This window comes from Prosopis cineraria, unplaced genomic scaffold, assembly GCF_029017545.1.
Source record: "Prosopis cineraria cultivar Desert tree isolate PC_DT_omini unplaced genomic scaffold, ASM2901754v1 PC14, whole genome shotgun sequence".
NCBI lineage: Eukaryota > Viridiplantae > Streptophyta > Magnoliopsida > Fabales > Fabaceae > Prosopis > Prosopis cineraria.
In genome coordinates, this window is record NW_026555345.1 from 25,875,640 (window position 1) to 25,931,946 (window position 56,307).

General features: G+C 30.6%; 3 protein-coding genes, 1 long non-coding RNA gene and 2 pseudogenes across 5 annotated transcripts; 4 read left to right on the forward strand and 2 right to left on the reverse strand.

Moving 5' to 3' along the window:
- Positions 1-2,942: 2,942 nt before the first annotated feature.
- LOC129292771 (uncharacterized) lies at positions 2,943-10,733 on the forward strand. 2 transcript variants are annotated; one of them, XR_008588985.1, is made up of 3 exons: positions 2,943-3,201; positions 5,396-5,564; positions 10,614-10,733. It is a non-coding gene; the product is annotated as an uncharacterized LOC129292771 (long non-coding RNA). The 2 variants fall into 2 exon arrangements; XR_008588984.1 differs by lacking the exon at positions 10,614-10,733 and adding an exon at positions 6,348-8,234.
- Positions 5,378-11,365, reverse strand: LOC129293517 (probable 3-hydroxyisobutyryl-CoA hydrolase 3; annotated as a pseudogene).
- A 2,340-nt stretch (positions 11,366-13,705) lies between these two features.
- Positions 13,706-15,725, forward strand: LOC129293889 (borneol dehydrogenase, mitochondrial-like; annotated as a pseudogene).
- Positions 15,726-27,120: 11,395 nt separating this feature from the next.
- Positions 27,121-28,706, forward strand: LOC129292522 (secoisolariciresinol dehydrogenase-like). Its single transcript, XM_054930082.1, has 2 exons — positions 27,121-27,208; positions 27,863-28,706. The coding sequence occupies exons 1-2, from the start codon at positions 27,171-27,173 to the stop codon at positions 28,644-28,646; spliced, it is 822 nt and encodes a 273-aa protein (XP_054786057.1). The 5' UTR covers positions 27,121-27,170; the 3' UTR covers positions 28,647-28,706.
- A 6,924-nt stretch (positions 28,707-35,630) lies between these two features.
- Positions 35,631-43,369, reverse strand: LOC129292276 (3-hydroxyisobutyryl-CoA hydrolase 1-like). Its single transcript, XM_054929854.1, has 14 exons — positions 43,314-43,369; positions 42,844-42,924; positions 42,430-42,498; positions 42,055-42,118; positions 39,979-40,058; positions 39,794-39,877; positions 39,176-39,260; positions 37,787-37,872; positions 37,345-37,469; positions 36,865-36,925; positions 36,668-36,769; positions 36,484-36,585; positions 36,282-36,323; positions 35,631-35,889 (listed from the first exon to the last, which is right to left on the reverse strand). Exons 1-14 carry the CDS (start codon positions 43,350-43,352, stop codon positions 35,767-35,769), a joined length of 1,143 nt encoding a protein of 380 aa, XP_054785829.1. The 5' UTR covers positions 43,353-43,369; the 3' UTR covers positions 35,631-35,766.
- A 3,342-nt stretch (positions 43,370-46,711) lies between these two features.
- On the forward strand, positions 46,712-48,609 carry LOC129292050 (borneol dehydrogenase, mitochondrial-like). Its single transcript, XM_054929559.1, has 2 exons — positions 46,712-46,812; positions 47,803-48,609. Exons 1-2 carry the CDS (start codon positions 46,775-46,777, stop codon positions 48,578-48,580), a joined length of 816 nt encoding a protein of 271 aa, XP_054785534.1. The 5' UTR covers positions 46,712-46,774; the 3' UTR covers positions 48,581-48,609.
- Positions 48,610-56,307: the final 7,698 nt, after the last annotated feature.

The window sequence follows — 56,307 nt, forward strand, 5'->3', positions numbered from 1 at the left end:
ATTCACATTTCAGGTAGTTATACAAAAGCATTTTAAACTATGTCTATACCATAGAATTATTAATTAAGACTAAATAACATGAACACATACGGATTAATATAAATTAAACGTATCCAATACTAATGAATTAATTTATCATTGTAAAAACAAATCCATGAATGAAAATATATTTATGCTGTCCCCTTCATATATTGAAGCCTTAAACTTAAACTTAAAAGCGTACTAAAAATATAAAAGCCGGTTAATCATGAAATCAAATATGTTGAAAATGCATACTCCAACGAATTGTTGAAAGAAATTTTAAAATGCTTAGTACATTTTATTTACGAAAAGTGGAAATTGGACCGAAGCACTTTGTGAAACGTTGAAATAGTGACATGTCCTATCAATCAATAAATAACATGCATTAAAATAACGTTCTTTTTAAAAGTGAAATCTTTTAGGAATAAAGCACAAACAGAGTAGGAACCAGGCCACAAATCTAAAATCAATGAACAAAAATACTAAATGCCCTCTGATATAATAATAGATTTTGCATTTATTGTGTCTTAAACCGAATCGGCAAATATTACTATTAAACCCGCTCCATTGAATTGATTCCATTTTTCAGATAATTCATCATGAACCTCCTCTATCCTCTATTTATTTATAAATTATTGGTAACTTCACGCTGCAAAACAACACTTGCACATGGTAAGTTATTTTCTCATGCAGAACATTTATTTCAACTGCCATGCTTCAGATGGTATTTTTATTGTTAAATCTGCCTACTCTTTTTTGTCTACAGGCACACATGAGAGAGCTGATAGTATCTGGAAGATGTTATGGAGGTGACCTGTTCTGGAAGAAATAAAATTCTTCATGTGGCTCTTTGCATATGGAAGGACTCACACATATGAACTCAAGATGAAGAGAGGCTTGGTAACTGAGGGGAATTGTCCCTTTGGGTGTGAAGCTATTGAAGACTCAATGCACCTAATCCGTGACCGTCCGAATGCTCTTGACAGGTGGAAAGTTGTTGTCAGAGAGGAGAGTTGGAACTCATTCACTACCCTCACTAATGTAGATTGGCTGGAGTGGAATATGAAAAATGAAGCAGGCAAGAACTTTACCAGAAAGGTGAACTGGGCAATTCTATTTGGGTACATTTGTCGGGATATTTGGGTGGATCAATGTGAGGCTCTTGATGATGATCATTCCCAACCTCATCCCGTAGCTCACTCTAGTTTCTTTAGAGCTTGTTTGGATTTAGATCTGTATAAGATGGTGCCTTTCCTTTCTTATGATAGAAAATGACCAATCAATAATCTTATGAAAATAATTGATGCTTTTAAGCTGGAAGTTGATGGGTTTGTGCTGAGTAATGGAAGCAGCAAGTGTGGAGGGTTCATTTGGGATAAGCAAGGTGTTTGGGTTCAAGGTTTTAGTTTCAAACTTATTATTGTACCACCTGTGATGGCAAAGCTTCTCGCTATTATCCAGGGACTTACCATAAGTTGGAACAGGAGTATATGCAATGTGGATGTCTAATGTGACTGTGTTAAAGCTAGTATGCTAATTGTCAACGGTTTTGATGAGTCCCATCCTTTTAAGGAGATTATTGATCATGATGATGCTCGCCTTATATGTCACAGAGAATGGAGCGTGATTGTTCATCATGTTGATAGAGATTCAAATATATATGCTGAATATTTAGCCAAACTATCTTATAGACTAGATGTTAGTTTTTGTACTTTTGATCACCCCAACCCCTTCCCCAAGAGGAGGTGAATGATGAGAGTGTTCAGGATTGATCTAACTCTTTTGATATAAGTTGATTTGTTTTGTGAATGCATTAACTTCAGTAAAACAAAAAAAAAAAAAAAAAGTCGTACACTAATCAACGTTGGAACCAACCATTTGGTATACACATGGTTTAAAATCAATATTTGAATTTTTGAATATCTGTTGATTGCAAATAAACTAATAAATGAAAAAGTAGATGTAACAAAAAAAAGGAATGACCAGTAGTACTAATACTACTTGTTAAAATCATCCTTTATAATCATCAATCAATTTTTAAAGGTATAAAAATACAAATGTTGATATGTACATGCTGCATACCGTTTCCAGTTTCCATTATAAGGCATATATCATTAACTTTGTCTAAAACATAATAAAATTCTAATTTTATCAAATTTAAATAAAAAAATTTCAAATTTGCATCATATTTTCTCATCGTTAATGGAATTAAATAGGGATAATATTTAAAAAATTATTTAATATCCTAACAAGTGTCTTCTAGAGAGTAGCTGATAAATAACAAAGTTAATAATCTGCTCCAAGCCTCTCTAAATATCATATATATAATAAACAATTATATCATGGTTCTTTTTTTCCTTAAGAGAGGCCATTGGCAATGAATGCTTATCATGCCATGTTCTGGTCTGGGTTCCCACGAGAGGAAAACGTGTACTGGTCTGGATTGAGCATTAACATGCTCATCTAATAATAAAATATTAGTTTTGAATAGAAAAAATTATCACTTCGCCTCCAGGGAAAGATTCTCTGGGAATCATCAATCGTGAGAATAGGTATGGATGACAGAAAAAGAGAAGTGGTGGGCCCTGATTTTTGAGGGTTGGTCCCCAATCTGCGAAACCCAATCAAGCAAAGAATTTGGAAGGACGTGGCAATTAGGCGGTGTGACGACTTTTACACCACTCTATGGCTTTTGGTTGGCAAGTAAGGCCACTTCCCGTAAGTCCCTCTTCAGGAATATCTCTGTCATCCACCATTATTCTACATTATCGCTAGTCTAGCTGGAGATTCCATTCCTTTTATATATCTATCAAGTTGTGATTGTAATTCTCTTCCTTTTCTTCTCTCTCTCTCTCTCTCTCTCTCTGCATATATATATATATATATATATGGACCCTACACTGCATAATAAGGGCATTGCAGCTAGTGAGATTGCGGCAAACAGCCTGAAGGGGACTTGCATGGAGAGGAGGAGAGTGTAGTGCAGCCAAGAATGACTTGCCGGAGCTATATATATATACACACACACATAACACAGCCCTTTATATGAAGTATTGCCGGCAAGTTTTTTCTTGGCTATATTAGGCTCTCTTCTTTCTCATGTCAGTGCCACCCTTAGGCTCACTCTAGCTGTACGTAATCTTCTATGATCTTCATACAACTTCTTACTTCTGCATAAAGGTAAAACAAATTTTGCTGGACCTTAATTCTGATCCTTACATTACACATATATGGCGCGTTTCATTTACTGCTATAACCAAGCCAATATCAGATATCTTTCCCCGTGTGTGTGTTCATTTGAATTTTTTTGTTATTTGTGGTTTTAGTTTACAGCAACATTTGGCTTGGACATCCTTCAGTGTAATGTCACAGAACTTAAGCTTGGCTGTGAGAATATGATGATGAGATTACCATTTGAGAGATTATTGATTAGAGACGAGATTTTGAAAGTCTGGGAGTGGGTAAAATTGCTAACTTGTCTGCGAATTCTGTCCATTCCCATTTGCGGGTGCAAGGACCTCGGTGAACATGAAAATTTGAATATCATCATAACATCTCATCATTTCAATATGGGTCGTCGAATGACAATTAATATGTGACATATATGCATATCTGCCACATTCTCAAATATCTGGACCGAGGGTCACAGTAACATACGGGAATCTTCGGGTTCACGGCCTTCAGACTTCCAGAGTGGGCCAGCGTTTAATATGTCACCTCCTCCTTCTTTCTGACATAACATTTATATACCTATTTCTGTGGGATGTAAAAATTTTAATAATTTGCACTATTTATTAGTTATAAAAATTTTTCTTAATTAAGTTAAATATGGGATATTTTTCTATTTTTAAATAATTATTATCAGAAAAGATATATGTTGTGAGCTTATTTAATTTTGATAGGCAATTTCAAATAAATTTTTTAAAAAATAATTCTTAAAAGGGAGATCAAGACGGTTAAGTTCTAAAATATAAAATTACCAACAATTAGCTCACCTTATAATTATAAATTTTTAGGAATTTCAAATACAAATGAAATATTTAAATTCTGAAAATAACTCTCATTTTGCAATTTAAATTCATATTTACAATTATTTGAATAAATATTTACCACTTGTTTTTTCAGAAAATTTTGTCATTAGCCTAACTGTTAATAATTCCCTCTATTTGGACTTTAATTTGTTTGGATTTTTTTCATTGCCTTCGTTTTTTCTTTTAAAAAATGCTTAAACCATACTTCAACGGCGAGTAATTAGTATTCAGCCATCATAGTTTTATTCTGTACAGAAATTTTCTCAAGTTGGTGAACTTGTCTTTCTTGCTCTTAGATACAATATGATAAGATTGGGGTGACTTGGAATACAAGGTAATAGATTTGAGGTATAAAGTCATAGGCCTGATATATAAGGTGATAGGCTTGACATGCATCGATCGGTCCTTAAATTGATATTGGTCTCTCAAAACAATTTCCAAGGATTTTATGGCAATTTTCCTTTTGTATATCTTCCCGTATCATTTTCCTAGCAAAAAAAAAAAAAAAGAATCTGGGCCCAGCAAGTGGTGCCATACCTCAAAAGAATTTGGGCCCAAATGAGCTTAATTGCTCAAAAGCTTCTTAAAATAACAAAAAAAAAAATCTGTTGAATATTATAAAATTTTTATAGGTATTTCAAAAAAAATTATTATAATTTAATAAATATAATTATTATAACCCCCTATTTAAATTTATTTATTAGCCTCATTATTTTGATAACAGATTTTTTTAATTGTGATTAAAGTGATTTTATTGCCCAGCATTATAAGATTTGCCTATAAAAGGTAATGCTTACCACAAGTTCTGAGAAAATCTTTGCGCTCTTAGCCTTTCTCTTTTCTTTTATCACACTGCTTCACTGTACAGTTAACTAAGTTTGTTCTGTAAATTTTTGTTGTTCTGTGTCCCTACTTTTAGTAGGAAGAATTTATTTACTCTTGAAGAGCTGTTGCGTAATCAATTTAGTGTGGTGGAATAGCTTTTAACGATAGTGTCTTCAGGCATGATTCAGATTGTGAGTCTACTCAGTTTTGCCTACAAAATCATCAGGACTTATGACTTCTTATCCAATAACACTGAATCAGTGCTATTTATGCAACGTTAGTAATTATCTAAAACAAGCCTAAAATAATAATCACCCAAGACCTTAATCAGATCCAAATAACCCAAATTACTGTCATCGTTTAATGTTTAATGTTCTATACTTCATTACAGTTCACTTGCTACTGCTCAACAACAACAACAATATTATGCTTTCCAGACAAAATAATCCATCATTTCCATTTCCATTTCCATTTCCATGCCATATGTAACTATTCTCATCCTGGGCTTCACTCTACAGCTTGCTTGGTACGTTTGATCTGCGAGGAAGTTGCAGACACTCCCAATTGTGATCTTCAACCTCCTTGAAGTACTGATTTACCATTTCTTCACTCACCATCTCCAGCTTTGGAGGATCCCACTAGACACAAAAATAAAACCAACAAAAATTGTAATTATGCAATGAAGAGGTAAATTCTTCACTAACCAGCTTCAACCTTTTTTAATCATTTTTTACACGACTAGTGTCATGTTTTTTTTTTATTATTATTATTATAGGGAAAGATCGGTACTTTTTTTTTTCATATCAGAAAGATTTTAGAATGGAGTGGCGCACCTTAGGAGATTAAAAGCCTTCTATCATTTAATAATATAGTGTCTCAAAATTAATGCATGGCTATATTCATTAAAATGATTTCTAAGTTGACAGAGAGATGGTATACTATATGTCTTACCATAGCCTCGTTGTCCTTATCAAATAGCTTTGCTCTTGAGCCCTGCAATTATGAGAATATTCCAGAAAGAAAAGGGGTGGGGGGAGATCAGGAATGGTGTAAATTTTGCATTGTCTATTGATTACCACAAGAAGATTTATATAGATAATAAAATGAAATATCCTAATAAATATCAAATAAATGTACAATAATTAAAATAAATGTCATGGGTCAATCTAAATCAATCATAATTAGATCACAATTAACACCCTCCCTTACATTTAACACTTTCACTTTTTTTTTGGTTAAAGGCATTTTTAGGTTTTGAATATGTAATTAATGAGTTTTTCCCCCAAAACTATCTTTAATCACTTTTAAGTGAGACACCCTATCAAATAAAGATAAAGATAAAAAATTAGTATCAATTTAAAAGACAATTAACCAACTTATTAGGAGGTATAACTCGATTAAAAATGCCTTATATTTTAACTGAGAGAGTATTTCTACTAGTGCTCACCTCATAGAAATCGTTGTTGACAGTTCTCCGCAAGAAATGGCAGCTAATATTGTAATCTCGACAAAGGCATTGTTCAATGCTTTGTACTCTGCCTTCTCTCACCTAATCACGTTCAGCTTAATTCATTTCATTAATCTGTAATTTTCTAAAGTAATTTGTATTTGTAATACATCTTTGCACATATACTTACTGATCTAAGCCATATCTTGAGGCTTATCGGACAAGATGCACGCATGAAACTTAATGCATCTGCTATCCACTTTTCTGCTCCATTAACTTCTATTTCCTTTTCCTACAAAAATTATGACATTCGAACAATATATTATTCTTGTCTAAGAAATCCCGATTTCAATATGAAAAATGAACATCAAATTACACTTTGCGTACCAAGGATAAAATAATTTCCTCAACAGATCCTTTCGAGAAACATCTGTTGATTGTGTCCAGTCTATTAATTTGTCAAAAGAACTTTTACTGTAATCAGCATGTCTTATGAAATACTAGAAACAGGGGAAAAAAAAAACTTAAGTACACGTCCTATGCATATATGGTTGGACATTTATTATATGTTAAGGTATCTAAGTGTGAGCAAATTATTTGAGTAAATGTGAAAAGTTTCACATTGAATAAAATTTGTTGATTGTGTCCAGTCTGTTAATTTGTCAAAAGAACTTTTACTGTAATCAGCATGTCTTATGAAATACTAGAAACCAAGAAAAAAAAAGGACTTAAGTACAGGTACCATGCGCATATGGTTGGATAGTTATTATATGTTAGTGTGAGTAGATTATTTGAATAAATGTAAAAAATCTCACATCCAATAAAATTAAACTTAATAGCTAATAACTTGTAATGTTGACAAAAGCTCGTGTAAATATATTATGAAACAGAATAACCACAAAATTACCTCTTCAAAGGACTGTGTTCCTTGTGATAGGCTATTTCAGTAAATTTATCAATTAATGCAGAAATTGTTGAAATATCTGAAGTTGTCACAGACTGTAGGGCATTTTCCAGCAAATTTAGCTTCTGTTGCACGGAGGAAAATGATGTGAATTTTACTAGCTAATGGGTCATGTCACATGATTAATTATAGGATAAAACTTATGTATATGGCTTTATATACTTAACATACTTATATCCAATCAAATTATAACAACTAGAGCTTAATATTTAACTAAATTAATAACAGGAATTTATTATGGTATAAATAATCCATAAAAAATCCTCATGTCTTGAGTTAATTGAAAAAAAGAATATTAAGTATATAAGGCTAAATATATAAACTTTTCTCATCAAATATAGTAATTTCCAAGTCATGGAAGAGAATATGTATGAGGCTGAGGAAACACACACACATGCACAGAGGGACACAATATAATGTTGTTATATATGCATACCTTGGAAGGGACAAAATGAGTAGCTAGGCCACACTTAAGCATTTCTGCTCCATTCAAACGAGTTCCTGTTAACCCCAGATATTCCCCTATATGTATATGCATGTGATTTATATAGGAGAATCAAAATAATTAGTACCACATGAACAATAAGCATCACGCATGTTTGTTATTAAAATAAAATATTTTTCTCATAAGGAATTGCCAAAATCAAATGCTGATAATGTAAATAGTACAGAAAGATGGAATGGGAATATTACCGAAATAGCCAGGAAGCTTCGAGAGAAAGTATGAGGCACCCACATCTGGAAAGAGTCCTATAGATGCCTCAGGCATAGCAAACACCTATTATTAAATGAATGATACAAAATTAGTACAATGATTACAGTATATATATATATATATATATATATTGTACACAATTTCGATTTTAATATATATGTTAGAATGTCTATGTAGTGTGAGTAAATTTGAGTTGATATTTAGACGAAATTAAGTTTAATAAATAATATATAATAAAATGAGTTAAGATACATGTGACATCATTCCACTACTCTTGCACATTTGTTCTTTTATTTCGTTTCCAGGCTATGCTCCTCCATCAATTCTTAACAAAGTCAATATATCAGTATTACTAATTATAGTATTACCAATATGTATACAGGGTAATGGAAGTTGTGTAATCTTTATAAGAAGTGATGAATAGAGCACTTGTTCAATTTAAATCAAGTAAGTTGAGAGAAGAAAAGACCATATACGTACAGTTTTTTCAGTGACAAGTCTAAAAGTTGTGTTCATGGATAGGCCAGCTCCTCCTCCCATGACCACTCCATTAATCAGACACACCTTCATATTATTAATTAAAAAAAATAGCTACAATTAGGTTTCACTTACATATAATATTAATGTAATCAATCATATATAGAACTTAGAAATCAAAATATATAATATTGAGGGGACTAGCAAGCTCACCACTGGCTTCTTTTAGGTTGCTATTAAATGGTCTAATGCAAGTTGTCTCTTGTAAAAGCTTGCCGGATAGGTCCAATGTCCTATTTCCAATCAGCATTCATATTTTTGAAGATTAATCAGACACAGACACTCAACACACACAGAGACCAAATTTATTTTTGATAAAATTTATTTGTTTTAGAATATTAAAGAAAGTCAAGGCGAACCAAACATTTAAAAAACGAAATATTAAATTATTAAAATATTTAAGGCAAAGTTAAAATAAGAACACAGTCAAGTTTATAATTTAAAGAGAGAGAAAGATATATAATGTCAAAATCAGCTTGATAATAGTCCTGTTTTCATGCTCATCCTTGGGATGAGATTTGAACCATCCAAATTAAAATTTGGATAAAATATTAGACTGTACAGAATACATCTAGATAATTAATATATATCAATTATAAAAATTTTAATATTAAATTAAACCTTTTAAATTAAATCCAGACTAGATTAAAAATAAAAAATTTATTAAAATTATTTTATAATTTTTATAAATTTTTATTTAAATAAATATAATATATGATAATATAATGTTAATATTTTAAATTTAGACTAACTAAATTAAAATCTGAATAGTAAAAATCCCATCTCAAGATGCTCATCCTTAGAAAGAGCAGAGAAACTAATTCTGCTTGATGACATGTTTATAAAGACTGTACCTACCTGCAATTGAAGAAGTAACTACTGATATCACATCACCACCAGCACAAAAAGCTTTTCCATTTGCCTGAATTAAAATACAGTTGAAATGATTTCTATATAATTACTAACTTATAATACACATCAATACGGAATTAAGAATTTAATTGAGAAAGTCTATAAACTCTTGCGGAATGATACTCATACTTCTATTTTTTTATTTAACTCTTCTATATTACACCATCATATCCGAAATTCATTTAAATTCAAATAATGAAATTTACGGTCGAAAAATCTTCAACCGCTTATGATTACCTTTAAAATGACCAGTTTAACAGATGGGTCGTTCTCATACAATGTTAATCTCTCCTTCATCTGACTTATCTGCAAGAATAGACAGAGAAGTCATTGATTAATGTCCAAATCATTAATAAATGATTTGTTGTTCACCAAGTTGATAAATGATTTATTGTTCACCAAGTTGCTTTCACCAACTAGTCTTTTATAAATTGAAGAAAAGTTGACTCGTACATGGAAAGGTGGGTTTTTTTTTTGGGAAAATTAAAAAAAAATGAAGTCTATCTTGAATATATTAAAATTCTAAATTTCTTTATATCTTCATGACAAGATGATAATTATGTCATGTATTTCTCCAAAAAAGATCACTTTAACTCAGGATTAGATATGAATATGATCACAGTAAGGACTTTGGCTTCTGATTATTATTAAGCAATAGTCTATTCAAGATTTTTTAAATTTTATATAGAAACCTACAAGTAAGAAATCTACAGTTCATAAAATAGAAAATAATCCGTTAAGAGAGCATAGATGGGAGCTGCATCGCTAACAGAAGCGAATTCAACAAACCATTTCGTGATTGAGACTATTCAGCTTTTGAGGCCTGTTTAGTATCACTTCCTTCACACAAGAATTTCCAGTGAAAAGTACCTATAATATAATGACACAAAATATCAACGTGTAATACAAGATACGAAATTCATTCTAGCATTTATAAAGGGCATTGAAGGGGAAAAAATAAATAAATGCTTTAATAAAAATATACAAGATAAATAATGTCAAAAAAAAATCTCCAAATGTCTCTTGCAAATGGAGGAAATGACAATGTAAAAGTGGGCATGTAAGTGGATTTCCTAATCTCAGCCTCTCTCCTCTCCCATTCAATTTCTGTTAACTCTATGTAACATTTTTCTCTATCTGTTTCTCCCTTTGGTCTCTAAGTGATCAAGTCTCAGGTTCTCTACCCCTCTAAAGATTAACCGAAGCTTTCCCACAATTCTCTCGTGCAAAGACTGACGACCAATGAGTACAAGATCCAATGGATGAGTCCATATATAATCTGAAGTTTGTGTTATGAGTCCCACGCTATGGAGCCTTACAATAACTTAAAAGCAGGGTTTATAAGTTTAAGAACTTCTCCCACTTGACAAGTTAGCATTCTGTAATAGGTTTTTTCTTTGGACTTATAATTACATTAGTCGAGTGTTAATGGAGTGAAGCCATTGGGAATGTTTGTCTCTTGAATGGAGACACATTATTATGAGCCTCACAATAAAAATAGGTTAGTTAAGTTCAAGACACTTTCCAACCTAACAAACGAGCTTTTTGGGATGGATTAACAACTTGCTACCCATATAGATACAAGTTTTCAAAAAATCAATTTTTGGGTGGTGGGGGGAGAGTGATAAAAGACTTTGTTGGAAGCTTCAGTTTTTATAAGCTATAAACAATGCAACGTATTTCGTGTTTTATACAAATATACAGGTTTATAGTCAAAGGATGATTACTATTCAAGCGTGTAATTAAGATAGCATATATGGATGTGTAAAGAAGAAGGGAAAATAGAAAGGAAAGATTACTACTCAAAGGGGGAAATTAATATATACCTGGTTTGTTTCTTTCACAAAGGTTAAGCTCAAAGCCATAGTTCAAAAAATGACTCAAATTCTCAATTGAATGAAAGGGAAAGTATAGAACTCTACCATTACAAGTAATAAGGTGTGGACCTATATATATATATATATATATATGATGTTATGGAAGATGCTAGCTTTAAGGAAGGAAGGTGATGAACAGTCTCTGACCTCCAGCACATGGAACACGTCATCACAATTAGCATGTGATTTGTGGTTAAACTTATATTTTTGTGTTTAGAGTTTACTTTGTTGACGATTGGCAATTCATTGCTATTTAAAAATCGAATCAAATATATTATGGGCACATTAGTCACGAGATTATTGGCAAGTTCAACGGCCGTCTTTTTTTGACATAAATCATTGATATCAACGACCAAGGTTTTGGCTTATATGCTTTCATAATTTTTAAATATTTTTTACCAGAACAAAATCGTGCGTTAAGCTAAACTTTTCATTATTGTTGGATTTTTTTATACAAGTTATATTATTTAGTCTTGTCTGAAATTAAGATATAAACATTTGATTGTGATGATTTTGACTCAGTTCGAAATCAAAATTTTGTTGAAAAAAGTTTGAAATTAATTGAATTATCAAAATGCCGTGACTTCTTGTACATAAGATAGAAATAATGGGAAATAAATTAAATTATTTACCCATTTTATGTATTTACTAACATACCAAATATAATTAAATGAGATAATGGAATTTTAATCTCTCAAGTTTGCTTAAGTTATTGATTTGGTTCTTCAAATTTAATTTTTATCAATTTGATCTCTTATGTTTTTTAAAATTATTATGTGAGTTCTGTAAGTTTTAAAATACAAATTAACTCTCAAAATAATTTAATATGTGAAAATTATATTGATGGTTTGATATACATATGTAGTTAAATGAAAACAAAATAACCCTCAAATCAGTTTATTTTTTGTCAATATATTCCTTTAGATTGTGTTTTGTTCTTTTTTTTAAAAAAAAACTTACGTCTATTTTTTCCTACCTCAATAATTTTACTTCTTTTCATTAATTTACATGGTTATCATCAATATTATGTTATCAATGTCAGCAATTTTTAATAGAGAGTTACATCTTTTTAAATAATAAAGATCAAATTGATAATCAAAATAAATTTAAAGAACTAAATTGAAAAAATTTACATTGGAGAGATTAAATTGATAATTGAAACAAATTTAAGGGGTCAAAAGTTATATTATTCCTGGTTTAATAGAAATGAAAATATAAAATAAACTAGCATATTATCATATAATGCACGACTTCTGTAAAGAATAAAGAAAATAGTACTAAATTTTCGGACTTTTATGTATTTTATTGATGATTATTGATTATTTTCCAATGTTATCTTATTGTGTCACATATATATATATATATATATATAATAACTTTACTTTTCATTGATGACATGCATTAAAACTTTTTACCAATTATTTAAAATTGCCACTATTTGAACATCACCTATTGCATGACTTGTCTATGTTAATTTTATAATATTAATTCTAAATTTTCTTGATAGAAGGAGTAAATTTAACAAAAATAAGGATTAGTCTCGTAGCTATGAATTGTGGACATACCCTGTAAAACACACAAGGAAAAAAAAAACGCCTTGTGTCTATGATATGTACGAAGTAATGCCATTGGTCTTACATTTGTAAATAATCTAATAATAATGTTGCTTGAGGGCTGTATTAAAGAAAAATCACCTTATGTATGACTGAATTAAAAAAGGAAGAAATAAATTGAGGAAGACAAAGTTGCCACCCTTGCGTTCTGGCTTCTCATGTCACCATCGTTGCCACATTAAGAGCACTGAGTTGCAATTTTTAAAAACTCAATGAAAGCCAAATGCATGAAGTCCAGCAATGATATTAAATTTTAACATGCAGCAGTAAGATTTTAGTTTTATTATTGAAATAATTATATATAAAGTTGCATAATAATATTATTAATCAATATACATGACGTATAATTGTTGGTATTCGTAAAAAAACATAAAATGAATATTTTATAGACAGAATGATGTGTGATAAAGATGGATTTTTTTTTTTCAAAATATATTTGATTTTTAAATTATTTTACTAAAAACTAAACATTACAAGTTAAATACTTAAACAAAATGTTTTAAAATTTACCAACAAAAGTTTATACTGACAATTGATAAAATAAAAGTACCATGTCGAATAATTAATTTTAAACTCCAATAAATCAAATTCAAAGAACCAGCTGGCGAAGATTCTTCCAACAAAACAATTTGTATGTAACCGACCATGCATGTGACGAAAATAGATGAGGAAGATGCCTCGAAGATGCTGCCAAATTTCGTCTTAAGATTATATGTGTTTGTGTTTATATATGTATTAAAGTTAGGGAGGTTTCATGTATAGTTTCATCTTTCAAGATTTTAGAGTCCCTCTGAAGCTATCAATACTGAAATATCTGTAGACATGGCAAGTCTTCCACAGCTCGCTCTAGAAGCAACAAGGTATGTATATTATACACCCTCACACGGGCAGGAAATTATCACATGGCTCTTCTATTAAGATTTTTTTTTTCTGTTAATCTATTTTCTTTTCTGATTCATAATTAACTAGAACCATTCGCCCTTGTATTTCAATTGTTGGGGGTTTATTTATCTATTTTTTGAATGACAAAAAAGGATTATAAAAATAAAGGAGACGACAAAATAAAATCACGGTCTGTCATCTTGCACGAAGCCATATGCAAACCACATGATCGCTGATCACACACCAAATGGTTTAATTTGCCATAAAAAACACACATGGATTTCTTATGTGGATCTTTATTATTGTCAAGGTAATTTTTTTCTATTGTTATTTATTAATGCATTTCAATATTTTTTTTGCACAGTTGTGGTCTATTGTTTTTCCGACACCATTTTTTTTTGGGATCAATTTATGAATAAATTTGTGAGAGAATATACCAAAGGATCAAATTGACAAGTTATTTAGTAACAAAGATTCTGAATTTATGAAATTTTCCGGTAGGATCAGGTATCAGGTTATTCTCTGCAAATTTTTAAAAAAAAAATCTTGAGATGACCCAAATATCCCTAGACAGACAAAAGATAGAGAACATTAAAATTTGGTAGTCGTATGTTGAACATTTAGAACTTTAACAGAGAAAATTACGTATGTAGTCAATTAAATTCATCAAATTTTCATGTCGGATTCATATTCCCGTACGTCTTTACACACATACCATACTGGTTCTATGAAAATTTTGTGTTTAGACGAGGAAATCTCTCATTCAAATCTCATCGAATTTTCATGTTAGATTCAGATTCTCAAACCTTTTTACCAACTTATTATATTATTTATGTAGAAACAATTTAATAGTCACATGCACATTGAAAATTTAATGGAAACAATTTCATCGTGTGGGAAATCCTATAATATTGATAGATCTTATGTTTTTATTCATTCATATATTGGTGTGTGCGCAAGTGCGCGCGTGAAGCTGTCGTTTGACATTCTATGCCTGTGCGTGCAGATTGGGAGGGAAGGTAGCATTGATCACAGGTGGGGCTAGAGGAATAGGAGCATGCATGGCAAGGCTCTTTAGCAGACATGGGGCTAAGGTGGTCATCGCAGACATTCGAGACCAACAAGGCCAAGCTGTATGCAATGATATTGGATCCAAATATGCTTCCTACGTTCACTGTGATGTTACAAAAGAATCCGACGTTGAAACTGCCGTAAACACTGCTATTTCTAAGCATCAAAAGCTTGACATATTGGTCAACAACGCTGTCTTAATAAACGAAGCTAAACCAAGCATTGTTGACAATGAAGTGACCGAATTTGAGCGTGTTCTTACCGTGAACCTAATAGGTCCTTTCTTGGGCACAAAGCATGCTGCTAAAGTTATGATTCCAGAAAGAAAGGGAAGCATAATAAATGTGGGCAGTGTTTGTTCAAGTGTAGGAGGGGTTGCAACACATGCTTACACAAGTTCTAAGCATGGCTTGGTGGGCCTCACCAAGAATGTGGCTGCTGAGCTTGGAAAATTTGGGATCCGTGTGAACTGTCTCCGTATTTCATTGCAAATGTTGCTGCAAAAGATTTCTTCAAATTAGACGACGAAGGATGCTTTAGTGTTTATTCTAATCTCGAAGGGATTTATCTTCAAGAAGAAGATGTGGCTCAAGCTGCGCTTTATTTGGCTAGTGATGAATCCAAGTAAATGAGTGGGCATAATCTAGCCATAGATGGGGGATTTACTAATATTAATCCAATTTTGGTTTGTTTTCAAGATCAAAGTAGGTCCATTGTGTTCTTCTTCTTGGTGTGACTTCTTGTATGCAACTGATCTGTTTCAATTTCTATGTAATAAATAACTTTAATTATGAATTTCGTTTAGTCTATTAGTAATCAATTTTTGGGCACCTCGGTCTAACTCAGAAACTTGCATGGTATGATGAGGTATTGGTGGAGGTTCAAAGTTTAAACTATCTTCTTGATGTAATAACAAAATTAAAACTTACAGAGTTCTAATAATAATTAACTATTTGTTGCCAGTGTGAAACCGTCACATATAACAACAACGGCTTGGGAAATAATAATGAAAAAATAAACTATATACTCTCTCCATTAAAAAATATAAGGTATTTTTTGAGGGGTTACATGTTCAAAAATATAAAGTATTTTTATTTTTTCAAGATGTAATCATTATGTTTTTTAAAGTTTCCCTATTGAATGAATCACTTTATATTTATTTTAGAGTATAATTAGGGATAAGTATAGAAAGATGAAATTAGTTTAAAGATAAGTAACTACTTTATTAAGAGATGAGATTTGATTAAAAATACTTTATATTTTCTAATGAAGTGAGCATAATTAGGTATCAGTGTGTGTGAGCATCCACCCCTCCTTCAAGTACAAAGAGCAAGTAGTTGAAACCTGAATGCCTGTCTATATGTGTGACTCCAAAACTTTGATTTTGATCCCAAAATATGAAAAAATTTCAAAGCTTTCTCATAAGATCTTCAGATTTAACTATTAATTTTCCTAAAAATAATTTTTTTAAAAAAAAGATACTCTACTAATAGAGCCCCTCTCAATGAGTGTGAGAATCTCTTGACCAAACTTAATTTTATAATTTCACTATATATTGAAATGAAATTATCACATTCAAAAAATAGAGAGTAATCCACATGCAATATGAGTCATACCACACATCTCTTTAGTCTCAAATAAAAAAAATCATCTTTAAACATATCTAAATTTATACCGAAATTTTAATACCCTTGATAATATTAACTATAGCAAAAGCTTTAATATTTTTATAGAAATTTTAGTAAAATTTTTCTTATAAATAGGACCTCAAAAAATTTTTATAATATAATATTTTAAACAAAATATCATATCAATTAAGAGTTAAACTTCTTTCAACCAACAAATAGAATATATAACAAAATAAAATTACAAAAACTTGCGACAAACTATGTGGAGCACCTAAAGATAAATTTACAAAATAAAATTTCATAATTTGAACTTTACATCAAAAGAAAGCTTTATCTTTAGCACCTCTAATTCCAATCAGTAGTAAACCCTTCAATATTCAATAGGATGTTCAATGTCGGCTATACTATCTGAGGCCTACACTATTTGAAATCAAAATTATTTTCAAGGAATAACCTCCCAAAAATAAAATCAAAAGAATATAGATGAATATTTTCATATATTTATAAAAAAATTAAAAAGAGCCACTAAATTAGAAAATTTAAACATCCTAATAAACTTCACAAATACTGAACCATTACATTAAAAATGAATAAACAATCTATCACATAGCCATAAAAAATAAAATAAATTAAATAATTAAATACAAATATAAACATTTAATAATTAAAAATAATGAAGTTTATATTTCATAATTCTAATAAAATTAATTTTATGAGGACTTTACAAAACAAATGACAGACATGGACACACAATCCACGGGGTAACTTATCGGATATGGTCAAATTTATGAAATAGACATATACACACAATCCATATAGGTAACTAACCAAACATAGTCAAAGTCATGGAACAGACATGGTATGAAATCTATGAACAACAGACATGAGAACAGAGCTAAAAAAAATTTAAAATAGCTAGTCGTTAACCATAGCGCTATGGACTAATGAAACTGTCATTAGCAACCAATATTTTACATGCAATCCTCTTTAAAATGTTAACATTCAAACATGCATGGTATGAAGCCACAAAACAGATATGGTACGAAACCCACGAACAATAGACATGAGAACAAAGCTTACCATAAAAAAAAATTAAACTAGTTAGTTATTAACCATAGTGCTATAGACTAATGAAACTATTGTTAATAATCAGTATTCTACATATAGTTCTCTTTAAAATATTAATATTCAAACATGCATGAAAATTTCATAACCAACATTTCATAAGTTTTATAGTAAAAATTCCATGTATGACTTGTCAAATAAAAATTCATTTAAACTTTTATAAATTCTTAGTCGTTCAAACATGACATAATTTGGCAAACCAAAATAATTTACTTTCATAAAATCCAAATAAAGAACCATCCAAGGATAATTATAATTCACCAACAATATATATAATAAATTGGAAATAATAATTTCTTTGAAGGAAATTTCTATTATTAGTCAGTTAATTTACAATGTTATCCACTTACATGATAATTTTTCAAATAAATAACTTACCCTAACTAATCTTCTTGCAATAATGTTTGCTGTTTAAATCTTAGTGCCCAAATAACAACATTGTTATTTTCTCTTAAAGATTTATTTTTTTGTACCTTTTCAATTCAAATTAATTCAAAAAAGTAGCGTAGAAAATTCTTAGCTTCAACTTTTTTCAAACATTTCATAAATATTTTAAAGACTAATATTTTAATAGTAAATTGGCTCTTGAGTTACAAATCAAAATTATTCTTTTTAAACATCACTATTTTTAATCCTATTTTCTTTATGGAGATAATTGCTTTCCATGACTGTTTAATAAATGATGATATAACTATCACAAATATTTTCCCACCTTAAATTTATAATCTTCCTTTTTCAAACATTTTATTAAACATCTTTTATTTTGCACAATGCTTGAATCATGAGATCAAGATCTTTTCCTCTTCAATTTCACTTTTCAAAAATTCTCTAACATAAATATAATGAATTAGATTCCAAGCTCCATTGTTTAATAGATAAATTAATCTTAACTCAAGAAAATTAAATCCTCATCATCCGCATTGCTCATAAGACCAAAAAAGGAAGGAAAATTTTGCAATCTCAACCCAACAATTCCTCAACTCAATAATTTTGAAGAATTCAACTAGCTATACATTATTTCATAATCAAATTTCTATATCATGTAAAACTCAATTCACAAGATAATAGCATCCAAACTATTTATATTTCCCTTGAAGATCTTGAGGGTCATAGAGATTTCGGTGTTCCAAAAGCTCATGACCTTGAAAAGCAATCTAATCTTGACCCTACAGTTGATACAGAGGGTCAATTACCTAAAAAGAAAGGGGGCTTAGTGGATGAAGCTCTAGATGCTGTTATTGCCATTACCCATACCTAAAGCAATAGAGATTTTGATGTAGAAGAAGTGACACCTCGGCCTACTGTTGCACAGAAACCTCTAACCAAGTTTCCAAGTGTCCCTACTATAGCTCTCTTTTAGAACTTAATGAAATAGAACTTTCAAGTATTTCTAAATCCCCAGCCTTTGACTACTTTACTAGCCTCAAGTGAGATTGTCCAACTCTCCCCTTAATTCTCCTCGACCTACTTAGGAGGAATTATAAGAAAAGTCAAGGCAATTGGTCTAATCCCTTCTCATTTCTTTACACCTGTTACCTTAATTTCTCAACCCCTTGATGCTGACAAAAAAGGGAAGAACAAGTTAGAGAGTTTGAAAATTGGGTCTAGTTTTAGAGGTTTTGGGATGCAAAGTGTAAAAGGAAAAGAAGTGGCTATAGATTCGAGGATAGATAAGTATAAAGGCTTTCCTGTGATAAAAAAGAAGATATACAAGGAAGTTTAGGCCTAAAGTTGTCAAGGAAGGAGAACCTGTGTCTAAGCTTTTATCCTCACCTTCATAAAAAAATGTCCAAGGAGCTTTCAATGCCTCACATTGACATTCTTACAAATGATTGGGTGAAGAATTTTGTTGCAAAAGATGATGCAGTTAAGACAAAAAAGAGTCCTATTTTCTCTAAATTCGAAAACACCAAACCTTAGCCCTCTTATGTTTAAATTGAGCTTATACTTAGTAGTCTTTTGTTATTTACAGTTATAACTGTGTATTGCTCATCACTCTTTATTCATACAAGTTCTTATTCAGTTCATAACTTAGTTTATTTTAAATTTTTTACTAATTATCTATTTAAGGGGGAGCTAAACTCTCTCTGGGACTAACAAAGTGCATTTAGTTTTATCATCATCGAAAAAGAAGAGAAATGTTGAACTTTAATTTTGATGATTACAAAATAAGAGAAATTTATATTTTACATGTTTAATAATTAAGAAATAATGCCTGGTAAGGGAATTGGTTATTTTTGACTTGAGTTTCTGACTCTCGTGTATTTTTTCATATTTTTCCTTATTCCCAAATATGTGTCTTATTCTTAAATGGCCAAGAAGCACGTGAGCTTTTCTTTAATCTATTCATATTATGTTTCTCTCTAAATATTAAATATTTGACTTGATCTTAATTACTTAAGGACCTTTTGTATTGCTTGGAATGTGTCTCAAGTGGACTTAAAAATAAAAAATTCAAATTTGAGAGCCTTTTCCATTTTTCAATATAATGGTCCTTATTCCAGAATAGCTTCTTTATTCTGGAATAGTTTATTTCTAAATGAATCTCTTTATTCCCAAGTATCAACTTGTCTATTCAAAAATAGCTTAACTGAGAATAACTGTCCTTATTTTGGAATAATGTTATGTTGTTTAAAGTTTATTCACGTTGCATCTTTTTAAAGTCTCTTATTCAATAATAGGTTATTCAAAAATAGTTTATTCAGGAATAGCCTATTTGAGAATAGCACCCCTCATTCTCAAATAAAGATTTTCATATTAATGCTTACGTAACTCTCTTTTGATATAAAAATCTTACTTCAAAATATGTCTAGTCTTTCTTAAATATATGCTTCTATTCTATTTCAAAATAAGCATCATTGTTTTGAAATATGCCTAATGCGTATTGCTCTGTTTTCACACAAGTAAAACAGGGGTCCTTTGTAATCTCTTCTAAATTCTTTCCTTTCGTGTTTTGTGTACTTTGTTGGTAATACAATCATTCAAGATTCATTATAAGCGTGTTCTGGGTATAATTCAAACTTACTTTGATTATATTCAATATTTCCTTATTCCTAAATAACTTTACTCTTTCGAAAGAGTACTACACCTAAATTGTCAAAACATTTAATGAAAAGAGCCGTTATTTTTCCTTACTTGCCATGGAAAGAAAGCTTCGCTGAAAAGCACTATTACATTACCTTAGTTTAGGGATTGCTCAAATAACTCATAGGAAAGAAGACAATGACTCTATATTTATGAGTATAATGGATCATTTACGGACTCTAACTATAAATACAAGTATTTATGAAGATGATGAAGATACAAACAAACACGAACAAACTCAAGTTATTCATATTTATTGTTTACCAACTTTTTGAATTTATCTTTATTACAAGTGAGCTTCATTAATTATATATTAACTCTAAGTGAGAGTATTTAACAGTAGTTGTTCATTCTTAAATATACTCTGTTTGCCTCTATTTTTTTGACTTATAACAAAGCAACTTAAACTCTAGAAGTTTAAGTAGGTTACATCATTATCTTTATAAAGGGGAATGATTTAGACTTTAGTTAAGTTTGAGATTGCATTGTGGCTACTAAGAGCCCTGATTAATCTTGATAAAGATAGTGAAGAAGTCTCAAATAACACTTGAGGACTATATGTAAGTTCAAGTAGTTGGAGTTGAACTAGAATAAATATTTGTGCAAGCTTCTCTCCCTTTATCGTCTCAGTGTTCGATGATATCCCTCTAAACTCATCATTTAAATTTTATTATCATTTGCTAAATTTTTATAAAGCCCAATTTACCCTTCTCTTGGGTGGACTTTCATAGTTTTGAGCATTAATAACTTTTCAAAATAAAATTTTATAACTAATGTTCATGTTTGGCATATACTGACTAACCAAAAAATAACTAGAGTTAATAAAAATAATCTCATCAATTTTGAAAGTATACTTCATAAGAAAAAAACATATTCACACATTGTAATTTAAAGGAAAAATTAATCTTTTAATCCTTTAACTTTTAACTCACTTGTAACTCAGTCCCTCAACTATGACTCGCTGCGACTCAGTCCTTCAACTATAACTCGCTGCAACTCTGTCCTTCAACTTTTGATTTACCTATAACTCAGTCTTTATTTTTTTAATTTTTTTAAAAAAAATTTATCAAATAAGAGGGATAAAAAATGCTCATATATTATTTTAAAATACCCTCTTCTTATTCATTAATGTAAGATATAAGCTAACATAAAAAAAATTAACAAAGATTAAGGGACTAATTTGTAAGTGATTCAAAAGTTGAGAGACTGAGTTATAAGCGAGTTATAGTTGAGAGACTGAGTCACAGTGAGTCATAGTTGAGGGACTGAGTTACAAGTAACTTAAAAGTTGGAGGACTAAAAGATTAATTTTTCTTAATTTAAATATTCTTCAACATCTCATTATAATTTCCCAAGACAAAAAAATTTAATTAACAAAATATTAAATACGTAATATAATTGTTATTCAATGATCCATGCAAAAAATATTTTTTAAAAAAATTTTATTAATAAATCAATTAGGATGTTATTTATTTACCTGATAGTTTTCAAATCCAAAGATATATCCTTTCAAAATTTTCCTTCCAAATACCCTATAAAATATTTTATGGTTTTAAAAGGCTTTCTACAAGCTTAATAAATTCTCTTTCAACATTAACACAACCACATTTAAATAATTCAAAATTTTTCCAAATATCATAATTTCTATCACAGATTTTCTATGATACTTAACTATAACTAATTATTCAATTGAGATTTAATTCTCTATTGGCCCTTTTAACAAATATATACTGTGCATTATCCATTCATTTAAACTTTTTAACTTTCACCCGCTTGCCCAACAAGTTTTCAAATATCCATACTTAAATTCATCACGTTTTTTTAATCAAATTTCCTTTCAAGGGTCAATCTAAACTCAATTAAAATTCAACCCACTCTCATCTTCCTCAAGTAACTGTAACAATTATAGTAAAATTATCTATGAAATATGCTCTTCCAATTTAAATTTTAGTTTGTTCGAATCTTATTAGTTTCTCCCATATCTTACACACAGCAACTAATAAGGGAAGCAATAAACAACCCATAATTTCAACAAACAGCACAGAGACACCCAACATCAAAACTTGGCAGAGGAAGAATGAGAAAGAAATGAAGTTCTCACCTATACCGATAAGCGACACGAACAGGGGAGAACAGAAATTTTGCAAGCCAACAATAAGACTGCTATATGAACGAACGGGAAAACCAACGAGGAACGAGCAAATCTAGATCGAGGGAGAAGAAGGAGAGGAAAAAGCTAACGCACCTCACAGCCACCAGAACGACGCCACTCGACCAAGTGACAGAGCGATGTTGCTGCTTGAAGATCCAGCGGCAGCAACCACGGCACAAGCATGAACAAAGGAGGAGACGTGGAGGATAGAGGGAAGGCAAGGATTCTCCAGCGGCGACGACAGCAAATTGAGGAAAGCAGAGAACCGAAATCATTAGGCGCGGGTTTGAAGTTTTCTCGCTGGTTCAGAGTGTTGGATCGGGGAAGAGGAAAGAAGAAAAAGAAAAGAAATTCTGATAGTGGCAGGGGCAATATGGTAATTTCATGAGGCTAAAATGAAAAATAAAGTCCTCCTTTGAATCACTAGGATTCGAAATCACTGATAAAGTCATGGCTCAAATTCCACCAGACTAGTGCTTCCTGTTGTTAATCTCTCGTTAATTTTTTTTTAATTTAAATTTTGGCTTATGACAGTGGCGCTTTAGAGATTCAGAACCTTCAATCTTTATCGCGCTTCTCAATATATGTGTATGATTTCAATTTCTTTTGTGAGTGAATTTGAAATAATTCTGCTTTAGACAGGGAGGACTATCTCTAACCGCAGGCTTCTTGTCTTTATTGATTAGTTTTGCTCTTGAACCCTGTCAAGTGTAGGCTCCGGTTTGGGTGCTCAGCACCAACTAACACTGCAAATTTTTCTTTTAAATTACAAAGTTATTATTATAATAATAAATAAATATTATAAAATTATTATTTTAATATTTAATAAATAAATAAATTTAACTTATTAAAATTTGACTTAAACAGTTTATATATAAATTTTAGTCTAAACAGTTGAGAATTATAGTAAAAAAATTAGAACTGTAACTAAATATATTTTATAAAATATTTTTTATTTTTTTAATTATGTACAGTTGTCTATCTATAAGAAGTAATATCATTCAAGATATGATTAGGTATTAAATATAAGTACTTCTTTTTAACAAGAATTTAAACATTGTTTTGTTATATGGTAAAAAATTAGCTTATTTTGTTAAACACAACCCCTATTTTAAATTTTTAAGCAATTTTTTGTAATTTTTTTAGTATAATTCTGAACTGTTTAAATCAAAATTTTTATTTAAATTGTTCAGATCAAATTTTAACAACTTTAAATTTATTTATTTATTAAATATTAAAATAATAATTTCATAATATTTATTTAATAATTTTGTGATTTATATGTAGTGTTAATTGATGCAGAGCACCACAGTGCACCGAAACCAAATCCATATGTGGATGAGGTAGCTGTGCTTAAATAATGGATGAGTGAACTTCAATTGAGAAAGAAACCATTCATCATAAGTCGCTTTCAGAAGTAGACATTTATGTTTGGCCAAGAAGGACACACAATTGACTCATACCAAGAAGAGTTCGAACCAAAAAAATTGGTGCTGACCATCCATGTGATGAGGTAGTTGACGACCTAAAAATTTAATTCGCGGCTCGCTCTAGAGACACCAGGTAGTTCGATTAAGATTTCTTTTTCAAGTATTTGAAAACTGAACTAAACTTTATTCATGGCTGTTTTAAATTAGATTACCTGCCCTGCTTCTTCTTATTTGTTGTTTTTTCCTTTGCCACCTAGGCTTTTCTGAGCCCACTATGTCAAATATAAGCCCAACAGTAAGCTCAAAAAGTCGTCTGGTCAGTTTCAGACTCTCTCTCTCTGCCCGGTTGCCCTTGGTCACTCACATATAAACTTAAAATTTTACTTTTTCTTTCTGAGATCATTACTGTTTCGTTCGCTAGAAATGGAGAATCCAATTCTTCACCAACAATGAAAACAAAGACAAGACACTCTAAGTTCAGTCTCGGGATAAGAATTTCCAAATTTCACTAAAATATATGCACAAGCGTGGGAGTTCTTTTATGAATATTATTTTAAAAAAAAATAGCATATATATTAAGTATAATAATTTATTAAAACTGGACTTTGAACCATAGTGCAGAAAATGACTCGAAAATTCTAAAATTAAGGGAAAGAGAAAATATAAAGTGTACCCAAAAAGGAACGTGCTTGATATCCATACATAAATTAAAACGAGTCAAACTGTTCACATTTTATAAAAAGTACGAGTTGATATAATCTTTATATTATATATATTAATATATAGAGATATATTCCTCTGGTTTTCTTTATAAGTCACTTCTACCAACTTTATTAATATCAATGCAAAAAAAATACAAGGAATAAAAATATATAAAATTTTAAATATGTCCTTATATAACAAATTCAAAAAATGATGTCATGTTACTTTTTCTCTCTTATAAAGAGTAATTTTAAAAATAATTTTTAAATATTACTTAAAAAGTTACATCGTGACTTATAAATATAATCAAATATATCTTCTAAAATGTAACTTATAAATGGACCGGAAGGAGTGGGTGTGTTGGAGAGAATGATTTTGCTAAAGGAAGGTCAATGTTCGTGTATATACGGGCTCAACTTGTGCGCGCGCGTGCGTGTGCACATTCATATCTTTGCATAATCTTGAAGAATTCAACTTATCATTGCTATGTGAGCTAAGCATAATTGTTATTGTTGCAACAACCAAAAGGATTTTTTTTAAAAAAAAAATTTAAATTTCGCTTACAACAGTACTTAAAAATCACCCACTAATATATCCAATTTTTACATCAGTGGTAGGATTTCACCTCATAACTTTGTGGACTATGAGTTAAATTTTTAATAACTAGACAAACCTTTATTATTAAAGCCTAAAGGTTTTATTATATATGCTCTCTCGCGTAATTGTTAAAAATTAATTTTTCAGTATCGTATGGATTGCATATTTGTGTTGTTCATACGCCCTAATTAACCTACAGATGTATATTGGACCGTTATTAATATGTGGAATTGTCAATTCTACAAAACCCAATTGAATATCCATCCTAATTTCTCTATTTCTAACATTTCAATTAAATTACCCACCATTAACCTCATCATTATTTTCTTGGATTGTTGTTATATTTTGGCATAATTATATATGTTTTGAATACTTAAATTAGAAAATTGTGCATTTTGTTTTGGAAATTCATGTCATAGCCTTATTTTGGTATTTTTGTGCTACATAAGGTTGTGTTGGAGGCGTTTCTAGTTATTAGGTACTTTCCCTGATCTTATTTATAAATCCTTTTCAGCATGATTCACCAGAATTAAAGAAAACATTAAATCTTATTAACTTTATCTCAAAATTTAACAAGTTTTCACTTTTACCCCTAATAAATATTCTTAAATCTCATTAATAGTATTTTTATTCTAAGCATTTAATAAAGGCAAAAATATAAAGATGAGCATTGAAAATTGGTAAGTATCTTATAAATAGGATCATTTTTTTTTTTTCTTTGCCCTATAAATAGGACCAGAAGAGTAAATCTTTTGGAAGGTGTTACGATGAAGAAGTTAGATGCAAAGGTAAATGGTCATGCGAAAATGGAGAAGCGTACAGCACAGATCCAAGTTGTTGAAAAAAGAAAACGTTTTAATCAGCTGAAAAAATTAGGGATGGATAGACTTTGTGGTTTAGGCATTGGAAGAGTTTCGATTAAGAGAATAAAACTTTGAAGATATTTGAAATTTCATTTCCTTGGTTTTTCTGTTTCTCCTTCCTTTCTTCTCTCGTAATCTAATGACTGATTATTTTGTATGCTTGTTGCTTTTGGATGATTATGAATAGTTAAAAACTTTTTTCTAAAATTATTTTGAACCTTTGCATTGATTAACACTAATTTTCTCCTTTCTCTTTGTAATTAATAATAAATAAGTGTTTATTTTAATCTTTGTAAATGTATCTAAGTGATTAACTACCATTTAGATGTTTTGTTTATTTTGATAACATTATGTTCACATACAAGCCTCCCCGTCTTATATGACAGGCCCATTATTAATAATGGAAGAAACCTTTTATTATCTAATTACAGAAAAAATTATTTCATATAGAAGCCTGCCTTGGAAATCCACGGTTCTGAAGAAAAGAAAATGAATAACCAAGCGGAAGGACATAATTGACTCATACCAAGAGTTCCAACCTAAAAAATTAGCTTTGACCAGCCTTGTGATGTGGTAGCTGACGACCTAAATATATTTAACCCTAGATTTTATAGAGTTTTCGTATACAGTTTCATCTTTCAAAATTTCAGAATCCTGCTTAAGCTATCAGTACTATCTGTAATTTCTTGCAAATATGGTTGGTCTTCTGCAGCTCGCTCTAGAGACACCAAGGTACACCCCCACAGACACAAGAGAATTCTCCATTGAAATCATCTTTGCTTATTATAAGTAGTTGCAGTTCTTGCTGGTAATATATAGCATTTGAACAGGGAACATACATAATACTTTTTCAAACTTAAAGCCCAAACATGCTATTTGCTTATACAATTCTAGTGCAATAGATTATTTTAATATGCCACTGTATATATTTAATGAGAAGGGTCTAAATTGCTTAGGTATTTCAGATAGGGGAAGAAGAAGAATTGTTTGTATTGCACAAATAGTCTAAGAATACCTTTGAGTCCAATTACTTAACAAGTTTAAGTATGTTTTAACCTCTCATTTATATGTGTGTGTGTATATATATATATATATCTAAAACTCTATTTGATATGAAACTTTTTTGCTTCTCTTATCACTATAAGTCATGTCCACCATTACTCGACATCCTAATACCATAACAAGAAATCTTGATATGTTGATGACTACATATACATACCTGCATGCATGTGATTAAATAAATATTTATAAAGATTAACTTAATAAACTAATGCTATACTTAGATCTCATTTTCACTACCAAGGCTGTGTGGTTCTCATTCCTTTAACTATGTAAGTTGTATTTGTGCGTGTGTACGTGTTGTCCTCACGACATATATATTTGTAGATTACAAGGAAAGGTGGCATTGTTCACAGGCAGGGCCAGGGGAATAGGAGCATGCATGGCAAAGCTCTTCACTAAACATGGGGCAAAGGTGGTGATAGCAGACATTAGAGATGAACAGGGCAGAGCCGTTTGCAATGATATCGAATTGGAACATGCTTCATATGTGCACTGCGATGTTACAAAAGAACTCAACGTTCAAAATGCTGTGAAAACTACTATTTCTAAGCATCAGAAGCTTGCCATAATGGTAAAAAATGCTGCCATAATAGATGAAGCTAAACCAAGTATTGTTGACAATGAAACGAGTGAATTCGAACAGGTTCTTAGTGTGAACCTGACAGGTCCTTTTTTGGGCACCAAGCACGCTGTTAAAGTGATGATTCGTGAAAGAAAAGGAACCATAATAAATGTGGGTAGTGTTTCTTCAAGTGTGGGAGGGGCTGCAACACATGCTTACACAAGTTCTAAGCATGGCTTGGTGGGCCTGACCAAGAACGTGGCTGCTGAACTTGGAAAATTTGGGATACGAGTGAACTGTGTTTCTCCCTATTTCATTGCAAATGTTGCTGCAAAAGACTTCTTCAAATTAGAAGATGTTGGATGCTCGTGCTCGAGTATTTATTCTAATCTTGAAGGGATATATCTGCAGGAGGAAGATGTGGCTCAAGCTGCGCTATATTTGGCTAGTAATGAATCCAAGTACATTAGTAGACATAATCTTGCATTGGATGGAGGCTTCAGTTCTATTAATCTGAGTTTTGGTTTATTTTCCAAATCCAAGTAGGTTTGCTTGAGTTCATCGATCGGTCTGTTAGTTCTATGTGAGAGCACAACTGTGTTTTAATTTGGCTATAATATATTTTCTGATGTTTCAGGTATATATTGTTGTATGTGTGTCAAAAGTATATGTGTCAAAGTCCTATATTGACTAAAAGAAGGAATTTCCTAGTATATATATACTAAGGAATGAAGTGAGCTAGTAAAATGGGCTTGGAAGAGAAGTAGCCTCGCACATATGAGACAGGCTAACTCAAGGCAATCGCAGTTGAAATCAGCCGATTCGCCCCCCTGTGCGCGAGTTCAAGAGGCACTGGGTTCCTTTTACTAGGTTATTTTTCCAAAATGGTTAAATAAATAATTATTTTTGCTTACCCGAAAAACCTCTGATTTAGCTGTTTTCAATTTGAACTTGAGGCTTTGGCAGTTTTTGGACATTAAACCTCTTCTGGAAACCAAATTCTGTGCTTTAATGTTTTGTCTGCCAAACATCTCCAGATTGAACGCTGAACGTTTTTGGATTAACAGACGTGCACGTTTTTGCTGTTTAAGGCGTGTAACTAAAGCATTAATCCATGAACATTCGTTGTTTAATGTGTGTATAACCGAAGCATTAACCGGTAATTATAACCCAACATTTGTGTCTTCTTCCTTGGCTTATAAATAGACATAGGTGCGGACAAAACAGTGTGCCAGCATTCTCGTCCTCTCCTCCCTTTGTCTTCTGTTCGTCTGTTCTTATTTTTAGTCTCCGCTATTCTGTTCCCTTACTCTGCCGCAGGAAGTGCTCATTTAATCCTGGGGAGCTGCCTGTCCGCCGTCCAGGTGTACCGGAATAGTTCTTAAGGACAGTATCCTTTCGGGCACGACTTAAGCAATTAGAAGCTTGCTGTTCATGTCTGCATCTGCTGTCTACAACATATATATATATATATATATTTATATGGATGCAACTATGTGTTCCTATGAAAGTTGGATCAATGTTTGGAAATTCTATTAGTTTAAATGCAACGTCACCTCTGACCTTTTATCGGTGCCTATTATTTGTTGCCTTTGGATCCAGTGATGAGCACCACATCTGGACCAAAATCTGGATGGTTTTGATTTTTCATTTTTTTAGATTTTTATTTTTTATTTATAATAAAAAATTACAAAATTTTAATAAATTTATCTTATAATTAATCCAGATAATATCAATTTAATTTGAGTGGTCTAATTTAATATTAAATAACTTTTATAAATTGACTATCCATATGTATTTTGTTCAATTTGGATTTAACATTAATTTTTTTATAATTTTTATAAATTTTTATTTTAGTAATATAATATTAGAAAATAAAAATAAAGATAATATTCAAACTGTCTCTTTAAAAAATTAAGAAAAAGTTGTAAATTAAAATTTTTAAATCTAAATTGTATAGAGTACATCTATATAATTAATTTATAAAAATTATAAAAATATTAATATTAAATTAAACCATCTAAATTAAATCTACATTGTCCAAATTGATAACTGTATAGAATTATTAAAATTTATAATTTTATTTTAATAAATGTAAAATATAATATAAAAAATTAACTACATTTGGACCATCTAAATTAAAAATCTAGACAGTTTAGATTGCTCATTAAGTGATGAACACTATAAGCATTTTGTCATTTTTGTGTCCTAGAAATAACACTTGTATATATCTAGGACAATATATGATTATTCTTGATATATATATATATATATATTCATTCTTGTAAATAAATATATTATTTCAATTAAATAGTACGGTAAACAATTAACAAGTAGTTGGCAATAACTTAAGACACGCAGTACACAGTACTGTATATGTATTTATATTAGGATAAATACAACATACTTGGTTATATATGTGACACACTACTTAGACCGACTTGATGAAATTGATTTAGTTTCTTTATGGTTTAATTGATTTAGATTGAAAACAATTTAATTATTACAAATTTTCATATATTTGGAACCAAAAATTATTTCTATAAGGTGTCTTATAAATAAGATCGGAGGAAGTACTTCTTCAGTCAAAGGCTTTTTTCAATCTAGAGTTTGCTGGGCATGTTTGATCGGTCAGGCAGCTCTTTCACAACTTGCTCTTGAAGCAATACGGTATGTGTGTCTTCAGCTTGTCAATCAAGGTCAACACAAGCCTACCTTGTGTTCGTCACCTAGATAAGTCAAGGAACAAGACATGTTGTGCGCGTGCTGCTGCTTGTCCTACCTTGAATATACTCATTTGGAGAGGTCAAGACCTAAATGTGTGACAACTTGTATGCGTGAATTGTCCTTTGACAACATGTGCATATATATCATATATGTGCAGATTACAAGGAAAAGTAGCTTTGATCACTGATGGAGCCAGCGGAATCGGGGCTTTAGGAGCAGAGGCGGTAATCGCAGACATTAGAGACGAACAAGGGCAAGCCGTGGTGACATTGGATCCAAATATGCTTCGTACGTACTGTGATGTTACAAAAGAATCCGACGTTGAAACTGCGGTAAACACTGCTATTTCTAAGCATGAAAAGCTTGACATAATGACAAAAAGGTTTATAGTCAAAGGACTCAGTATATATGGCTGAATTCAAGCGTGTAAACTCAGAGCCATAGTTTCTCTCACAAAGGTTAAACTCAGAGCCATAGTTCAAAAAATTAATGAATCCAATTCTCAATTAAATTCTCTCACAAAGGTGAACAATCTCTGACCTACATCACATTGAACACTATCATCGCAATTTTTTTTTTCTTTTGTGTTTAGAGTAGTTTACGTTGTTGACGATTAATTAGCAATTCATTTCTATTTAAAAATCGAATCAAATGTACTATGGGCACATTAGTCACGAGATTATTGACAAGTTCAACAACGGACTATGAGAATTATTGGCTTCGTTATTTCATTCAATTATTTGGCCCTTGGTTTTCTTACCCTTATTTGCCCACCTTTTAAGAGGTTTTATTAATTAAACACTTCTTGATATCACTCATTGATGTCAACAACCAAGGTTTTGGCTTATATGCTTTTATAATTTTTAAATATTTTTTTACCAGAACATTGTTGTTAAACTAACTTTTCATTATTGCTTATTGGAGTTTTTTACACAAGTTATATTATTTAATCATTAAGGAAATTAATTAAGCATATAGTTGATTGTGATGTTTTTGACTAAGTTCGAAATCAAAATTCTGGTAAAAAAGTTTGAAATTAAATTCAAAATGCCATGACTTCTCGTACAGAAGATAGAAATAATGGGAAAGAAATGACATAAAAAATATAATTTAGGAGTTTGTAAATATAGCCCACGTTATATGATGAAACTAAGCAAACAGCCCAACAATTTTTATATTTTACATTATGTCAAGTTTGTTATATTTATTAATGATATACGGTTGTATATCAATGATAAATTCCTTGTAAATTTTTAAATTTTTAATGATAAATTATTTGTATATTAATGTGAATCAGCCATACTCTCAAATTTTGTAGGCACAAGATTTTTTTCAGCTAATAGGCTAATTCTCCTATAATCATTTAATAGAAATGAAAATATAAAATAAACTAGCATATTATAATCATATAATGCACGGCTTTTATAGAGAATAAAGAAAATAGCACCAAATTATCCGACTTTTATGTATTTTATTGATGATTATTGATCCAATCATCCAATGTCACCCGATTGAGTGTTATATATATGTATGCATGCATGTAATAAATTTAATTTTCATACGCACTAAAAAATTTCATGAAATATTTAAAATTGCTAGTATTTGAACATGTAGTATTATCTATATGATTTGTCCGTGCTAATTTATAATATTAATTCTAAATTTTCTTGATTGGAGGAGGAAATTTAACAGAATAAAGCTTTGTGTCTATGATATGTGTGAAGTAATGCCATTAATCTCACATTTGTAAATGATCTTATAATAATGTTGCTTGAGGCCGTATTAAAGAAACAAATTTAAGATCAACTTATGCGCATGAATGAATTAAAAAACGAAGAAACAAATTAAGGAAGACCAACTTGCTACCATTGTGTTCTCTGGCCTCTGACGTCACCATCGTTGCATCACTATCTTGTTTAAGGTTTAAAGCACTGAGCTGCAATTTGTAACAACTCAATGACAGCCAATCATCAAGCAAGACATAATATACAAGATTAATTAAGATAATCTTGTCAAATTCGACGAGTTTAAATAAAGTCACACGTATAGATAAGCTTGTCAAACATAAGTTCACATGTATGGATAAGCTTTTGTCAAATTAGACGATTAGTTTATATAAAGTCCAACCATGATATAAAATTTAACGTACAAGAGTAAGGTTTTACTTTTATTATTGATATAATTATATAGAAAGTTACATAATTATATTATCAATCAATATACATGACGTATAATTTTTTATATTAGTAAAAAAAATATAAAATAAATATTTTATAGACCAAATGATGTGTGATAAACATGGATTGTTTTTTCAATATATATTTGATTTTTAAATGATTTTACTATATAAAAACTAGACATTAAAAGTTAAATACTTAAACAAATTTTTTTAAAATTTACCAATAAAAGTTTATACTGATAGTTGATAAAATAAAAGTACTAATAAAATGCGCTAATGTATCATCCCACGTTAAATCTGAAAAATTAAAATAAAATGAATACAAAAGTCAAAGTGCCACATAATAACCCATGTACCATATAAAAAGATACATTTTAAATAATTGAAATCTTTTTCTTAAAAAAATAATCACATTCTAAAAAAAGTACTTTTTTTATGTCCTTAATTATTTATATATTTTATAAGTTGAGATAAACAACCATCATTCTTTTTAAATAATTTGAAAATCGATATTTTAGGCTTAAACAAATGGACAACTTATTTTTCATGTTTCACGTATAATATAACATCCTCAAATAGGTATTACGCATATTTGCAAAGAAAGCATCTTTAATTTCTTTATTTTATACTCCTAGGAGTATTATTTAACTGTCAATGGACACAATATACTTTTTTGATAGGATCTCCTTCTCAAGAGGAGAGAAATGGGCGGGTCTATCCTACCTTATGTGGTCAAGCCCTTAAAGTCAATTTTCCTAAAACTTAGAGTTAGGCTAAGGACTTAGAGTTAGGCTCATAAACTTGTTTTAGAAAAATAAAATGAAATAAACTTTATCACTATAACAAATATACATTAATTAAAATATTCTAAAATTAAAAGAAAAAAAACAAATCAATATCTTCATCATCTGGATCATGAATCACAAATTGCAAACAAAACCATGAATAACATAATCGAAATCAAAAATAAGATCCTAGAGCAAGAACACCAATCACAGGAACACATACCCATGTATTGTTTTTGAACCACATGAATTATAGCAAAATCAAAATAGAATCAAAGAACAATACGCCAATGAGAAATGAGACTTAGAAATAAAACTAGAACAACATTCAAAGAATTAGAAAACAACAAGAACAATGGGTAGAAGTTGAATGATCGAAGTCAACATCATGATAGCAAATCAAAATAGAGGTAGGTGAAACATAGGTAGAGGTGAGATTGACATCCATACTTTAGAGCCACCATGACACTATGATTAAGTGAGAGCGAGAGCGAGATCGCAAGGATATGGAGACATATCACAAAGGCGAGATCAAGAGGCTAGTTGTTTGTTGAGTGAGAGGTAAGGTTGCGAGAGAAGATAGAGATAAAGGAGAGGTCAAGAATTAGAGGTCGAGACGGAGAGCATTGTGATTGACTTTGCCATCTCACCCACCTCCAAATCCTCCACCATGTCTCACACCGTGGCTAAGGCTCTGTTTGATTCAAAAGGAGGAGGAGAAGGGAGGGGAGGGGAGAGGAGGAGGGGGGGAGGAAGGGAGGGAAGGGAAGGAGAGTGGAGGGGAGGGGAGGGGGGCTCCCCCCCAATTTAGGGGGAGAAGTTTTGGAGGGGAGGGGAGGGGAGGAATTTCCCAACCAGACAATACCTAAGAGGGAAATTGTGAGTGAGCACTTGAATCATAAGAATTGAGTAGAGGAGAGGTTGAGCGGGAGAGCTGAGTAGAGTAAGGAGAGGCTAAGAAGGAGAGTAGTGAGCATAGGCATGAGCAGTTGAGTGTGAGGGGAGATGAAATTGTGAGGTGTGGGCAGTGAGCATATTAGGTGTGAGTAATCAAGTGAGAGGAAGAGCAGTAGCTTAAGGTTTTCTTCCATTTAGGTCCAAAAGTTGGGTTTTGAAAGGGAAGTAAACCAAACAAGATAATTAAGCTTAGAGAGACGCTTGAGCTCATTTTTCAAGGCTTACCAAGCTCAACACCTTATTAAAATGGGTTTAAATGAGAGACCCTCAAGACTCGACCTTTATTTTTAACTTTACTTTTCAACGTGTAGAATGCTTATATGTTATGATTGTGTGGGCAATGGGCATCATGCTCTTGATTTTTAACTGTTGATTTTAATTTGTTTGGATTTTTGCCTTGCCTTGCATTTTTGTTTAAAAAAAACTTAAACCCATACTTCAACGATGAGAAATTAGTATTACATTTTAAGTTTTTTCTTTTAAATAATTCTTGATAATAATTATCAAGTAAATGACAATGCATCATTACAAATAGGAACCGACTACTAGGAAATGGGAGAGAAGAAATACGAGCAAGATTAGTAGAATGCCACATCTTAACTTTCTAACTCTTAGGCCTCAAGGCTCAAGTTTATATATTGTTTATCTTTATTTTATATTAATTATTAAGTCAAATTTTATTTGATGTGAGACTTTTTGTATCATTTTTAATCTACTTACACTTGAACAGCTTAATACACACATGCCAATTTTTCACAAAATTTTGGAACCATCACACGAAATGATCCTAATTAATCACCTTTCACCCGGGGCAGATTAATTGGTGAGCTTAATTACTCAGACTTAGCCCCGAAAAAATTGCAAGAAAAATCATCGGGGCTTATGACTCCTTGTCCAATAATAACAAGTCCATGCTATTTATGCAACGTTATTATCGTCTAAAACAAGCCTAGAATAATAATCACCCAAGACCTTAATCAGATCCATGCCATATATAACTATTCCACATGGCTTCAGTCTACAGCTTGCTAATGCTTGATCTGTGAGGAAGTTGCAGGCAGTCCCAATTGTCATCTTCAACCTCCCTGAAGTACTGATTTACCATTTCTTCACTTACCAGCTCCAGCTTTGGAGGATCCCACTAATCATAACACATAGACACACACAAATAAAACCAAACAAAAATTGTATTATGCAATGAAGAGGTAAATTCTATTCACTAACCAGTTCCGGCATTTTTTAACCATTTTTTACACGACTAGTGTCATGATTTTTATTATAGGAAAGACCAGTACATTTTTTTCACACTAAAAAAGTTAGAATATAGAGTGGCTCTTAATTTGGAGATTTATAGCCTTCAATCATTTAATAGTGTCTCAAAATTAGTGCATGACTATCTTCATTGAAATGATTTTCAATATGTTAATTTGAAGAGTGTGTGTGTGTGTGTGTTTGTTTTTTTTTTTTTTGGCCAAAACGAGAATTTGAAGTGTGTATTTGAGGGAGATATGCTACGCTACTAGTATGTCCTACCACAGCCTTGTTGTCCTTATGAAATAGCTTTGCTCTTGAACCCTGCAACCATCCAAAGAATATATACTTTAATGATATACTAATTATGATATATTGATACTTCCAATTATGAGCACCGAAGATGACAGTCAACAACTAAACTACACAACATCAATAACATTTATTGTCGAATGAATTGGTTTTGTAATATAATAGTGCTGACCTCATAGAAGTCACTGCTAACAGTTCTTCGAAAGAAATGGCAGGCAATATTGTAATCTCGACAGAGGCATTGTTCAATGCTTTGTCCTCTACCTTCTCTCACCTAATCAAATATAAACATTCAATTTAATTCATTTCATTAATTTGTATTTTTTTTAACGCAATTTCTATCTTCTCAAACTTACTGATCTGAGCCATATCTTGAGGCTCGTTGGACAAGATGCACGTATGTAACTTAACGCATCTGCTATCCACTTTTCTGCTCCATTAACTTCTATTTCCTTTTCCTACAAAAATTATGACATAAGAACAACGTATTATTCTTGTCTAAGAAATCCTGATTTTGATATGAAAAATGAACATCAAATTAAACTACGCGTACCAAGGATCGAACAATTTCCTCAACAGATCCTTTTGAGAAACATTTGTTGATTGTGTCCAGTCTGTTTAATTTGTAAAAAGAGCTTTTAATGTAATCAGTGAAAGATTTAAGTACATGTAACATGCACATGGTTGGATAGTTAGAAACTAACAAGAATTGATGAAGATCATTATTTTCCAATGAATATGACTTAGCTTTACGCAATTCCGTTTTTTCTTCTTTATATTGGTTTACTGTGCAGCCATGCGTGGTTCATATCTATGATCCTTAGCATTTGAAAAAAATAAAAAATAAAAGCTAAAGGTAGAAAATCAAACAGATGAAAGAACATTCATGCACACACACACACACACAAGTTTCACCTGTTCATAATGAAGCCATATATATACAATGAAACTTACCAGGTCCTATCATCTAGTTGTGTCTTAGACTATGAGAAAAGCGCGTGTACATCATGAAATAGAATAACCACCAAATTACCTCCTCAAGGGGCTGTCTTCCTTAAGATAAGCTATTTCATCAGTAAATTTGTCAATTAATGTGGCAATTGTTGACATATCTGCAGTTGTAATGGATTGCAGGGCATTTTCCAGCAAATTTAGCTTCTGTTGCACGCAGGAAAGTTACGTCATGTAAATTTTACAAGCTAATACGTCAACAGTCAATTATGGATTTAAATCTTTTGATACTAAAAATTGTGAATTTATGTGAAGTTTTCTTTTTTTTCTTTTTAATATTTTCATTCATTTTATTATTTTTTATATAAAACATAAAGTACTTAAAAAGTTAAACTTCATGAAACAATTCACGAATTCTCAATTTTAGAGAATTTAAATCCTCACATTATAGTTTCAAGTAAAGAGGCTGAGGAAACAAACACACACAGAGAAGGACACAATATAATGTTGTCATATATGTATACCTTTGAAGGGACAAAATGAGTAGCTAGGCCACATTTAAGCATTTCTGCTCCGTTCAAACGAGTTCCTGTCAACCCCAGATAATCTCCTATATATATATATATATATATATATAATGCATGTGATATAAATAGGAGAATTAAAATAATTAGTACCACAAGAACAATAAATTGCAGTGTCTCTAAAATGAAACAGGTATTTAACTGAACTAACTTTTGCTTTTGATTCATGCATGTTTGTTTCTTAGCATGACTTTCATTCTAGCGAGTAATCGCATGAATTTTTTAAGGAATTAATGGACGACTAATTAAGGCCACGAAAGCAAAGAGCAAAAGGAACGACAACTCACGTTTTTGTTTCTTTCACTAGTTAATTTGAGTTTTGACCAGTTTAATTTAGAAGAATTGACCAATTGGGTCTAGTTTTCCAAGTTTCATTTGATATTATGAATTGGCTGATTTTTTCAGCAGAACTTGGGTGAATTGGCCAATTTGGTCCGATAAGTTTCTTTTGATGTATATGGTTCGATTATACGATATGCTACGTATTTACGAGTGTCAGTTAATAGTATAAATGATGGCACATGAAAGTCAATGTTAGGTTTGCTACTATAAAAATGTGGCCTGGACCAATCATGAGAATAAAAAATAATGTAAATGATCTGGTATACTCCCTCTAGTCACATGGAAAACTTTTAGAGAAACTTGGTATATATCATGTTATCCATGATATATCTAATAAAAACATAACATTCAAATAACGTTGAATATAAATTTATTATGATATTAATGATGGTAAAAGGAGATAAAAGAGAGAAATTAAATAGGCATTATATTATAAAAATAATGTCACATAAGATTTTAGTTGATTGAATTGGTGCAATTTTATTGGATAGACTATAGATGATATGGTGCACCAGGTCCATTTAAAATTTTTTCTTGATTACATATGCAAAAAATAAATGTTATATCAAGATTAAGAAAGTTAATTATTTTTCTTGATTTACGTGTGCCATGGATTTTTCCCCCCTAACATGCCCTACTAATAATGTTTAAATTTTATTCATTCCTTAATGATGACCATTTATTGTCATTATTTCCATCTATACTCCTATTTAAAACAACTGATGTAAGGGGCAAAATTGAAATCCATATTAATTGCAGAAGTTTTTGCCAATATTTAAGGCCAAGAAAAATTTAATTAGTAGCTTTTGCTATACATGAAACAGGAGGGAATATGTTGGCCAAAAGGAAAAAAAAAAAAAACAAAGAAACAGGAGGAAATATCTCTTTGTATATTATTAGTTAATCGAATAAAACATTCTTCTATATGGAATTGTTAAAACTTAAATGTTGTTAACCTAACAGTGGACAAAAAGATTAGAATAATACCAAAATAGCCAGGAAGCCTTGAGAGAAAGTATGAAGCACCTACGTCTGGAAAGAGCCCTATAGATGCTTCTGGCATGGCAAACACCTATTCAATGAATGTCACACTATTAGCCTAATTTGACCACAATAAATGGTACCCAATATCAATAACATATACTCCCAATACTAATTACTAATTACTCCTCCTGTTTTTAAATATAAGTAAAAACTAATAAATGATTAATTCCTCCATTTTTAACAAGCAAAACAATAAATTTTTAACAAGTACTATAGCGTTTATAACTTCTTTCCTAAACTCTCTTTCATTAAATGATGGTATCGTTAAATTATAATAAAAAATTACAGATTAATTAAAATGATATTTTAATCTAAAATTCTTAATTTCAGGCATATTTATTTGGCTTAGTCAATTTTCTTCAACTCTGGGAATTAGTTAAAATCTGCTTATATTTAAAAATGAAGAGAGTACTAGTTGCATTACGTTACAAATTACATTACATTACAAATATGTATAAAAGCTAGTGAGATTAAGTTGAGCAATGTTTATATACAAAAGTTACGATGAATAGCAAGACTTTTGAAATCTAGTGATGATAAAAGAGAAAAGACCATACATACAGTTTTTTCAGTGACAACTCTAAAAGTTGTGTTCATGGATAGGCCAGCTCCTCCTCCCATGACCACTCCATTAATCAGACACACCTTCATATCATTAATTAAACAAATTAACTATGATTAGGTTCCACTTCCATTTGTAGTTAATAAATCATTTATTCTTATGACTTTAGAAATCAAATGCTCACCATTGGCTTTTTGTAGGTTGCTATTAAATGGTCCAACATGAGCTGTTTCTTGTAAAAGCTTGCTGGGTAGGTCCAATGTCCTATTTCCAATCAGCATTAATTATTTTGCACATGAATATTTTTGAAAATTAATCACACATTCACACCCAATATACATACATATATGTACATATATAGGAGCCGAATTTATTTTCCATCCAATTTATTTGCTGTATAATATTAAAGAAGTGAAGGCGATCCAAAAATTTAAAAACCAAAATATTAAATTATTAAAATGTTTAAGACAAAATTAAAGTTAAAATAAGCATAACATATTTCAGTTTACATGCTCAAGACAAAAAAGATATAAAACGTCAAAATCATATTTTTATACATATACCAAGAGTAATACAGTATAAATAACATAGTGATAAAATTATCTACCAAGGAATTTTGGATTGGCATAATTATTTCTTGTTAAAGCCGGTTTGTTTTAGCTTATTTTGTGAAAAAAGTATTTTTTAAAAAAATTTATTTTGTAAGTTTTTATGAGTTTTGTTTAAACTTTTAAAAATAATCACAACAGAAAAAGTAAATTTTTAATTATTTTAATAAGCTAATTTGGGTAGCTTTTAAAAATAATTTGATATATTAGATGAGAGAAAATGTTTTATAAGAGCAGGATATGCGATGTGAAGATATCATAAAATTTAAAAATAACTAAAAAATAAATTATTTTTATAAAACAAAAAGAAGATATCATAAAATTTAAAATAACTAATCAATAGTAACTTTTTAATTATTGTAACCAGCCATAAAATAATATTTTCCTTTTATAAAATCTTTATAAAATAAATCCCTTTTTATAAAATCTCCATATTATGTAAAAATTACTTATTTTTAATTTTAAACAAACGACCATACAAATAAACTAATACTTATATACCTATATATAATAAATTTATTACAAACCACATTATTTATAATATATGAACTTATTTCTCTCGTCCCATACAAATAAATAGAAAAAAGTGTCGTGTAGATAAACCATATAATAAACAATGCAGATCCAAAAAAAAAAAGAAAAAAAATTACATATAGATTTTATGGAATAGACTTATTCACAATAAGTCTCTTGAAATTTGAAAACTACAACCAAATCCTTTGAAATTTGAATATAATTTGAAAGAAAAAGATAACTTTTGGTCCTTGTACTTTACTCATGTTTTGCTATAAGTTCTTGCACTTTTTTTTCGTATTCTGAGTCCCTACACTTTTATTTTTCAGTGTTCTAGGTCCCTAAATGACCAAAATGATTAAAGTGTAGGGACCTTAAATGAAAGTAAAATATCAAAAATGAAAGTGTAAGGATTCAAAATATTGAAAAAAATACAGGAATCTATAGCAAAATACGAGCAAAATGTATGGACCAAAAGTTATATTTTTTTCTAATTTGAAATTAGGCTTCAATGACAATAAGACCCTTATAAAACATACATCAATCAAATAATTAATTTTTAACTATTTTATCAGTAATTTACAATTATAATTTTAATCTTTTATAACTGTAATTTTACATATCCAATAATTAAATTGAGTTTAATTGTTTGATTGATGTAATGTATATACATTTAATAAGAGCATTACTGTCTTTTTATTTTAATTTCAAATTTCCCTTAGGTCCCAAGGGATTTAGTCATGATTATTGAATTTTGAGACACTTATTTATAAATAATTCAACTCTACGTGATATATATATATATATATATATAAAATTTTTCAAAAAAAAAAAAACTATGACAAAGTGTTTTGACAAGTAACTTGCGTATGAAGTCAGCTTTGGATACATTTAAAATGAAAACAAAGGTAGCTTTTCATTTTTCAACTATCAAATTGTTCAACTAAAGTATAATAATGACAAAGAAGTGTATAATTTTTTAAGAATAACATGGTCAATATATAATTTTTTATTGAATCAAATATTTATTAAAAATCCAGTTATATCTTGAATCGATTAAAATATTTAATGCTAATTAAATGAATAAACTTCAAGAATTGTACGAAAAACAACATGCTGAATTTAAACACTGTACCTACCTGCAACTGAAGAAGTAATTACTGATATCACATCACCGCCAGCACAAAAAGCTTTTCCATTAGCCTGTATTATAAAAAAAAAATCGAAATGCTTTGTATATAATTACAACTTTTAATTAGACATCAGTATGAAATTAAGAATTTAATTAACAAAGTCTATATGTATGTCTTATGGAGTTATATTGTTTTACGGAGTTGAATAACGATTGAGACTCATAAAACCCCACTTGCAGAATTATTCTCATATTTCTATTTTTCTTTTGACTCTTCCATATTATACCTGCATCAATTTATATTGTTTGGGAGTGAACCGAAATTTATTTAAATTCAAATAATGAAAGATTATGGTCGAGAAATCTTCGACAGCTCATTTACCTTCAAAATCACCAGTTTAACTGACGGTTCATTCTCATACAACGTTAATCCCTCCTTCATCTGACTTACCTGCAAAAGTAGAGAGAAGTCATTGATTAATATCCGGAAACCAATGAATTCTACATCTTACTCTTCTCCAAGTTGCTTAGTCCTTTTATTATAGAAAATTTGACACGTTCAGGGAACGATGGGAACTTTTTTTTTTTTTAATTAGGGTGAAAATAAGGAAAAAAATTAAAAGTCAATTTTGAGTATAAAGTTCTAAATTTCTTCATGACAAGTAGGTCATGTATTTCTCCAAAAATAATCACTTTTTAACTAAGGATTAGATATGAATCACAGTAAGTACTTTGGCTTCTAATTATAATTAAGCAATTTGCTAGTCAAGATTTTTTCGAAGCGAACTCAACAAACCATTTCGTGATTGAGACTATTCAGCTTTTGAGGCCTGTTTAGTATCACTTCCTTCACACCGGAATTTCCAATGAAAAGTACCTACAATATAATGACACAAAATATCATCATAAAATATCAAGACTCCAGCAAGTCCCGATCACACAAGGACCACGAATAATACATAATACATATGGAAGCTTATTATATTCAAACTCCATTCAACATACGAGATTCGTTCTAGTATTTATAAAAGGCAATGGAGGAGAAAAAAATAAATATATGTTTATTAAAAATATACAACACAAATAATGTCAAAAAAGAAATCTCCAAATGTCTTTTGCTCTCCCTCAAATAAATGTTTGTTATAGTTAAAAGATGAACTATGGTTGAATTATATTCATGAGTGTAATTAAGATAGCATATATGGGTATGCAAAACGAAGGGAAAATGGAAACGGCAGATTACTATTCCAACGATGAAATTAATACCTGGTTTATTTCTCTCACAAAGGTTAAACTCAGAGCCATAGTTCAAAAAATATGACTCAAATTCTCAATTGAATGGACAAGAAATACAGGACTCTACCATGACAAGTAATAAGGTTGGGGATCTATATATAATGTTAAAGATACTCTGACGCACATCACATATTAAAACACCGTCTTCATCACAAATTAGCATGTGATTTGTGATTAAATTTAAATTTATTAAATACATATTCAACATATAATTTGTGTTTAGAAAATTTCACTGATAATTTAGTCACGAGATTGACAGGTTCGACGATAGTCTAGGCATTTAGAAAACGGACTATGAGAATTAAAATTGGTTTCATTCAATTATTTGGCCGACGGCTTTTTTGCCCTTATCTCTGCCCACTGTTTAAAAGGTTAATTAAACACTTCGTGATCTCAAATATCATTGATGTCAACAACCAAAGTTTTGGCTTATATGCTTTCATAATTTTTAAATATTTTTACCAGAACATAATTGTTTTCTGACCACATGGAATATGATTTTTGAATAAACTTTTAATTATTTCTTATTAGAATTTTTCATACACGTAATATTATTTAATCATGCTGATTCATTTGATTTTTTTGACTAAGTTCGGAATCAAATTAACCATAAAAAATATGCCATGACATCTTACCTGAGATATACACAATGGGAAAACAACTGTAACGATGTATAAATATTTCTTTTAGGAAAATGCACGTGTGTATATATGGTAAACGTCATTTATGGAAGCCAAATTACTTTGATTAATAATTATATATAATCAACCCTACAATTCCAGTAAAAAAATTATATATCATATTTAATAACAGTTTATAAAAAATATATTATTTAAAAATTTTATAAATTTAATTTATTAATGTAAAAAATATAATTTGATCGAAATAAAAATATAAAATAAACCATTTTCATATTATAATCATATAATGCACGACTTCTATAAAGAATAACGAAGAAGTACCAAAATATCCGATTTTTATATATTTTATTGATGATTATAGATTTTTTTCAATGTTATCCGTTTGAATGTGTTAGGTATAATAATTAAGTTTATACAATTAATTCTAAATTTTCTTGATAGAAAGAATACTTTAACAAAACAAAGCTTTAATTTGTGCCCATGACATGTGCGAAGTAATTAATGCCATTCGTCATGCATTTCTAAGTTGTCTTATAATATGTATGAATGAATAAAAAAGGAAGAAATAAATTCAGGTAGATCAAATTGCCGCCCATGTGTTCTGGCTTAGTCATCTTATCATCCTTTTGTTTATAAGAAAGTAAACAGATTCACCCATCTTATGCGTGTGAATTGAATTTAAAAAGGGAATGAATAAATTAATCAAATTCTAGCTCAGTCATCTTCTCATGACGTCACCATTGTCGCGTCATTATCCTTTTTTTTTTTTTAACAGCGTTGTTATCCTTTTGTTTAAGGTTTAATACACCAAATTGCATTTGTTAACAACGAGTTCGGTGTGGGTGTGTTATTATAAAAAAGTAAACTAGATATATACTCCCTCACTTTAAAAATATAAAATATTTTTGAGAAGTTAAATGTTTAAAAATATAAAACATTTTTAATCTTTCAAGGTATAATTATTATCTTTTTTTAAAATACCCATATTAAATAAATTAATTTATATTTATTTCATTTTGAAACTCTCTATTAAATAAAGATAAATATGAACAGATAAAATTAATTTAAAAATAAATAATTATTTATTGAGAGGTAAAATTTAATTAAAAATATTTATATTTTTTAACAGAAGGAGTTTATATTTTTTGATATGTAAGGAATAATTCACTCATCTTATATGTGTGAAATGAATTAAAAAAAGGAAAGAAATAAAGTAACGAAGTTATATAGCTGTGTCATCTTCTCATGATGTCACCATTGTTGCGTCATTATCCTTCCTTTTCACAGCGTCATTAACCTTTCGTGTAATGTTTAATACACCGACTTGCAATTTTTAACACCGTTTCGTGTGGGTGTTATTACAAAAAAGTAAACTAGATATATAAATTTTTTTATATGTAAGGATAATTCACGCATCTTATTACATGTGTGAAATGAATTAAAAAAAAGAAAAAAATAAATTAACGAAGTTATCGCTCTGTCATCTTCTCATGATGTCACCATTATGGCGTCATTATCCTTTTGTTTAAGGTTTAATTTAAACACCTAGTGACAATTTTTTACAATGTTTCATGTGGATGTTATTATAAGAAGGTAAACTATATAGATTATAGTCATATTTGTTTTAATATGCGTAGAATAATTAACACCTTTGAATAAGGCCGCCAATTCATGTTTTTTTTATAAACCCATAAAAACGTGAGACCGGTAGATATGCGTGATACATGAATTATAATTTTTGTATTAATAAAAAAAATTCTGCTTATATACCTAATATAGAACATGTGAATTTTTATATATTATTTATTCCATAACAAACTCTTATTATTAATATTATTAACACTTTAAAATTCACCTGTTTTAATTTAATTACATATAATTAAGTATATTAAATATATAAAAACAAATATCCAAGTCATATAATAAAAAAAAAAAAATATTTTATAGGCCAAATGGTGTTATACATAATTAATTGATTTTCAAAATATGATATTTAAATTATTTTACTAAAAACTAATTAAACAGTATGAGTTAAATATTTAAACAAAAATAATACTTGTATGCTATAAAAAATATATATAAACAGATGTTTAAAATTTAAATTTAACTATAAAAGTTTATACTGATAACTGATAAAATATAAATACTAATAAAAATTAAATTCACTAAGGTGATGATTGGATTAATGGATTTAAATTTAAATTTAAATGTAGTATTTAAAATTCTTCTGCTTGAATTGTGTAAAAAAATTTAAAGGAATAAGAGAGACAAGTTGAGAACTGAAAATGAAAAATTAAAAATAATAAGCTTATCTCTGTTCTTGAATTGAAAAAAAATATAAGCACGAGATAGAAGTGAAGAGACAAGAGTAATAAAGATACCAATTAATAAAAATGTAAAGAGAATGAGAAAGTTGGAGTAAACTATAATAAAAAATTGGCTTTGGATTCTTTAGTTTATATATCTAAATGGGAGATTTGCCCAAATTCAAATTCTCATTAATCCAAACACAACATATTTAGTTTCATCAAGTGTTAAATTAAAAAATCGAAACAATAAATTAAAATAAAAAGAATACAAAGTCAGAGGTCGTAATGTACGTAACTAGAACATAATTCCATAGATGAGGAAGATTCCTAGAAGATGCTGCTAAATTTCATCCTAAGATGGTCACGTTGTGTTTATATATCTATTCAAGTTAGGGAAGTTTTCATATGTAGTTTCGTCTTTCAAGATTTAGAGTCCATTTTGAAGCTATCAGTACTGCAATATCTCTAATTTCTTGTTGATATGGCAAGTCTTCCACAGCTCGCTCTAGAGGCAACAAGGTACACACACACACACACACGCTGGGAAATTCTCATATGGCTCTTCTATTTTTTTTTTGGTTTATCTATCTTCTTTTCTGATATTCATAATTATCTAGAACAATTCGTCCTTGTATTACAACTGTTGGGGGTTCATTTATTTATTTTTTTGAATGACTTAAAAGGATTATAAAAACGAAGGAGAAGACAAAATAAAATCACTATCTATGCTCTTGCAGAAGCCATAGGCAAACCACAAGATCACTGATCACCCGCCAAATGGTTTGCTATAAAACACATATATGGATTCCCTATGTGGCTCTTTACTATTATCAAGATAATTTTCCTCTTTTGTTATTGATTAATCGATTTTAACATTTTTTTTTATATACACATCGATTTCAACATTTTGACGCAATACATCCATTATTTTTTTTTTTTTGGCAGAGTTCTGATCAATTGTTTTACAACACCATTTGTGTATGTCAATCTGCGGATAAATTTTTGAGAGAATATGCCTCAGGATCAAATTGATAAGTTATTTATTAAGAAAGATTCCGAATTTATGAAATTATCCTGCACGATAAGGTTAAAAACAACTATAATGAAAGACTGAAGAGTCTGAGACCATTTAGTAGTCATATGTTCTGCAATTAGCACTTGAATTGACAAAGAAAATTGGGAGAATAGCACAAAAGGACCCTTGAAAAATATCAAAGATCTTTTACAGCTGAAACATCATGAATTTACAATGCCAAGGTCTTTATTTTACATTAATATCCTTCCAGGGTCTTCAATTGTCATTCTCCCAAGAAAATTTCATGGTCAAGTTGAGATTCATCAAATTTTCATGTTGACTTCAACATATCATGCTGGCCTATGAAAATTTCGTATTCACTGTATGTAAAAGATCTGGGATCCTCCTATGGTGTGCTGCCACCTCTCTAATTTATCAAGAAGTGGGTTAAATGTGTGCAGCTGCATGTCCTTTGACGACATGTTTATGTGCAGATTACAAGGAAAAGTAGCATTGATCACAGGTGGGGCTAGGGGAATAGGAGCATGCATGGCAAGGCTCTTCAGCAGACATGGGGCTAAGGTGGTAATTGCAGACATTCGAGACCAACAAGGGCAAGCTGTATGCAATGACATTGGATCCAAATATGCTTCCTACGTTCACTGTGATGTTACAAAAGAATCCGACGTTGAAACTGCCGTAAACACTGCTATTTTCAAGCATCAAAAGCTTGATATATTAGTCAACAACGCTTTCATAATAAACGAAGCTAAACCAAGCATTGTTGACAATGAAGTGACCGAATTTGAGCGTATTCTTAGTGTGAACCTAACAGGCCCTTTCTTGGGCACCAAGCATGCTGCTAAAGTTATGATTCCAGAAAGAAAGGGAAGCATAATAAATGTGGGCAGTGTTTGTTCAAGTGTAGGAGGGGTTGCAACACATGCTTACACAAGTTCTAAGCATGGCTTGGTGGGCCTCACCAAGAATGGGGCTGCTGAGCTTGGAAAATTTGGGATCCGTGTGAACTGTGTATCTCCGTATTTCGTTGCAAATGTTGCTGCAAAAGATTTCTTCCAATTAGATGATGAAGGATGCTCCAGTGTTTATTCTAATCTCGAAGGGATTTATCTTCAAGAAGAAGATGTGGCTCAAGCCGCGCTTTATTTGGCTAGTGATGAATCCAGGTACATAAGTGGGCATAATCTAGCCATAGATGGGGGATTTACTAGTATTAATCCAATTTTTGGTTTGTTTTCAAGATCAAAGTAGGTCCATTATGTTCTTCTTCTTGGTGTAATTTGTTGTTGTGGAACTGATCCCTTTTAATTTCTATGTAATAAATAATTTTAGTATTGAATTTCATTTAGTCTATTAGTAATCAATTGGGAAAATGAAAATTAAGAACCCCCTGAGATCATTAATTTTAATTAAGGACCATAAAATATTGAAATCATAATTGAGGACCCTGGTCCTTATTTGAAATAAAAAACGTACATAACTTTATAAAATTTCTCCTTACTAAACACTAAAATGTACATAACACTACTGAAATCACTATCGTGGCATGTAAATATTGTTAATATCAATTGGAAAAATAATCAACTACTCTTGGAAATAAATTGTTTCCTAATATTAAAGAAACTCACTTTTAAACATTCAAATGTCACTTATAAATATATATAAGTAACTCGAGAATTTACTAACCTTATTTAGAAATATGAACCTAATGACTTGTCAAATTTCATACTTATTTATATATAGTTGCCACCTAAAAAATAAAGAAATAACATTGCTAAAATCACTATCATAGTTTGGGAATATTATTAATGTCAGTTGAAAAATAACAAACCACACTTGAAAATAAATTCTTTCTCAATATGAAAGAAACTCACTTTTGAAACATTTCAAGGTCATTTTTGAATATAAAAAAATGACTTAAGAATTTACTAACTTCATTCAATCATTTTTTCCTTAGGAACTTTTAAGACATTTCACATTTTTTTAAAAATTTCAAATAAAGACTATAGTCTTTAATTAGGATTTTAATATTTTATTGTCCTCAATTGATATTAATGACTTTATGAGTCCTTAATTGTCATTTTCCCTAATCAATTTTAGCCACCTCAGTCTAACACAGAAGCATGGTATGATGAGGTATTGGTAGAGGTTCAAAGTTTTAACTCTCTTCTTGATGTAATAGTAATACTAGAACTTGTAGAGTTCTAATAATAATTAACTATTTGTTGCCAGTGTGAAACCGTCACATATAACAACAACGGCTTGGGAAATAATAATGATAAAATAAACAACTATATATAATTAGATGCGAGTGTGCAAGAGCGGTTTTTTTTTTTTTTTTTCAAGTACAAAAGGCAAGCTGAAACCTGAATGGGTGTCTATATGTGTGACTCCAAAACTTTGATTTTGATCCCAACCTATGAAAAAATTTCAAAGTTTTCTTTTATGATCTTAATATTTAACTACTAATTTGTCTAAAAATAATTTTTTTTAAAGATGGATTATATTCCACTAATAGATCTCCTCTCGATATGAACGTGGTGTGCCTTCATTAATTAGAGTGTTAGAAATATGAGCCCAACTTTTTTTTTTTTTTTTTGGGTGTCAAAGATACTTTCATTCACTATTGAAATAACCAAAACCAACAACAAAGGAAGGCAGCATCCAGCCAAGGAAATAAAACAACGCAGGAACAGGCACAGAAGGCAGAAAAGAAAGCCAAAACCAAACAGTAGCAGTAAAATAAAAAAACAACTGAAAAGAACAAAGATGCAGCAGCAACAGCAAACGAAAAACAGCATTAGCCAACACCCGAGCGAGCAACTGGAGCAACAGAGGCAGAGGGACGTTCTTCAACACTCTTGGTATACTCCACTAGAATGACTGATAAAGGAAGTGATGGTGTCTCCACCGACCCGACAAGGTTCGCATCCTTATTTGTGATAGCAGCCAAATAATCTGCTGCACAATTTCCTACACAAGTAACAAAAGCAGAGAAAAACCAGTTTCGGAGGCCATGAGAACTGAAATATCATTAATGATACCTCTGCATCTCCAATCGACAAGATTCAAATGCTTATGTTGAAAACAGGAAACAAGCATTTTACAGTCACACTCAAAAATTACTTTGCTCAGTGCAAGGTCCTTGGCTAGAAGAAGAGCACGGTGCAGTGCTAAAGCCTCTATCATAAAGGCTGATAATGACTTGACTTTATCACATAACCCCCAGGGAAAAACACCACTGGCATTCCTACAACAAATGCCAATAGCAGCAGACTTATGACTATCATTGAAAGCTCCATCACAGTTGATTTTAAGAAAACCCAAAGGAGGAGCATTCCAATGCGGGGTAGAAGTGGGAACTTCGATTTTATCTGATTGGTCTTTTGAAAAATCACAAGCTTCCCAAAACTCCAGAGTGGATCTACGTGCAAGCCATATCACCTTACTGGGGTCCGGACATGATTAAACAACTTCTCATTCCTTGCTTTCCATATCAATCATAGTGTCCAGCAGATGAGAGATAAATCATAATCAGTAATACACTGTTATAAACTAAAAAAAAGAATTCAAAACAGGCAAATGGATATGAAATCTGGATATACTATTCCAGGAACAACTCAGAGTAGTCTATAACGGGAAATATCCAAAGAAAAGCATAAAGTTCACTCTAACATCACAGTATAACCGAATCACAGCATAAGGAAATTAGAAGGAAATCAAGAAAGAAGCAGCAAAAACCACAAGTGGTCCAGAGGGGAAGAAATGAGAGAGAAGAGAAAATCCACAATTCAGCACACACACTATTCTGCCATAACAAAATATATGCTCAATCATTCTCCCCTCAGCTTCCAAGTGGCACACCTCATCCGTGTGCTCCTGCGTAAGCCTTCATGCCTCGTGGTCCCCTCAGAATCATTTCCTAATATGGCTTCATGGGCTTTGGTTGTGTGGGCCTGCTCAATATGGGTCGTGACATTGCCCCCTGTAAAAGTTGGACATCGTCCCCAACCCCAAGGTCAAGAGTACAGCGCTGCATATCAAACAAATACTCCCATGTAGGTTCATCTAGCCCCTCCCAGCGAATCAACTTTAGCGATGCTTGGTCTGCTGACATACACTGCAACGTCGAACAAAAGCTTGGACATCTTGTCTCATTCTAGGCCTATGAATCAAAGTAGCAAGGTGCTTAAAAGTTCTCACTTCTCCTACATGACCCCCCACAACCAATGCATGATACTCCAGCAACAATCTATGACTTAGATCAGAACGATCTAACAAAATTATTAATCATCCCTTCCAGAACATTAGGGAATCTTTGACATAAAACCCACTGATACCATTAGGGCCCTCTTCACAATGCACAATCTGCTCCTATATATATGTTGAAGCACGAGCAGCTTGACATATATCATTGATCGGGGCAGATCGAATTTGCATCAAACTCATACAAGATACCCTGGACAGCATAGCAACGACTATACTAGTTTTTCCAGGTTTGTATTCTATAGAGAAATTATACCCTATCGGTTTTGGGAGGTATTGTTCTTGTTCAGCCGTTTGTATAACTTGACCCTGCAAGTACTTCAGACTTTCTTGGACAGTACAAATTATAAAATGGTTACTAAACAAAAATAATGTCAGAATTTAGCTACAGCTTGGGTGATCGCATACAGCTCTCGGACATAAGCTGATTGAGCTTGCATCTGGTTGGAAATCTGCTTTGAAAAGTATGCAATAGGATGACCCTCTTGGCTTAGAGCAACACCAATTCCATACCCTGAGGCATATCAGTCTCCAGGATGAAAGTTTTGGCAAAATTAGGTAGTGCTAGAGTTAGTGCTTGAATCAAGGACAACTTAAGTTGGTTGAATGGCCCTTGAGCCTCTTCAATCCAATGAAAAGAATCTTTTTTGCAATAATTGAGTCAAAGGTCGTGCAATACTAGAATATTGCTTGATAAATCACCCATAATATATGGTCCTTTGGTCTTTTAATATCAAATCTCCTTAATACATATACTCTCTCTGTTTTTATTTGTAAGAAAAACTAATACTTTTTACTTATTTTTTTATATAAGCAAAATCACATATTTCAATAAGTATTTATTACATATTTTTTAAATCGCCCCTCATAATTTACATTAATGAAAAATAATCAATGTATGCTTATGTTGATTAACATAGGACATTTTAGCCTAATTTCTTTATTTTCAAACATAATTATTATAGTTAATCAACTTTCTTAAACTGTATGATATAATTTTTTTTTATATATAGAAACGAAGAGAGTACCTTGGAAGGCACAAATGAGTGGCTAGGCCGCATTTAACCATCTCTACTCCATTTAAACACCTTCCTGTTAACCCTAAGTACTTCCCTTTATATAAATTGCATAACCAAATTAATATAGCAACTAAAATAAATTTTTAACAGATTAACTTATCTGCCATATGTTATCGCAGTTACATTGAGATCAAATTTTGTATGTTATGTCTGTGTTTAGTTAGTAGTATCATATAATTAAACAGGTGATATGCATGCCAATTTTAGGTTTGACATTAATTATAAATTGTGGGTGGATTAAGGGCTATAGTAGGATAAGCAAAATGAAACAATTAACCAAAGGATACAAAAAAAAATATTACCAAAATGACAAGAAAGCTTTAAGAGAAAGTAAGAAGCACCCGCATCTGGAGTCATGGGACCATTACTTTCTCCTCAAAAAGCTAGCTTAATGGGGCATGTAGTGCACCTATTTATATACCGAGGACCCTCTCTAAGTCCTTTTGATATGGGACATAACAACTTCCCTAGCCAATCGGTGATGCCCCTATCATGGGTGGTCTGTCGGAAGGGTCCACTGACTGGGTAAACTCAAGTCTAACTCTAATACTTTTTTATCATATGGTTATTACTCTCTCCTTAAAAAGCTAGATTAGTGGGTATGCAACCCACCCACTTATATATTCAAGAATCTCCCTAAGTTTTTTTGATATGGGACATAAAAGGGTCTTATAGATGCCTCCGACATAGCAAACACTAAATTGGAATTGTGCAAAGATTTATAATTATTAATTGTCACTCCATGACATTTTGAAACAGCCAAAAACAAAGTCTGCTTAATTATGACCATAATCATGGGTTGTAATTATGGAAAGAGAAGAGAGAACGTGAAACATACAGATTTCTTAGTTACAATCCTAAAAGTTGTGTTCATGGACAAGCCTGCCCCACCTCTCGTGACTGCTCCATTAATTAGAGACGCCTTTTGTTGTTATCATTATTATCATTTGGTTACTCGAGGTATCCCCATAATCAACAGTCGTGAAACTAATCCCCTGATAAATCTGAACATCATACACAACTCTAGAAATCAAACCTTGGAATGATGCTTAAGGGGCCAAAACCGTTACCATCGTGCCACATTCACTTGGTGACACGTCTTGTTTTTTAAAAAAATTCCTATTTCACTTTCATATCTTTTTTTTAAAAAAATCATTCATTATTTTTTGAAGGAAAAATTATGGCTGAGGACCAAAATGACAAGTTATTAATAGATAAAAATCTTAAATTTCTAAAATTAGGACTATAGTCTTTCACTGAAAAAGAAAAAGTGTAATAATTATATAATTCGCATGAGAAAAATAATTTACCTTGTTTAGTAATTACATAAAGAAAAATTTAATACTAAAACATAAAGTGAACTTAAAGAGACGAGGAATGCTAAAATTGACATGAAAATTCCCCCTTTGATTAAGAAATTCCATTTATCTTAGTATAAATTTATTTTATTTGACTTCTAAATGAGTAAGCTGTTGAACACACTTAGAATTTAATTGACTATTAAATTTGGAAATTCCACAATTAATTTTTTTTGTTTGATTTTTTTTATTGATTTGAGGGCATTTTTGTGAATTCACTTTTTTTTTAAGCTAAAAAAGACCAAGGTGCTACAGAATAATTTCATACTTTCGAGGTCCTTAGGCATAATTAACTTTCCATAGCGGTCCTTGAACATAATTCTGCCTTCTCTGAACTTGGAAAATAATGTGGGGACTAGCAAACTCACCACTGGTTTTTTGCAGGCAGCTATGAAATGGTCCAGTGTGAACTCTTGTAAGAGCCTGCTGGAAAGGTCCAGTGTCCTGTATCGATCATCATTTAGACATGAATTTATATCAATGAAGATTACAGACAGTCACACACACTTGGATTTTATTATATATACATTTGCTAGTTTATTCTTTTAGATTTTACTCACTTCATTCCAAATTATAATTTGAAATAAAATTATTCATACCAATAAAATACAATAATGACAGTTCATTTATTTTTTCAAAACAAAACTATAAAATTTTAAAAATGCCTCTATACAATTAATCATTATGCTAAAATATTATTTCAATTCTCTCTCTACTTGAAGGATAATACTGAAAAAATATCATTAATAAAATCTTAGTTTTCTCAAATTTTTTTTATATTTCAAGATAAAAAATTTATCCAGCATTGTTTTATAATTTGACACGGAAAAAGTTAGGTATTTATTTGTATAAACGATAAACCTGCAAGTGAAGAAGTAACTCCTAATATGACATCACCACCAGCGCAAAAAGCAGTTTCATTACCATGTATTAAAAAAAAAAAATTAATAAACACTTTGTATGTGACCGAGGCAGATATTTGACCTCATATTAAGAACTAGTTTAAATCCCGTGCAACCGGTTTGAAGATATAGTGTTATATAATATAGATTGCATCATCTTTTAAATTACGTTTAAATCAATGATATTAAGCATGTCCAAAAATAGAAAAATTTATGATGATCAAATGAATTACAATCAATGTAATTGTATAAATTTGAAAAATTATTTGTTTATACATTTATTGATTGAAAAATAAATTCCAAATAACTTACAATCAAAAGAGAAGATAACTATAAAATATGATTCATAAAATTTACTTCAAAATAATTTCAAAGAAGATATTTTAAATATATTAATAGGTAATAACATTAGGCTAAAGTTTATCAACCAATTGAAGACAATCTTTTTGAACCACAAATTTTACACTTTCTCTTTAAAATAAAGTAGCTTCATTTCTAATCTTTTTTCTGTCTTGCATCAAGAATAAATTTGGCAGATCAAAGAGTTGAAAGGAAAAATAACTTCCACATGGCCTCACATCATTATAGAAATGAGTAAATTGCAAAGATACATCCAAATTCAGATCAGCATATGGATGAGCCTGGTATAGCACTTGTCTAACCATTATTCCTAAAAGTGTTTCCCTGAAAAGCATATAATACACACACGCACATACACACACATACAAAATGGTAGTTAATACAGACCAACATGGAGAAAACCATATCAATTAATGCTTCCGTGAAAGTTGTGATTTACAATTCGAATATAAAAACTGTGTGTGTGTGTGTGTGTGTGTGGGGACATCTCTCTTAATTGATATTGATATATATTCACATGTGTTAACATCTGTCCCAGTTCTAACAAAAACAAGTAGGATGCTTTCTAGAATATTCCAATAATGTAACGCTACCATACAAATTCCATAATATGGGGGCCTACTCTCAATAGAAGCGTAAAGCACTTGAAGAACTTTTGAAATGTTATTCTGGTTGTAATATCTAAGACAGTTCACTGTTGACAGCGAGTCTACAATAATACATGAGAAAATATCAAAAGGATGATAACTCTGTTACTAAAAGCATTTATATAGTGACAAAGATAGCAAAGAATAGAAGACAAATAACCAAAGCATAGATTTTATTTTAGACTGCCAAGAAAAAGGACTATAAATATCACACATCATAATTGAATAAAAGCATAGATCCAGTGAAACAAATGATAGAGATGAAAAGAAACAGTAAAAAGATGCTAAACATACAACAGTAAGTGGTCGCAAGCAACCATGAAGAGTTGCCCATAAAGATCCATTCCAAATAATTTAGCCCTTCTA

Bases quoted from the DNA above. Each gene is read 5' to 3' on its own strand.
- LOC129292522 (XM_054930082.1), top strand. From the start codon at position 27,171: ATGGTTGGTCTTCTGCAGCTCGCTCTAGAGACACCAAG. The intron at 27,209-27,862 runs GTACACCCCCAC...ATATATTTGTAG, and splicing joins CTCGCTCTAGAGACACCAAG to ATTACAAGGAAAGGTGGCAT.
- LOC129292276 (XM_054929854.1), bottom strand. From the start codon at position 43,352: ATGGCTCTGAGTTTAACCTTTGTGAGAGAAATAAACCAG. The intron at 42,119-42,429 runs GTAAATGAGCTG...TTTATAATACAG, and splicing joins TTAAACTGGTGATTTTGAAG to GCTAATGGAAAAGCTTTTTG. The intron at 35,890-36,281 runs GTAGGACATACT...TGTTATGATTAG, and splicing joins ATAAGGACAACAAGGCTGTG to TGGGATCCTCCAAAGCTGGA.
- LOC129292050 (XM_054929559.1), top strand. From the start codon at position 46,775: ATGGCAAGTCTTCCACAGCTCGCTCTAGAGGCAACAAG. The intron at 46,813-47,802 runs GTACACACACAC...GTTTATGTGCAG, and splicing joins CTCGCTCTAGAGGCAACAAG to ATTACAAGGAAAAGTAGCAT.